The sequence below is a fragment of the Chenopodium album genome, chromosome 27 (genome assembly GCF_948465745.1).
Source record: "Chenopodium album chromosome 27, dcCheAlbu1.1, whole genome shotgun sequence".
Classification (NCBI taxonomy): Eukaryota; Viridiplantae; Streptophyta; class Magnoliopsida; order Caryophyllales; family Amaranthaceae; genus Chenopodium; species Chenopodium album.
The window spans coordinates 23,460,292-23,517,766 of NC_137860.1; the positions used below are offsets into that span (position 1 = coordinate 23,460,292).

The window sequence follows — 57,475 nt, forward strand, 5'->3', positions numbered from 1 at the left end:
CGTATAATTAGGTTCTGAAATAATATAATCATAAAATAAGATTAAGAATAAAATAGTCATACTGGGTAAAATATAAATTAAACTTTAATTAGGCTAATAAAATAAAATTAGAGTATAATAAATCAAGTTTTAAAATCTCGGGTATTACAGAAATAATTCAAAATAATGCAACATAATTCGAGCAAATCAGCAAAAAAAAATAAAAATAAGGATAAAAAAGAATTCGAGCATTTATGAAATTTTCATCTAATTAATCACCATAATACACTATCAATTAGCACAAAATACACTATCAATGAGCACGAAATACACTATCAATTGGATTACCACAAATTACAACGAAATTAAACTCGCATGAGAATAAAAATTCCATGAGACTGAAGGCTTAAACTCGCTTGAACTTGCTTGAACTAGTGAAGGGAAGATCCGTGAAGGAAGAAGGAGGCAAGAAGACAGAGCAGTAAGAGAGAGAGAGAGAGGCAGGAAGAGAGAGAGAGGAAACAGGGAGCGGCGGAGAGAGAGAGGATATTGAGAACCCTAATTTTGTGAAAAAGAGGTTGGGCTTTAAGGTCTGAGGAAGTGAGGAGTTTGAGGGGGAATTTTTTTTTATTCTTAATTCGGGTAATCGGGTACCCGTTTCTGAATGGCCCATGTCCCAACCCGAATAGAAGGCAGTTTTCCCGGGACGGGTACCCGACCCGAAAAAATAGGTTTTTTTCCTAAAATTCCCATCGGGTATTTGCCGGGACAGCGGGTCAGCGGGTCGGGACAGTCGGGTCGGGTTTTTTTTAACACCCCTAACTATAATGTTCAGAAGTTATGTCAACACATTGAGTTAGAATTTAATGGTCCTAGAGCTGATCCTAATGAAAAACGAATGGAATATCAAAGAAATTAAAGTTAAGTAAATTGTCCATTTATAATATAAAATATGTTGATAATTACATTATGGAATTTGAAACATATTATTATAAAATTGGTCAAAATGAAACAAACCTTGGAATTTTCTACGATAAATTACCAAGTCCCCTTAATGAAGAAATTAATAGAATTGCTTTTCTCAAAATGGATTGAAAAGAAATGTAGAGAGGTTGCAGGTGCTCAACAAATGAAAAGAGAACTTCTCACTTGTTGGGATTTCCCAAATAACCACCTATGGATGTAAAAGAAAAAACTATAATAAGAGAAGATATTATAAGAAAAATAAATTTGATCGATCAAGAGGAGAAACCTATAAGAAGAAGTATTATAAACATAAATATAGAAAACCAAGTAGGTTTTTCAAAAAGGCAACGTATTGTCCGGATAAAAAGAAAACATGCAAGTGTTGGTCTTGTGGAGAATTAGGTCATTATGCTAATGAATGTAAGAAAGCTAATCATAAATTAATGGAAAGCCTTAGGAAGTTGGGATTACATAAAAATACCAAAAGACGAGCCTTTAGAATTGGCTTTAAATAATAATAAAGGAATAATAGAATAGGAAAATGAGTATAATGAAGAACCTGAAGATAGTGATGAGTTTGAAGTTGGAAATTATGAAGAAATAAATAATATGATGGAAGGAGAAGTATTAGAAAACTCAGAATCATATGACGATGAGGATAAAAGTAAAATGACTATAGGTCAACTAAAACGAGCTAAGTATTCTATTGATGATAAAGACCTAGCTAGACCAAATGAGCAAAGAAAGTTGGAATTTTCCCCGAATTACTAAAGATAAAATATTTTAAACTTTTTTCTTTAAAACTAGAACTAAATATGTATGTGAAGCAATGGAAGGAAGTATAGTAATAATCGAGGATTGTGTGGAAAGAAAACATCAGATATTAATATCATAAACTGGAAAAGCATTAAAAACCATAAAGAAAAAGAAAATTGTAATTATATTTGCATTGGTGCAGTGCAAGTATACATAACTCCTTTACAAGATTTTGGTAAAAATGTTAAATATATAGGAAAAAATTGATAAAAATAATTCCAACTTTCGCCGATTTGCTCAAAATAATCCCAACTTTGGATTATTTTTAAATAATCCTAACTTTGGGGGTTATTCGCTTAAAATAGTCCCATGTGACCGACAACCTGTTAAAGAGGTTTTTTTTTTGGGTTTAAGATACACATGTCATCTCATGATTAGTCGAAAAAAAATTAAAAAAAAAATAATAAGCTTTAAAAAAATACCAAAAACATCCCCATCCACCACCAATATAACTTTCCGGCAGCCACCACTTCCCACCACCTAAGTACTTCGATCCCCCGCCCCTAACCACTGCCGGACCAGAAACCCCCCTCCCCCGCACCGACTCTAGCGCTGCCACTCCCCCAACCCCCTAAACCACCAAGACCCCAACCCAAAAGCCTCCTGTCTCAAACCCGAAACACCTAAAATAACCGCAACCCCACCGCACAAACCCCCTAATCGGCCCTCTCCGACCTTCAGATGCCTAATTGCTAGGGTTTCGAGGGTAGGGGATGGCCGTTTGGAGGATTTTGTGGTGGAATTGGGCGTTTTTAAGAATTCGAGTTGTGATAAGGGTGGTTTTGGGGTCGGATTTAGGCGATTTAAGGGGTACAGGAGAAAAGCGTCGGCACGTTGGGGGAAGGATCTGGGCGCCGGCGCGGGAGGTTTTTGGGTGGCGACGGAGGTGGGGGATTCCGGGAAGGTCAGGACTGGTGGTGGGGATGGTGGTTGGGTGTGGGGCTGGGTTTTGTTAAATTATTTAATTTGTTTTTAAAAAAATTCAACCATTCATGTGGTGACACGTGTCACCATAAACTTGTTATAACAGGTTGGTGACCGATTGGGTCCATTTTTAGCGAATGACCCCTAAAGTTCGGATTACTTAAAATAATCCAAAGTTGGGATTATTTTGAGCGAACTGGCGAAAGTTGGGATTATTTTAATCAATTTTTCCAAATATATAAGCATTGTTTGTGATGTTAGACATAAAGAGTTTTATGAGCAGATTATTAGTGGCATCACTAGCTTAAGTCAAGGAACTGTAAGTTATATATGTGAACCCAGATATTATGTGAGTTCAGAAGATTCATATGCTCTAAAGTTTCTAGCAATCAAGTTATTAACTCTTGGAGTAAACATGCATAAAGGGACTCGATCTATACAACTAAGATGGAAGGTATAAGTTGGTAAACACTATAGATTCATCTTTCAAGAAACAAATAGTAGACGCTCAGAAATATGAGCAAGGAGGAGGTCTTAAAAAGAAAATTAGCCCTATAAAGGTAAATCCTAATGAAATAGAAATTGAAAAACATGGGAAGAATTCTTCATGAATCCTGCAGTAAAAAGTAGGTCAAGTAACATGTTAATTGATGAATCAGGATTACTTTATATATATTGGGATAACTATGAATCCTAAAATGCAGAGAAGTATGAGTCTTAGAACACCAAGTCTAAGTAGACAAAATTCAACCATGATAAGGATGATAAAACAAGTCCATGAGAAACCCGAAGAAGATGAAGAAGAAATATGGGCTTTAATAAAAACGTTAAATGAAAAATATGAAGCTAAAAAAGCCTTAGAGCAACCAGCAAGACATAGTATAGATATTGGTTCATGTTCTAATTTAGAAGTGCATGAAGATCCGAATAATTCTATTACTGATAAAAGAAAGGTTATTGGATATAATACCAAAACTGTGAGTGAACCAATATGTGAAGATGAAGTCAATATGCAAATGGAAGCCTGTAATGAAATATCCAGTACTAATCCTAATAGCATTTATATTCCAATTGATATATGCATTAAAGATTATAATAAATATAAATTATGTGCATATATAGATAGTGGTTGTTCCACATGTTTTGGAAAAAGGTCATTATTCCCAGAATTCTTGTGGAAAGAGGCTAAAAATCCTATGCAAGTTAGAATTGCTAATAATAGTGTCATGATGCATACGAAAATAATTGAAGAATTACCAATAGAAATTGGAGAAGTCCAATGTGTTATTCCTATTTTATGGGCTACTGGTCAACCTAGTCATGATATGATAACAGAAAATAACTTTGAAAGGTTATACTCTCCATGCACTCAAACCATTGATCAAATAATCTTACTATTAATGGTCATTCTATTCCTATACAAAAAAATTACAAAGGACTATACTCACCAGACTATGGAATTTGCGCGCAACCAGCATGGTGATAGGGTTACACCTACACAACGAAAGGTTGCACTTAGAATTTCTGAGTGTGATTTATCATTAATAGATCAGATAAATAAGCACCAAGAAAAATTATGTGAAAAAATATATTCAACAAATTCATTAGAACATTGGGAAAAGGATAAGGCATTTGCTAAGATAACTCTAACAAATCCCAACAAGATTATAAGAGTACGACAAATGGTTTATACCTACCAAGATATATTGGAATTTGATGAACAAATAAAATAATTGCTAAATAAAAAGTTGATTAGCAATAGCAAAAGTCCTCATCATAGCCTAGCATTCATGGTAAGGAATCTTGTAGAAGAAAAAAAAAAAGATAAAGCTAGAATGGTCATTAATTATAAACAGTTAAATGACAATACTGTCTTTGATGGTTATTACATTCCTAATAAAACCGCGTTATTTAATAGAATACAAGGAGCCACATGGTTTTCTAAGATGGATTGTAAGAGTGGCTACTGGCAAATTAAGATCAAAGAAGAAAGCATTCCATTAACGACATTTAGTGCCCCTCAAGGGCATTATGAATGGTTAGTAATGCTTTTTGGGTTAAAAAATGCTCCACAGATATTTCAAAAAAGAATGGATAATATCTTTAGAGAACTTAATCATTGTTATTTGGTTTACACAGATGATATTTTAATATTTTCAAAAGATTTAGAACAACATATGAATGATCTAAAGGCGGTTACCAAAAAATGTGCTCAGCATGGTATAATCCTTGGAAAGGATAAATGTGTTTATGCTAAACAAGAAATTGTGTTTCTAGGATTAGAGATTAAAGCAGGACAAATAATATTGCAAAAACATATTCTGGAAAAGATTGAAAAATTCCCAGATAAAATTGAAGATAGAAAACAACTAGAAAGATTTCTAGGATGTTTAAATTATGCTTCTGATTTCATAGAAAATCTTGCTCTGTTAAGGAAACCATTACAACAAAAACTCAAGAAAGAAATAACTTGGAGCTGGATGGAAAGTCATTCCAAAATTGTTCAAGATTTATAAGCTATGTGTAAAAACCTTCCTGTACTAACACTACCTACTAGTGAAGATAATTTAATCCTTGAAACAGATGCTAGTAATGAGCACAGGAGTGCTGTGTTAAAAATCAAAGAAGGAGAAAGATTCTGTAGATATAACAGTGGAAGTTTTAATAAAGCTGAGTTAAATTATCCTACCATGCAAAAGAAAATCCTTGGAGTCATTAGAGGGATCGAGAAGATCTTAATCTTCTTAGCCCCTAAACAGTTTTTAATAAGAACAGATTGCAATGGCATACTTGGTTTTGTTAAAAAGAATTTGTCTAATATGCAAGCGCAAGGGAGACTCCTGCATTGGCAATTATGGCTTAACCAATTCTCTTTTACTATTGAACATATACAGGGATCGAAGAATTCTTTGGCGGATAGTCTGACTAGAGAATTAGCCAACAGCAAAGAAACACAAGACCTCAGATAAACCTCCTGCCCATTAATTAGAAAAGATGGAGGCAGAGAGAATAACTCTTATTGAAGAAACAGATAAAGCAATGGAGCGGGTTGCACCCTCCACTTGGGCCTTGATGGAGGCCATGATTGTTTCATCAAAATAGAGATCTCGAGATGGTTTGATTAAGAGTTGTCATCTAGCAGTTTGAAGGTTCATAATGTACGAAGTAATGGTCATCATCTTGCGACTCATTCCAGGTATTTAGAATATAATACTAAATAAAATAAAAGATAACGATTTTAGATTCAGATACGATTTAGTTGTATCAAGGTCATACAAGTTGTATGATGTCTATGATATATGGGAAAGTAGAATAATGTTCAACACCAATTCAAGAGTGGGTACTATATCAATTCATCCATTTTCTCTGGAATGGAGGGCACCATATGTGGCGGAGAATGTTATTAAAATCGCGATCCGGATCGTAGAATTGTACGACTCTATGATCCTAATCCACCTAAACGATGTAAATCGTTGGTAGAATCGTTATGTTGTAGAATCGCTCGTAGAATCTGTAGAATCAGTGGAATCGGTACCGATTCTACGATTCTATACCAATTTCACCAATTCCACTCTTGCAAAAAACTTGATTTTTCGAAACCCATAACTTTTGATTCCAAAGTCGGAATTAGGCTTATAATATATCATTGTAAAGCTCTTAAAGTCTACTTTCTAATTGAATTGGTTTCGTACCCATATCATTTACATATTTTATGTTATAAACTAAAGAGTGTAAGGGTGTCATAGTCGAACCTAACTTTAGTCAATGACTTATATATTATTCAATCTAAATTATAATAAAGCTTATAAAACATAAATTTAAATAACTTTTAAGATTCTATCTAACCATTTAACTTTTGTGGGCATAAACATGTATTCATGATTCTTATGCAGTCAACTTTGGACATATAAAAAACACTTTTATAACATGAGTTTGTTGTAGTTGTCGTTCTTTAACTATCTCGTTAAATGAATTAACTTGACACTTGGTTTTCTATTATTATTGGATTTTTTTAATTATGCACGGGTCTAGGGGAAACAACTTTACGAGTCAACAACATTTTTTTCATAATTTAACAACAATTTTCGTGTACTCTCATGGTTAAGAATGTGTACCAATAATCCGACTTAATAGTTTATAGTGTATTGTTTGAGTTATGCACGTGCGAAATTACTTCAAAAACTAATTTATGTTTGTATTGTCGATATTATGTTATTAACAATATTATTATTATCATTCTCATTGCTATAAGATTATGTATGTAGTCATTTGTTACATTTTGAAGCCCATTTGTTACATTTTGAAGCCCAATTTTACAATTTGGTAGAATCGTACGATTCTACGATTCGATTTTACCCATTTGATTCTACCCTACTCACCGATTCAAAGTAGAATCCCGATTCTAATAACTTTGGGCGGAGCACTGCAAAGCTTGGGATTATGGAATGGTTCATAGCATTGTACCATTTCCTGATCATAATACTACTTTCATTGAGAAGCTCACAAAATTCGGAGGTCAATATTTAGGAGAATTTATAATGGAACAAGATACAAAGGAAGAGTTGAACAAGTCCAAGTGCAAAGTGCAAACATTGAAATGGTTGAAGGAAAAGTTAGCTCTCCACATTTCCTGATCATGTTTGAAGACGTTCATCGCAAAGTCAAAGATCCAATCTGTATCCAGCAGAGACGAGTAAAAGATCCTACAGAGGCAAGTGCTTATGGATTTTTCTATATTGTTCAGTATCTTAACCAATTCATAGCGATAAAGGAAGAACCATCAGTTCATAATACATGTGGGAAATACCACAATAGTAGCACCAGTATGGTTAAGAAATTATTAAGAAGAAGGAGTATTACATGGCGAGTCTGTGTATGATTATCTTGAACAAGTTGAAGCCGGGAGATATTTATCCTTAGAAGGAAAAGAGCACTTATTGGAGATCTTTGTCACATGGGATGATTCTTATGCTGCTAAATGTGTGATGGATCTCGGCATAGAGGAAAATAACCAAATGTATGTCCATTATGAAGATAGTAAGGACAGTAAAAGTGGTCTACAAGATATGATGGAGTCCTGAGCCCACACCAGGAATAATGTATTTTATTGTTGTAGCACGTTTGATTTATCTTTAGAAAAGCAGTGAACGATATTCATTTGCTGAGTCATGGTTTTCTATAAACCATAGAAAGTGTAGGTGACCTTTGTGAGCCTTCCCCTTTATAATGGGCATAAAGCAAAGAAGTGAAGGCAGGCTTGAAGTGAGTTGGCTAGAGCATTTCTGAAAACGAGAAAATTCTCTAGAGAAAATCCTCACCATAAGAGATAGATTGGTTCTCCATCTCTCTTAAAGTAGAGAAAAACTTTATTTCTTGTCATGTCTGTTTAGACTTTTTGTTTTTAATTCTGTAAGAAATGAGTGTTGTAATCTTTTCAAATTAAATAAAAAAATTTTCCTTTCAAAAGAGAATGTTATCCTCTCAAAACTTATGTCACAAATGAGTTATTTCTATGTTTAAAAGTACCATCACAAATACAATAGAGATTGTTTGAGTAGAGACTACGATTTAAGGTAGGAAACAAATTAGATTTGTGTTGTGTGTGATTTAAGGAAGACGAAGTTGGGGTTAGCTACCTTGGTAAAGCTGGAAGCTCAGAACGCCAGAGGTTCCATTGTCAACTAAGTTCAGGTATTGGTCAAAACTCTCTAAGTAAAACATTTTATATTGCAAAGTATGGTGGGCTATTAAATATAAATGTTAATCTGTTAAAGATATAAGTAGTGATAACTAGTACCAATAAAAGTCATATAAGTAATTATCAAATCAAATTATTGTAATAATCAATGTATTATTAAAAACATGTGTTGTTATTAATTATCTATCAAGTACTGTTATTGATTTATTAAGTACTGTTATTTACCAAAAAATAAAAGCTTACGTCACTTGGTATTAGGCGAGGCGACCTATACGTGGTAGCGGTCCATCATTTCCCTACCTACATACATGCATGGTTCTCATTTTCACTTTTCGTCCTTGATATTCATTGCTACATTTATTGAGTAGAAGTCAGCAAAACGAAGGGAGTAAGTAATAAATGAGAAAAAAGATATAATTTAAAAGTAAGATTGAGGATTATGAGAGGAGAGATATATGTTCTTTCTTTATAATCAATCTATTTAATTAAGTGCATCACTAGCCTGTGCACAAAATTTTAAGCAATTAAAATAAAATGAAAAAGTATTTTAACGTGTAAGACTCTGTAGTTCACTTCACCTTATTTTTGCTAAACTATAATTATTTTTATTAAACTTTAATTATATTGCTGAACTTAAATTATTTTTATCGAATTTTAATTAATTTTATCAAGCTAAGATTATTTTTACTATGTTCAAATTATTTTGTTGAAGTGAAACTTTTTTGTACTGATTCTCTATATATTTTTTTTCTTGAATGCAGCTGATTTTAAATTATTTCTACTATATAATTGTTTTTTTTTTTTTAAAGGTGAAGTTGGGAATTAAATATCACAATAAAATATGAATGAAAGGTTATTTAATTTTAAATAAAATATGATAATATCAATTATATAAGTGAAGGGGGTGGTGGTATTCTCCTAAAAAGACTTAATTACCCCTTATGACTTAGAGGCTTTTTTTAATAACCCTTCCCCCACCCCCCAAAACCTCTCCCCCTAACTTCCCCCACCTTGGATAACCGCGCCCCCCCTCCTTTTCCCGTACCTCGTAAAACAATCCCCCTCCTTTCTCCAACTTCGAAACTGCCCCCTCCCTTACCACCCCAAACTTAAATATAGAATTTAAATGTTTTTTTTAATCAACTATAGGAAATCAACAAGATTTGTTCAATTTAGAAGTAATTTTTAGTATACATATATACTTGTTGATGTAATTTCTTCATGTATACAAGAAGGAAACTGTTCGAAATTTGTTTAGGGGTCGTTTAGTTGGAGCTTTTGGATTGATTGGAGTGGAGTTAAAGTCCATTCCATCCATTTCATTGTTTGATTAGATATTTTAGGTATGAAATCTCATACCAAGGGCCAAGGGTTTATAATTCCACCTCATCCCATTAGAATCACATACCCACCTTACCTATTAAGATTTACAATTCATTCTTTTAATGAAATGTAAAATCCATTCTATAGAATAAACCAAACAAGTTGAGATACGTATGAAGTTTGGATTTAATACCTCGGTAGTATGAGATTTCATACCAATCCATTTAAATTTAACGAACTAAATGATCCCTTAGTTACTAGCATATGTATCTTTTTATAAGCAAGAAATTGGTTATATTAATCACAAAAATTATCAAAATGAATAGGGGCGGCTTTTGGAAGCAGCCCAACAACAGAGGATGTCAAATTGTTTGGGCCCCAAATTCTGAAAAATGTCATGAAGAGTATAAAAATTATCCAGTGAGATTTATTTTGTTAGGTTTTAGTTTGTTGAGTTGTGAGTATAAATTGACTTCATAATTTTTTTTAATAGCACACGTCACAGGGTCCCAAAAAGTTTAAGACGACCTTAAAAATAATATTCTAATTGGGTCTACGTAAATACATCTAGAAATGTCGCTGTTATTACTTATTGATATTGAAAATGTATTGCAACATAGTATAATAAATCATGATGAATATCCCACACGAAGTAGAAAGTATGATAAACACGGGCCTGGGCCACACCCACAAACCAAGAGAAGTCCACTTCACAAGATCAAAGGAGGTTTCATCCCAAAATTATATGACAATAAGAGCAGTAGCCCTTAGCCTTATAAAGTGATTAACTCTCTCATCTTAAACCAATGTAGGACACTTACATGTGGTGATACATTTCAACACTCCCCCTCACATGTAAGGTCCCTTTTTTTACTCAAGGATCACTTGATCCAATTTAACTTAACCTAGAATACTTAATGCCATTAAAGGTCCCAAACCATGGGCTTGGCAATATACTCAAGCCATTAAAGGTCTCAAACCGTGGTCCTGGCTCTGATACCATGATAAACGCGGGCCTGGGCCACACCCACAAACCAAGAGAAGTCCACTTCACAAGATCAAAGGAGGTTTCATCCCAAAATCATATGACAATAAGAGCAGTAGCCCTTAGCCTTATAAAGTGAGTAACTCTCTCATCTTAAATCAATGTAGGACACTTACATGTGGTGATACACTTCAACAAAGTAATTGTTAATTGAATCTGATTTTGCTTGTGAGTAGTTTTAAGCTTCTAACCACATGATACTTAAGTGTTGCTTGCTATAGAAATTTTCTTCTCTGTTAGTACGATACTATTGAGTAATAGATAATGAAAACAGAAGAAAAATTAGTATGGTATCTGATAAATCACCTGGGCTACACCCGTCACAACTATCTACTATACAAGTCCAAGGAGGTTCCACCTCATATGAGGATACAACTTTCTTATTTCTTCAATGTGTTGTGGGATACGCATTTCAAAACAAACTCTCACTTATAAAGTCAACTAACGTGGGACAACACACCACTCACATGTGGGTTTACTCATGGGCTCAACACTCCCCCTCACATGTGACTTGTTCATAATATTGGCTCAAATCATAACACAACTTAAACCTGGCTCTGATACCATGATAAACGGGCATGGCCCACACCCATCACAACCGTCCACTTTATACGACTAAGGAGATTCCACCTCAAAACCATATGGCAATGAGGGGAGTAGCCCCTTAGCCTTATAAAGTGGATATAAATTTCTTATATCTTCAATGTGAGATACACATTCCAATACAAACTCTCACTTATAAACTCAACCAATGTGGGACAACACACCACTCACATGTGGGTTTACTCATGGGCTCAACAGTATCATTGGTATATAGGACTTGTTCTCTTCAACTTATCTCAGATACGTATTACTTATTCTTTAATAAATTATGATCAAATCAGAAAGATTCAGATCAGACTAGATCTGAACTTTTTATTATCATTTACTTATCGCTAAATATCATTAATTGCGTAATAAATTTTTTTATAAAATTATATATTTAAAAAGTTCATAATGAGACGAATCTAACAAGATCCATCCATTTTGATAATATTTTTCTTTACATATTAGTATTAAAATGCGGTCAAAGTTCAATCAAATTGTTAAATCAGATTAGACCAGAACAGATCAGAAAAATTCAGATCAGACCTTAAAAAATTCATACCAGATCTACTTGATTAAGGTGAAGAAAACAAGTAGTCCTAGCAACCTAATTAAATTTCGTTTTCATGACTTTACGTCAATGTATTATAAGCTCTAATTTGGTTCAACTTGTTTAGTCTAAAATTATTTCTCCGAATGCAAGCATGGCCTAAACTAAAATTACCATGGAATACACATTCGAAGCCACTATGACCAGTTCTTTTGATAGAACAATGCTTGAAATTCGTCAGAGCTTTGAGATATCCCATATGTTGAATGACATGATCATTCATTACATTCACCAAAAAAAAAAAATGATCATTCATTACATCTACTACATTTACTTACTGGATCATTCATTATGAGCATTCATTAGTTGGTTGATTTTTATTTTTTTCCAATTATATCCTTAATCATTGTAAATACTAGGGTGGCTAATGCGTGCACCATACCTAGCCATGTTTGAATAGCTCTTTTGACTATTCATAAGAGTTTATTTACTTCATATTTCATTACATTTGTACTCCTACTACTAGTTAGTTTTTTGTACTTGGATTTACACTCTCTTAGCGTACAATCAAATTATATTATATCAGTTTTTTTGGCTTACGGCTTACCTAATAATCTTGGGTCCGACACTGATTTATGCACAAGCTTTAGAATATAATATTCCAATTCCAACTCTAGAAAAAACTTGCATAACTATTACTTGTATTAGTCTTCATTCTTCAGGGTCAAATGTACTAGTATTTCACAACCTTATAACACTTGGTGGTCGTAAAAGTAATAACATCAATAGTCTTGATTTTAGACTTAGAAATTAATGTCTAGAAGTAAGAAATTAAAACTTAGTTGTGGAAGCTAATTTGGAGTGTAGGAGGACCTCCCAAATTAAACCATTTTTTATGGAGTGCGTTTAAGGGGTCATTGGCTGTAATGGGAGTGCTGTATAGGCATCACATAAGTGCATCATCTTGCTGTTCTGTATGTGGGGGTGAGGACGAATCAATTATGCATTCAATCTTTGATTGTACTTATGCAGTGACTTTAGGGACCTATTAAATGCTGCTCCTACAGACTCCTTTGACAGCAGGCTGCTATGGATGGCTACAAAAGTGAGCAAAGAACGCTTGAGTGTCTTTGCGTCTCTGGCTTGGGCAATATGGCATTGTAGAAATAGCCACATTTTTAGGAATGGGTCTGATGTTGATGCTGTGCGCATTGGGGTTGGTTTCGTAAAGCTCTCCTATGATTATTGTGCTTACAATGCTAAAGTGTGCAAGCCAAGTTGAGATCTGCTCCTGTACTAAGAGAGTCTTGGCAGCCCCCGTCAGGTGGAAGAGTTAAAATTAATGTTGATGCTCATGTGATGCAAGGGAGAGGGGTAAAATTTGGAGCTGTGGTCAAGGGGGCATTTGTTGGCTGCTGCTGTAAAGCATATGGATGTCCTCTAGAGTCCAGCTATGGCAGAGGCTGGTGCTGCTCGCTTTGGGGTGGAGTTGGGGCGTAGGCTTGGGTATGAAGAAGTTGTTCTTGAGTGTGATGTGCCGCAGGTAGCTTGTGCTGTTCAGTTCAAGCAGAAGGGGCATGCTCCTATATTTCTTTTCTATGAGGATATTGCTATAGTTAGTTCTTTGTTTAACTTTTTCCAATGTAAGCATGTGAAAAGAGGTGGTAATTCACTAGCTCATATAGTTGCAGAGTTGCTCGATGGGCTGTGAATGCAAACTCGGAAATTACTTGTACGGATTCCTTTCCCCAAAGCCTTATTACTTTGGCGGAAATTGATTTAATATAATCATGCTTACTTGTCTTCAAAAGAACGAAAAAAAAAATTAAAACTAAGAACCCAGCAGAGTTAAGAAGTTATGTGCTAAGAACATTACGGCCAGAACAGCAGAACATTACAGACTTCGCTAGTTGGCCAGCTATTACAACTTAAGTCGGTCACTTCGCAATTTATGAATGAGAGAGGGAAAGAGAGGGGAGGAGGTAGCGTTGGCAACTGCATACTGAACGATTAAATCACACACTATGAGTATTTTCTAGGAAGTTTACAAGACCAAAAACACAAGAAATATGCCACAGCTACAAGCATTACTACGATATGAGTAATAAGTTGGTGCAAAACTTATATTGACAGTGAGCATTAGAGAAGGCTGCAAATGATATGTACATCTTCGAAGAAACATAGCTAATAACTGGAGCAGGGCTGATAAACCCCACAACCATTAAACATTCGAAAGCTTTTACTAAGCTCAGCATTATGATCAACGAAGCCATTTGCTCCTGTGGTTTATCCTTTCCTTTAAATAATGGGTATTTTCTATCAGAGTTTTAGCTTTTCAGGATATACAAAGAAATAATGGTGAAAAAGGAAAGAAAACACAGTATTTGTGTAACTAGGAGGAATGAGCACTGAGAAATTGCCCCAAAAAATGAAATAAGATTATGTTGACATAAATTGCCTACTTTCATCCTCCATTTTATTCTATTGTATAAAATAAGCACGGATCACCTCAATAACTGGTGCCTGGCACATTGGACACTTCCCGTCACCTTGAACCAGCAGATCCGCACATTTAGTACAAGTGCACATGTGCCCACATCTGCACAATCAACGAAATCAAATGATAATAATGAATAGACTCAAAAGAGAAGATTATTCACTCAGATATAGATAACAACGTTGATTATCAAATGATTTTTTTACCTGTACAATAAAGAGTCAATGTTGGTATTAGAACATATACAACAGACGCCTTTCCTCACACAATCCCATTTGAAACTATCTTTAGGCAGTACATTTTCGAGCAATTCTGTTCAAAGCAAGGGAAACAGATGAGAACCCAAAAATAAGAGTTTGCTAGTATAAATCATAAGCCGAATACTTATATGAAAAAAATATAGAGAATATTCCGCAAAATAACTTGCCAGATGGATTGGCTGATCGATTCAGAGCAGCAGAGACCTCCTGTCTCACAGACCGTTGCAGTTCAAGTTGCATATCCATGCAGGCCTCCAACATTCTTTGCATGTTATTCAATCTTTGCTGCAGTCTAGCCATGTCAATCCTCAAATCATTAATGATCTCCCACTCCTGTACAGATGGGAAACTGGGATTATCAACCACAGATGATTCAAAGTCCAAAAGGCTATAATATAGAGACAAACATACATGCATAAAGTCAAAAAGAGGCTACAGAACGAAGAGAAATAAACCAATAAACAAATTATTAGTTCATAGAATCATCTTGCAGCTGAAAAGACGCATGTCAAGCGCATGCAACAAACAAAAGCTTTGTGGGGGATTGGCCGAAGGGGGGCAACAAGGAGACCGTTTCATATTTACTCAACAAGCTAAAACTGCTAGATAATCAATTTACTCATGTAATACAGGAAAAGCGTACGGAAATGGCAGCCTAAAGTCATTTATAATAAAATGGCTATCAATGAGAAGGACCAGAAAATAGTATGAACACTTACTACGCATTATAAAACACAAATCATGGGGAGATGGATATCCTCCAAAAACAAGGCAAATGATATACCAAAGAGTTGCATAAATTGAAGCAATATTCAAACAATTCACAAGATAGACAGCAAACGTAAACGCCATATATGTAGTAAACACAACAAGAACAGAACTCACAGTTCCAGGGCGCTGTTGTGATTCACGCCTTGACCAATTGCCACGGTGCCCCCAATTTGCCTGAGGGAGGGGTGGTGGTCTAGGAAGTATTCGTTGGGCTTCCTCAGCATGAATAGGTCCTGACTCCTCACTGTGGTCTGTGCTTAGGTGATCTTGATTCTGCATGGTGAAAGGTGGAGACATTTCATGCAGCTCCCAGTCATCAGGAGCATTAGTTTGTCTTTCCACATAAGACTGTATCAACTGGTCTAGGCTCTCACGGAAATCACTATGAAGAAGACTTGAAACTCTTCTTCTGCAATAAATAACATATACAATCATTACAGACGTACAAACAATAAGCAAACAGCAGAATGACAGAACTACTGAATTTTTCTTTTTAAATTATTCTACCACCGTTTAAAATTAGAAGGAAACAACAAATACCTATTCACAAGTTCTCTTAGCTCCATATGATGCACATTATCATCATCAGAGAAATAATATGTATCGAGCCTACCAGAAGTCACCCCAGAAGAAGGCATTCCAAGCCAATCTCTTGGAGTCTCCAGAGAGCCACTTTCATGCCAGTAGTCTTCTTGTGCATCGTTTTGCTCTCCAACTTCGCTCTCTAAAGCACCATGAGAGAGCTCTGCACCATCTACAGGCCAATGTTGTCTGTCTGTTTCACCTTGATCATCATCTCTCCATTGGTTTGATGATACACTGCCTTGCCATCCGCTTTCGTCATACATTGTAACATGTTCCGGCCAGTCTTCCACCTGGATACTGGAATCTTGGCCATTTAACTCTTCAGATACATGGACTTCATCATCTAATTCACTAAGTAAGTTAATATCTTCTCTGTGAGTGTTAAAGTGATGAGACATTTCATGGGCTTCTTCTAAATCAGTAAGCTCCTCACTTCCACTTCTTGAAGGTTCTTGAGAATTCATCAGCAAGTAGCCCTCGTCTGAAGAACCTACAGCAAGCCCACTAGTAACTGTCTCTGATCTATTCTCCACATCTGAGGCAAGCTCCAGCGTCATTTCAGCTTGAACTTCCAGTTGATGTAAATTAGTGCGTCCACTGCCTTCTCTCAATTGATTTACATCAGCAGATGGACTGACATCAACATTTCCTTCAACATCACTTTGTTCATAAGTCCCAGCAAGGATCTCATTTGCAGACTCATTCTGTTGAGCATCATCTAGGATCTCATTTGCAAGCTCATTCTGTACTTGAGCACCATCAAGGACCTCAATCTGAGGATCATTTGGTACATGAGTACTGTCAATGCCCTCACTTGTGCTGTTAGCCTGAGTTTGATCGTCTCTAAAACTATGAGGACTGTTCTCCAAAGAACTACCAGACAGATCACTTGCTTGAACTTGAAAGCTGTCCAATCTGGATAGAAAACCTCCCCTGTAGATTACATGAGATTAGGACAATAATACAAGACATAATACAGAGAAAGACATTTGGAAATAGCTACCTAATATCTAGGACAAAGCATAAAAAAACAAAGTAAAAAAAGGTAAAATTAACAGCTATTACACATCACATACAGATGTTTGACTGATATGTCCCCTAATTATAATTTACTCTGCACCCAATAATTCAGTTGGCAATTTTTCTCTCCACTTAAAAGTTGTACACCAAAATTCAAACAATTGGAAACCACAGCCAGTGTTCAATAACAATGTCTTCCATAGATACTTAAGGTCATAAAAAGCATGGACCTAAACTCCTAAACAAACTAAGCAAATCTCAAAAGAACATATGATGAACTCAATATGTTTCCCACCAACCTCTTTACTTTTATAATCACTTGTTGAATTGAAGTAATGCCTGCATAGAGACTAATTCATGTTTTTTTAGGATTGAGACAGCTAATCTTCGTTTAAAACGATCATTAAATGCACCAGACTTGCATCAGCAATAACAGATCTGATGAATTTAATGAAATTTACAAGAGATGTAACATACTGTGTAACTATGCAGGCATTATACTAGGAGTTATACAATTGCTTCACCTTGGTCTAAACAATCTCTTCCTAGTCCAGCTACAAGCACAAGATAATACAATGAGGAATTTAAAAACCATCATTAGAGATTAAACAGAACTGTCAGCTGTGTGTAAGAAAAATGAAAACATACACATACAAACACTAGAGAACACTAAGATAATTATAGAAACAGCATAAAGCATTGAAAAAAACTTTCAGGTGCTATGATGAGTCACAAAAACACCAATATATATGACAAGTTCTCAAGAATGCCAATTATGCAAAAAGCGTAAATGCATGAAGAACATACCTCAAACCTGACACAGTTTGCCGTTGCCTAAGTAATCCCAGTTCACTTTCAGCGGTGGAACTGGGCCTCCTTGACTCAGCTGACCGCGTATTCTGGAAACACCGAATCCTAAGTAAAGACTGCAAAAAAAAAAAAAAAAAAAAAAAAAAAAAAAAAAAAAAAAAAAAACGTACTTATTAACCATCACAGAAAACCTCATTCTTAGTTCTCTCAAGTCCTGTGACAGATTGTATGAATTGTTGTACAATATAGCAGAACTTATGGGCCTAGGGAACATATACTTATGTTATAGAAACGATTAGAATGATCAGGAATTGGAATTGGGATAGAGTTCATCTTCTATGAAGTTTGTAATGAGAAAGCATTGTTGCATTAACAGAAAATAAGCAAATGACAATCAGACAAATAACTTGTTAGCCTTACTGAAATTTGAGATGGGTTTGTAGCTGCAGCCGCAGGGGAGAGGGGGCGTGGAGGTGCCAAAAAATATTTAATTTCTATAGAGATATAAAATGCAAATCTTACCTGAATGCGGTTGCGGTGAGCAAAACGGCTAACAGGACAAGTCACCTCCAAGCCCTGGAGCTCTTGTCGTCTTTCCTGTTCCTTCTTGGCCAATAAATCAAGCAGAGCCTGCCTGCCACATAATCTACGGATTGGCCTCCGAATATTTTCAACTTGACCTTCATTATGATCTACAACTTGACCATCTCGGACTTGTTCAATCTGAGAACCAGCTTCAGAAACTTGGTCTTCTCTCGGTTGACTGGTCATCTGAATCCATTCCCTCACAACTCGAACCCTTTCACGCTCACCCTCACCAAGCCATTGCGACCTTGATCCTCGGTTCCTGTGGGGAACATTGGGTGCCTGGGCGGCTCCACCATTATTCTTCCACTCCTGAAAAATTCTCCTAACCCGCGCCCTTTCAACTTGGCCAAAATCTTGAGATTGCTCCGATGTCATACTCTGCCGATCATCCTGCTCATTTAAATGTCCTGTGAGGCTCTCAGAGTTGATCACAGACCCATTTTCGCTCTCACTCGATTCCTCCAAACCACCCCTACCTTCCCCTTCTTGACAATTAGACAAGGCATCATTTCTCCCCTGTTGCAACCTTGCCCTTCCTCTTTCACGAACACGATTCACCACGCACTCATCCTCTAATTCCAGCCACATCTGCCGGATTGAGGATGCTCGGGTGCTTATACTCCCTTGAACTCCAATTCTTCCTGATGATGATGATGATTGAGACTCCCTTAGAATTGAAGACTCAATCACAGGAACATTGTGCAAACCCGCTATTGCCATTTCTAAATTAAACTACCAACTCTAGGAACCCCTAAAAATTTTAGGCCTCAATTCAACAATAATTAACCATATCAACTTCCTCTCTAATTAATCAAACAACCCTCTAAATGATATGATACCACGAACAGCGCACGCATTCAATAAAAACCTTAGCCACGCTATCGTTTTCGAATTTCAAAATGATCAGATCATTGGATCTGCAGAAAAAATTAAACACCCTCAATTCCAATAGTCAACATAACCATAATAAAATTTGACCAAATTTAGAATATTCACAAATTAAATAACTTATACATAAATTCTATACAAATTCATAATTTGACAGAAATTGCATAAAAATGACAATATTTCCCCCAAAAAAAATAATCAAGAATTCCAAAATTTTATCTACAAACTTCCTCTCAACAACCCCATTTCCAAGCAAAAATTAACAACAATAACGAAAAAACCCAGAAATTAAAATTCAGATTATTGGCATTAAAAACACCAAAAACCCAAATTAACCAAAATGAAGAGAAATTAGAATATACGCAAACTACATAATAAATATAGACATATCATAAAAATTGAATTAGAATTAAAATAATGAAAAAGGAAATGTTGGTGAAAACGATAGGATAGATCGTGAATGCACAACAAGAACTGGTAAAATTAAAAAAAAAAAAATTAATTAAATTATTAAATTAAAAATTAACCATGGAAGAGTCGTGTTCGTTGAAACTTCGAAGCAAAGAGAAAAACATGTAAAATTGAGGAGAGAGAAAGTAACGTTGGAAATGTACCTGTGAAGAAGAAGAAAGCTTGAATTTGAATTGAATCCGAAAAAGTGAGAAAATGAGAGAGAGAGAAAAGGGGGAAAATTAAAATTGAAAAACCCTAATTTATATTCTAATTAAGCTGTCGAGAAAGTAACATAAAAAATACAGACAAAGGAGAGAGAAAGAAGGAGTCTTTTAGTGAGAGAAGGTGAGGAGGAGGAGGACAGAGATGGAGATGCGTTGATGGAGGGATTTATTTATTATGGTTTCCATTTTTATGACAAAATAAATTTTGAAAAAATAATAATAATTTTGATTTTTCAATTTGGGGAAAATTTGGAATTTGATTTTTTATTTTTGTGTTTTTGAAGAATGGAATGGAATGACTTAAATTTTGGGTTTTCAAAGTATAGATTGGATTGCGCCGGTTATATTTATATTGACTGTTGAGTCAAATAATATCATGTAATTAATATTATTGACTATCGAGTCATATTATCTCGTGTAATTTATATAATGGCTGTCGAATCATTATTATCTTGTGTGAACATAAAGGTTAGTTTATGACGATTCTATCCGGTGATTTTATTTACTCCTTTATTGATTGAATTTTCTTTGAGCTATATTTAGAAACTCTAATATAGCTCTCTACTTAAGTGAAATTGATTAAAAATAGTAAAGAGAAAGTTATTTTTATGTACATCCTATTGTGAAGTATAAATAGTGTCTAAGCAATGCCTAAGATTTTAGCATTCTTCTAATTATTCTCTGAGTTTTGATTTTGCTGTAATTTATTGAATGTTACTCTTTCCGTCCAATTAAGATTATCTCTTACTTCTAACTAATAAAATTAATGTTCTATTAAATTCTTATCATACCATTTATGGTAAATCACTCACCCACGCTTAACTATGTTCAACTAAAAAAGGATGGAAAATTTTTTTTGCTTGTGCTTCAAAAAATACACTCCTAAAAATGCGAATTAAAAGATATGAGACAATCTTCTCAAATTTACCGAAAAAGGGTAAATTGGATTGGATTGACATTTTTCCAATAAGTAAATACACTCATTATCCAATTTTTTCATTCTAATATTAGCAAAGAAAGACACGTCGGTCATTACAAAAGGGATTAAAATTAGCCTTAACTCCAACGATTTTTAGGGGAAAATCATATCCTTGAGAAGAAAAGACGCGTGTGCTAAAAATAGAGGTTTTAGTTAATTCCGTTTTATTTGCCTTAAATAACTCTTTTTAGATTAATCATTTAAATCTTGAGTACAACGGTAAGTGAAAGTCTACTATAAAGGTATGAAAGCTTCTATTTGACGACGTCGTTGCATGTTCTTATAATACTTGGATTAGATTGTAAAGTATCATTATAGCGTAGTGATGGTAGTGGTAGGTGTTAGGTGAAAGTTATATGGATCATCTTTTTCTTTGGTTTTATAAAATAGGAACTTTTAAGTTACAAAATTATGGAATTTTGTAGAATTAGTTGCTGAATTATGGTAAGTTTAATATTTAATCACTGTAATGAAAGATTTGAGTAGATAATCCTCAAAGTAATCATAATCATCTAATAATGATAAATAATTACATAAAGCAAAATTGATAGAAAATTTGATTATAATTGCATTGAGATTATGGGCTTAGGTATAGATAATTAGATATAGGGCCTGTTCATATTTACTTAATTTCAATTCAGTTCAGTTCAATTAAGCTCCAATCAGTTCAGTTCAGCTCCAATCAGTTCAGTTCAGTTCAGTTCAGCTCCTAATTTCCTTCTCTCATAAAATATTTATATTAGCTCAGTTCAGCTCCAATCAGTTCAGTCAGTTCAGCTCAGCTCAGTTCAATAAATGTGAACGGGCCCATAGTCAATATAGAATAGTACTCGTATTATAATATTATAACCATCAAGTTTTTGGGTTCGGATGATGCCCCGGATTATTGTATGAATATCATGATCAAATCAAGGTCATTGTTTTGAAATTAAACTTCGATTGAATGAGGAGAACGTAACAAGACATTGAACAACTAACATGTTTGAGAACGCTTTTAAAGTATATTATAATATAATACTGCATATATTATGGTTATTGCAAAGTTTTAAAAAGGATTCATGCAATTTTTTTATTAGATTAATGCATATATCTTAATATATGACACTCGCTATATTATGAGACAGAGAGAATAATTGGGACTAGGGAGCAACCTCTTCCTATTAAAGACAGATTTTGGCTTATTAAAATACTACGTGTATTGTCTTGATAAAAATAGTAGGAAAATTAGAAATAATAACCCAACTTTCATCAATTTTGCTAGAATAATCCCAATTTTGGATTATTCTGGAATAATCCGAACTTTGGGGGTCATTCTTTTTCTTCAATCCCTAACCAGTCAACCAAAATCAATGACCGATTATATCAGGTCACTTGACACGTGTCATGTTCAGATTAGTCCAATGAATTTTTTTTTTTTTAAAAAAAAAAACCCAGTAGCCTCCCCTCCCCCCACCACAGAAAGTCCGCCGCCTCACCATCGCCGGACAGCCGCCATTCTTTCCTCAATGGACCGCGTTCTTCCCTTGTCGTTTTCCCCCTTTCCCGAAATCCCCTTCATCCCCAGACAACCACCAAAGCAAGCCCTTTCCCACTCCCGAAAATCACCAAAAACCCCTTCCCCACCATTGAACGAGTGGGGCTGGTGGTTTAGAGGGATTTTTTGAGAATGGGGCTGCTAGTTTTTGAGGTTTTCGGGAGTGGGATTAGTGGTTTTTGGTGTTTGGCTGGTGGCGCAGGAGTTTCGAGGAGGGGGATGGTGGTTTTGCTCGGAATGGCGACTCTAGTGGTGGGAGAGAGACAGTCGGCTGACGAGGGAGGTGGCTGGGCTGGCGGGCTGCCGGATTTTTAGGGTGATTGGGGTTTTGGCTGGGTGGTTTCTTCTTTTTTAATTTTGTTTTTTTGTGTTTTTTTTTTATATTTTTTAACTATTTAATTTTTGACACATGTCACATTAACAAAAAAAAGAAAAAAAAAACCATTCAACTGGAAACTGGTGTTTGGGATTGAAGAAAAAGAAGACCCCTCAAAGTTCGGACTATTCCAGTATGATTCAAAGTTGGGATTATTCTACCAAAATTGATGAAAGTTGAGATTATTTTTTCTAATTTTTCCAAAATAATACGTAATAGTTTGTAAGATAATTAAAGCTTCTTACTTGTAACATTTGTAACTACTAATCTATTTATAATCCTGAATAACTCCTAAGTAATACAGTTGATCTCAAGGCCAAGTTGTTAGAATTGGTATACTACCACAACTTTGGATGGAGGGTAGGATTGAATTGGTTAAATCAAATTGGAGGATTGTAATATCCTTAAATTTTAAAAAGGAGTAATAAAAACCATATTGACAAGCACTCATATATTAATTTGACAGCTAGCTTTACTCACTACTAATTGACAAGTATCTGCTACTTAACCGTTAAAAGCTACCTGATACGAATTATTTTTCCGAATAGGGCTTACATGCATCACGAATGCACATCTTTACATGCAATAAGATGCCACATAGTTTTTCTTAGATAAGATTGATGTTACAAAACTAAAGTCAATTAAGAAAACTTAATTCATTCACGTTTTCAAAAAAAAAAAAAAAAAGAGATAACTTCATTCACAGTACAACAAGAGTAGTAAGACAAAATTAAAGAGATTGAAAGAAACTATTGCATATATGGAGTTGGGCTCTCATTTTTTGATCTTAAGGAAATAGTTAGTAGCCTTTGAGATCATTTTGATTAGGTTAAAAGTAGGATAATCTCAATCCAACAACAATAATCTAATGAAGGAGTAAAATTGTTCTATGTTATATCATCTTGCATTGAATGATTTTATACAATCCTAATCGATCATGGCCGGACAATCCTATGTAATCCTATTGGCACAAAGATTCTGCTTACCTTGGTCAATTCGAATCCCTAGCTTTACAAACCGTATCATGTCGTTTTTTTTAGTTACATGTTTGTATAAATTAGGCCTGTTCTCTTCACCTTAAAAAAATAAAATTATGTAAAAATAATTTCAGTTCAGTAAAAATAAGTTAAGTTCAATAAAATTCAGTTTTCTTAAAGAAGAATGATAAAAGAAAATCAGTAAAAATAATTTCAGTTTAGTAAAAATAATATCAGTTCAGTAAAATTAATTTAAGTTTAGTAAAAATAATTTAAGTTCAGCAAAACTAATTTTAGTTCAGTTAAAATAATTTCAGTTTAGCAAAATTAAGGTGAAGAGAACTGGGCCTAAGAAATTTATAATTGTTTAGTGAAACAAATTTATTAAAAACCTCACGTGATTAAATTTTATTCTTATAAATTGCTAAAATAGTCTAAATGTGGCGGTATAATAAAAACAATTCAGAAGGAAAAATGCACATAGGGTATTTTAGTTGAGTATAAATATTACTTTTTGTATTTTTTGTAAATTAAAAATACTTAAATAGTCTAGTTAAGTCAATTGGTCAGATTAATCAGTGGTCATTGGTTAAGGTTAACAACAAAAATGAGCAGTGTAGATTGAGAACATTTTAGTGGCTAAAGTAGTGAATTGTGGTAAAGATATTCTAAGTTAAATGCACATCCATTTCTCATTGGTTATGATTTTGTCGTGGATTTTGTAGTCTCGTTGGATTTGGATTTGACTAGCTAGATTTAACTATTCCCTAATTATTTTTGAATGAGTAATCTTATTCTATATTTGAAAGAAATATTCACTAACAACAATTATTATAAAAACTTTTGAGTTTGTAAAGCGGCAATTTAAATTGAATATGTGCCCTTATAAGACATAATTAGCAATGCAAGTTTAAGTTCTTATTGGGATTATACAAATATATTATTCTTAAGTTTCCTACTTTACGTTATCTATACTTTATTTTAAATTTAATGTATTGTGTGTCACGTGACACCTTCCTATACTAAAGTTTGCCGCATAATTTCCTTAGCTACGAGCTCTTCTAATGACTAGAAAGAACGCACATCATAAGGTTTGAACTTGAGTTTATCATAAATGAATTAAAAGTCTTAATATCTCAACTATTGATTTATCATACTTTTTTACTCGTACTCATAAATATATGCATATTGTTATATATGAATTGCGCCAAGAAGCATTAAATTTACTACTCTTTATGAATCAATAATTTTATTTTCTGATACTCATTGAGATAATGAATGCTAGAATGTTTAAATATTGTTATACTCCCTCCGTCCCCGAAAGAACGACCCATTTGGGTTGATTACGCGGGTATTAAGAAAGTTAAATAAAAAGAAGTAAAAGTATGTTGAAAAAATAAATTTACATGGGGTTTGTAAAAAAATAGAGAGAGAAAGTAATAAAATTACATGGAAAATCAAAATTTTATATGGGAAAGCTAATTTTGCACAAATATTGTTGCAAATTGGTGGGTGTTTTTAATGCAAATGGGTCATTCTATTTGGAACTAAAATTACGCCAAATGGGTCGTTCTTTCAGGGACGGAGGGAGTAAAATAACAATGTTTTCTGTTTTTGATGATTTATTACATCTTTGTTTTTGAAGCTAATATATCGATCATTATATAACATACTCGGAGTACTTCGTATTTATAGATAACTAGTCAATAATTATTGAATGTACTTGGAAAAAATATACAAGACGACAAGTATATACGACTCTCCATTGACCAAAGATCCCAAAAATGATTCAGGATAAACTCACACAATTCATACGTCAAGCTAAGTTAATGTACTAAGAGGTTTTATGGATAGATTATAAATCAATAAACAGAAAAATTATTCCGTTACATGCAAAATGTTGGAATAAACAATAGGGCATCGCTTGTACCACACATATTAATTATTTATAGTTGTATGTCTTTTGGGAGATAATAGTTATATAAACATAAGTCCTCAAATTTGAGGAAAGTTCATCACTTACATGTTACATACATGTACAACCTTTTGTAACCTCTTATATAGTTTTTAAAATTTTTTAAGATATCAACCTTATTAAAAATCATTTATTTATGACAATAACTTCAGGCATATATATTTTTTTTTCTTTGATTATATATATATATATATATATATATATATATATATATATATATATATATATATATATATATATATATATATATAAATGATTAATTTATTAGATCAATGTTCATGGGTTGTTTTCACTAATTAATTAAAGATCGGATCCAACCAGATTGAATCAGACAAATCAAATATCGAAATAAACTCTAAAATTAGAAACTATACCGATTATGTTAAAACCAAATTCCGAATTAGACTGATAAAACTAGTCTAAAATCCATAGATTACTTATATGCATTGTCTCATATCTATTTTTTCTTATTAGCCCTTGGGTTATAACTTATAAGTTGAGAGGATTATAGTTAAATGCATTTATTCATAGAGTCATAGTAGTTGGCTGGCACGACATATATGTCGGCTTTGGAATAAGAAATAGTGTTTGTGATATCTTAATTTATATTAGTGGGGTGATTTCTATAAACAAATACTATCTAAACATACGTGTAAGCACATAGTATAACTTTATTTTCTCAACCATATGACAATTTCATATTTTCATACATCTCTAACAACTTAACAAGTGATGAAGAATGAATTTTTATAACTACTATTTATAAAGCTTAGCGAATAAATTAAATGAACCGGCCATTACATCATATATCATTTCTTTTACAACATACAAATAACATGAACACGTGACCTCAATACATGGATATCGATTATAGAGTGATGATAATATATCGTAATTTTTAAAACAAAAACTTTTGCGTGCCCCCGATTTACAATAATTTTATTGTACATCGAACATTTTTGCAAAAAGTGACCCTTTTTATTTATAAAAGTTACCCTTTTTCTTTATAAAAGTGACCCTTTTTATTACAAAAGTAACCCATATTTTCACAAAAGTGACCCCTTTTTTTTACAACTGTGACCCTTTTTTTAACATAAGTAACCCTTTTTTATACAAAAGTGACCCTTTTTTTTTCCACAAACGTGACCCTTTTTATCACAAAAGTAACTAAGATACATATGCAAATTTCAAAACAAAGTATCAAAATCTCACTAGTTTTTTTGTTTTTTTCAAAAGTAAACCATACAAGTATTATTTTACTTTGATTCCAAAATTTCTGCTACTGCTTCCAATTACCATACAAGCATCGTCACCATCATTACCTTCGGAAGCAAGGAACGAAGAGCTTGATGCCGCGATCGAAGGAATGAATGGCCAAACACTCAACAACGGTCAGATCACTGTTGACGAGGCTCAAGCTCGCGACAGTAGTGGCGGCTCCCGTAGTGGGTGAAAAATAAGTGAGGAGAGAGAGAGGCTCAAGCTTGTGGCGGTGGTGGCGGCGACGGTGGCTTCCGTAGTGAGTGAAATAAGTGAGGAGAGAGAGAGAAACTGATAAAAAAAAGTGATGAAGAGGCTCACGTGCTATTGATTTACAATAACACTATTGTACATCCGATTTTTTTAAACATTTGTGTAAATTATATCTACAATACACTAGTGAGTTGTGATCAATCCTAATTAAGGATTTATAACATATGGGTAATGGGTAATGGGTTGACTTTCAAAAATTCAAATTTCTTTTTGTGATATTGTTTAATAAATATAGTGTTTTTTTATTTATTTTTTTTATTTTTTTTTAACAGTAATAAATTGAGTTTAAGTTTAATGGATCAAACCTTTTTGTTTGTAACATTTAAATTTAGTAACAATGCAAATTAAATCTAAAATTATAATGTTATATACATATTAGTATAATACAAATTGAAAAGCCTGTTTTGCTTATGCTTATGCTAATGCTATATAATAATATAAAGCTTCAATTCCATTATTTAGAACATTTTATTTCTATTTTTTATTCATGAGTATCATTTATGTCATTATATTTTGTCATTCAAGAACTTTGAGTTTAGATTGAAGATGCAACATTGATTCATCAAGTTTATTATCATAATTTTCCAATCTAAATGTTACATAAGGATTGTAAAAGATTACATGTCGACTTGAATTATTATTAAAGCAGGATTATAAAAATTAGCTTTTTATTTGAAAATGAAAAGGTGATTGTAATTAATAAAAACTTTAATTTTCTTACAAAATAATTGTCAAATGAACAGTGACTGCTAGGACATCATGATTTAAGATTGATATAACAAAAACTATTTAGAGAAACATCATGATCTGAGTAGCAAAACAAGATGAATGAAGAGATGAGTTGATCGATTGCAACACCTAAGAACAAAGGTGAGGTCCAGCTGATGAGCCAAGCATGGATCTAGTTCGTCCATCCCGTGATTGAGAATCAGTTGAGTAAGAAATCAAAATTGAAGAAAGGTGGCCTAGATTGCCCTTTTTTTTTTTTTTTTTTTTTTTTTTTTTTTTTTTTTAAAATTGGACTGAAAATAAAAAAAATAAAATAAAATTGCATGTTAAGCTAGATTCTTAAAATCCTTATAGAAACAAAACAAAATATATCTTTTATACGATAAAGATACACATAAAAATTAGGTCTGTTTTCTCTCAACGACATAGCTTAAACTAAAAGTAAACATAGTAGTAGCATAGTAGCATATAATGTGATGAGGGGCCTCAACTCACAAAACCATTATATCCAGCCAATCTAGACGCATAGAGAGCCGTTACATACTTTCGGAAAGACCAATAATGTGCATGATGATATGCATGCATTATGCTACTAAACTTAATATTACAATACATAATTTCTTTCATTATCCAATTATTTAAATTTTTTACTACTATTTCTTTCTAAAAGGGCAGACAACTACCGACAAACATGGCCAAGCATACATTTCTTTTTCACTTAAACTCCTTAAAAGTTTCTGTTTCTTAGATCTTTACCAATTTTTCATGTATGGCTTCCTTTTTTAAGACATTGGTTTTCAAATTCTTAACAAAATATTTTTTTGGTTATTACTTAGATAAATGTCATGATTAGCTTTATATTATTACTTTATTATAAGCTAGATTTAATATCAATTAGGGGATTATCATTACATTCTTTTGTGGCATGTACTTAAAGTTAGAATGTGCATCATTTTTGACCTCTATATAAAATATATTTGTAGTAGTTTAGTTTTTTTAAAAATATAGCTAGTCTTTGAATTGATAGCTGACTTGATGACATTCCAGTTTTTCAGTAAACCTTACATTCTATAATCTCCTATAATTTGCTTAAAATATGAATTAAGTAGGAAGGTATCTTTGACCGTTGGAAGTATCTTGAATTCTTGATGACATTAAATATTGCAATACAAATCAAGAATTACTCACTAAATTAGGAATTCCTTCCATCAGGAATGTATGCTTCCTCCTGTTTATATTTTTTCTTACCTTTTCAAAAAGAAAAAGTTACTACTCTATTATATTTTAATTAAATATATGTTCTATAATGTCTTATAATTTGAGCAAAAACAAGTTATGTAAAAATAAGTTTTAATGGGTAGAATTCGTTATTTTTTTATTTTTTTATTTTTATAACAGCTGAATCAATAAAATTAAAATCAGAGTTTACAAGTACAAAATTTAAAACTCGTTAGTTTTAAAGAACAAATATAACAGTGAATCAAAAATAATAATTTAAGTTCAACAAAAAAGAATTCAAGCCCTGTTTTCCTCACCTTGTTTTTACCGAATTGAAATTACTTTTACTGAACTGAAAATATTTATGCGGAATTTAAATTATTTTTATTAACATTAATTTAGTTAATTGAAATATTTTTTTACTGATTAAAACTCATATATATTGATTCTCTATTATATTTTTTTTAGTTACTTATTTTTGCTAATTAATATTTTTAATTAAACTGAAATTATTTTTTGCTTCTGAATTATTATATTTGCTAAAATAAAATTATTTTAAATGAAACAATATTGTTTAAACTGAATAATTTTTTTATAATGTGAAGTGAACAAGGCCTATATATATTTCAATAAAAATAATTTGATCTCAATAATAATAATTTAAATTCAATAAAAATAATTTAAGTTTAGTGAATATCAGATGGTGAGAAACAAAACTTAATGTTAAAATTGATTAACAGATAATATTCATTATCTATATTTTTTTTCCAATTAAAGATTTTGAGATAAATACTAACACAGTAACACATCAATAATGCTTTTAATAGGAAAACTCCATAAAACATATGTCCAAAATAGTGATCCACAATGCTCGATAATAATTGATTATATTGTAATTATTTACAAGCACAACATTGTCAATTAAAACACTAGTTATCTCATCTCAAGTCTCCCTATATATGCTGTCCATATATATGCTCAAATCTATAATGCTCCATAGTAGAAATGACAAATAACCTTTGTCAACAGTATTTTAGTCTTTGTCAAAAAAAAAAAAAAAAAAAAAAAAAAAAAAAAAAAAAAACAGTATTTTAGTCAATACACATAGCCAAACATATCGGCCATTAAAAAAAATGATCAATTGCCAATTAATTGTTTGTTAATCCTATATCATCCAATCATCCATAATATAATAACTCGAGACCTAAATACATAATCAATGTTAATAGCTAGCTAGTACGTATATTTTGTGTGTGTTAGTGTTCTCTTTGAGTTGTTGTGTGAGTCCAATTCGTATCAATCATCAATACTATATATATACTAAAAGACACACCAGCAATGATACGTGTCATTTCCTGGTGTGTTCCTTATCTTATTTTTATTTTTATTTTATTTTATTATTATTTTTTGATTAGCTTTGCAAAAAAAAAAAAAAAATATTGACAATTAATAAGTTAAGCAAAAAAATTAAAAATAATATTCTTAACATACAAGTAATTTGTGACATGTGGATGTGGACAATTTTTTTAAGGAATGAAAGACATATTATAAATTATATACATTTGTTACAAAAAAAAAATATATTAATTTCTTGATTTTTTAACCATGTAATAGAAGCTACGGGCTTAAATAAGACAATGTGAATATTAAATCAACAAATAATATTTTTATCATTTTTTAATTTTTGTCATGTTTTTAAAATCAATTATTGTAAAGTATCGTGCATGGCACGGGAACTAACCTAGTACTTATTAAGTTGGTCTTTATATTTCATAAACTACCATATGGGAAAACTAGCAATGTTGACTATACCTATAATTAAATTACAAGCTGGAAAAAATTATAAAGAATATGCATTAGAATCATTGCTATCTCTTCTCTCCTTTGAATCTACTAGGGCTTCACTTATAAAGGTTAAGATTTTTCCATCAATTCTTTGGTTTGGAACATTTACAACAAAGGATCAAATTGTAAATGCTTTAGTTAAATGGATGTGATGATATTGATGGACACTTTCGAATCAGTGGAGTTGGAGTTGTGCTCGAGTATACTTAAAATTTAATGTTTTAATTAAGTGTAGGTTAATCTTCTAAAATTGTGTCTTATAGATCTTGTATGACTTATTATTATTGATATGTTCCATCACCAAAAACAAAAGAGATAGAGTATATATGCATTATCCATTTTTTTTCTCCAATCAAGATGTTGAGATAAAATAGAAATACCAATGCAATAACACATCAGTAATACTTGTAATAGGAAAATTCCATGAACGTAAGTCCAAAATTCCGATCCATAATGTTAGATGACTATTGATTTTATTGTAATTGTTTACAGGTGCGACATTGTCAGTAAAAACACTATTTATTCTTAAGGTCTCTCTACAAAATGGTGAGTGTATGTTGTCCACATACATGTGATCTCAATCCATTGGGTAAGATGACCGACCTTTGCCCACAAAATTCACTAGTAGAAAAATTCAAAAAAACACCGGTTCAAGGCCACCGGTTTTCAAAAACCGGTGGCTTAAAAAATGCGCGGTTCAAACCAAACACACATTGCCACCGGTTCACTCAAAACCCGTGGCAATAATCTAAAGGCCACCGGTTTTGAACCGGTGGCAATAACTGAGTATTTTAAAAAAAAAAAAAAAAATTCGCTTTTGCCACCCCCCACTGGCCAACGGTTCAAAACCGGTGGCAAAGGGGGGTTTTGAACCGGTGGCCAAGCCTATTTTTCGCCTAGTGATTTTAGGTCATTACACATACGATTATTCAAGTCTATTTTTATAAAATTTATAAAACTAGTTGACAATTAGTCATTTACAATGTCAAACATGTATCATACACAATAAAACAACCCGAGACATCATTCAAGCCAATAACCGATGCATAAACCATAATATGTTAGTGTCTATAATTTTAAATTGTCATTATGTGTGTATTAGTGTCCTCTATTTTGAGTTGTTATATTGTAATTGTCTGAATCGTATTATCAATACCTAGGTTGCTCTTTATTTTTCATGCAACCATATGGGAAATCAAGCAATGTTGACTATACCCATAAATTACAAGCTGGAAGATGTCAAGAACACCAAAAGATAAAGTTTTAGCATCAAAAAAGATGGGAATAACATTTCCCCAGGGTGTAAGCCAAGTGTATAAAACACCCAAAAAATTAGCAAAAATATTTGGAGTCTAATCAGCCAATACAAAAGACCTAGCATAGGTCCATTAACCAGAAAACACTTCCTTTCCGTGTGAAATGTTTGGTGACCCATCTTTCAAATCCTATTTATTTGGTTGTTTTCTTTTTGTTCTTTAATGTAGTCATCCTTGATTGTTCATTTTCTCCTTTGCTAAAAAACATCACATTCATAGCCTGCCTTTTTCTTGGCAAAAATGACGAGGTGCATCTAGCCAAAATCACCATTTGCTTTTTACATAAGATAAGATGTGGCATTTGCTAGATCCAATGATTTTCGTGGGCCGGGCTGGGGTTTTACGAAAAATGGGCCGGGCCAAACTTTAAAGACTAGGATTAATTGGTATCTTAACTCGTTTTAATCAATAAGGTCCCGTTCTTTAGAGCTGCTCTACTGTAATCGGCTTTGCTCTGCTTAAAAATAATACCAAGTACTTAATATTGAATTATTATTATAACAATAATAATTAATATTTAATAATATTAATAAATAATTAATATTTAAAAATAATAAATAATTAATACGGAGTATTTAATAATAACAATAATAATTAATATTGAATTATAATAATAATAATTAAGATTTAATAATAATAATAATAAATAAATAATTTATTAATAATTATAATATTAAAAATTAATATTTAATAATAATAAATAATTAATATTTAATATTTAATAATAATAATAATAATAAATATTTAATAATAATAATAATAAATATTGAATAATAATAATAAATATTGAATAATAATAATAAATGTTTAATAATAATAATAATAAATAATTTATATTTAATAATTATAATAATAATAATTAATAATAATTGATTTTTTATAATTAAATTAATATTTAAAGATAATGATAATTATTAATAATTAATAATAATAATTATAATAATAATTAAAAAATATTTAATAATAACAATAATTATAATAATAATTAATATTTAATAATAATATTTGATGAATATAATAATAATAATAGTAATATTAATAGTAGTAATAATAATAATAATAATAATAATAAAAATAATAATAATAATAGTAATTATAATAATAACAACAATAGTAATAATAATAATAATGATGGTGATGATGCTGCTGCTGATGAAATTCGCTTTGCTCTGCTCGGCTCGGCTCTACTCCACTCTGCTGAAATCTGCTCTGCTCTGCCTAGAACCTCAAAAGAACATGGCCTAACACTATTTCCACCCTGCCAAATCACTTCTTATCCCGCATGCCAAGCGTTTTTTTTTTTTTTTTTTTTTTTTTTTTTGGACAAAGGCCGAGCGTTTTCAATGACAAGCAATTGTCAAGTTACCACATAATATTTTAAGCTAATTTTCTTTTGGGCTAATTTGTACCCCAATAGCTAGCTAAATAATTTTAATCAGAATCGATCAAGTCCAATTAGGTGTAGATATAAGCTAAGTTAATCTCAGGTGGATTTTAGAAATTTAGAACCATTAGATTCTATAAGCTCAGTTGAAGAGAGCACACCCTTAGAGTGGTTATCGATATGCTACTACTCATCTTTGATGATTGCCCATTTCGAGAATTCGAGGTTGTTCAATTAGTAAACTGAATGCATAATAGTGAAATTATGGTAATTTTGTGCAAATTTTATTTAACTCTATAATAACAAAAAAAAGAAGAGAGAGGTAGAGAATGTGAGACCACGATTGACTAAATGACAATGAAGAAAGAGATTAAAAGGTGATGGAGTCACATTAGTAACTTCTTTTTAAAAATTTATTGGAGTAATAGACATTTATATTACAATAAAAAAAACCATTTATAATGCCATTACGCTATCAATAGTACAATATCAGAACTTAATGGTTCCGATGTCAGCTTCAAAAGTGTAACATTGTAACCATAATTGTACACAATTCACAATTTATTAATGTTACAAATGTTAGCTTTCATTATATTTAGAGTCGTGTTATGCATGTACACTTAGACTTTGTATAATAGTTATCTTTACAATTCCTCGTTCATTTCCCTTTTAAAGAACATCAATTTCATACATACTTTGCCTTTTCCTTTGCAAAATTGACAAGGCACAATGAGCCAAAAGTACTATTTGCATGCTTAAAGAAGTGGCTTTTGGTCACTTATAGTTAGATGCTTCACATGAGCGCAACGGCAACAGTACAATACAACATACCTAGCTTTATTACCATCTTTGTTTGGGACCCAATACATGTGGATTTGTTCTTTTTGGTATTTTACTTCTAAGGTAGTTGAGGAATGTATTGAAGATTATGGAAGTTTCCTTTGGATTTCCTTTGTTGGATTTTGTAGGAGAATTTAACACGTTGTAAAGGTATTGCCGGCTAAGCAGAATTATTGGATGTATATAATGTGATTTGATCATTCAATTTGATCAACAATTAGCATTCATGGGCTATCTCTCTCGAGTCAAGTACTCATTTTGTTAGCTTGTTTTTGGATTTTAGGGTTCTCTTGAAGAGGATCCGAGGAAGCTTTAGCCAGCTGGTTAGCGAAAGAGGGCAACTAGATTGATAAGGTTTAGGCGAAACTCCAAATTAATAACAATGATCACCACATTATGTATGTGTATCACATAACACTGTTAATAAAATACTACCTCTTGTTCAATTTAGTCACAACAAAGTACAAGTTTTTGGAAACCAAGGCAAAAGATTGAAAACATGATTATGAATAATTGAGGGTATATGCTTAATTATTAATCCAACCCAAAAAAAAAAAAAAAAAAAAAAAAAAAAAACAAAAATGGGGGTTGTTATTTAATGCCCACAAATTACTCAAAACGCCCGCAAAATTACAAAATAATTACGATATTACCCTTGACTCTATTTCTTACCCTCTTCAACTCTATTTCTTATCTTCCATCCCTTTCATAACTCTAACTCTCAAAATCGAGCTAAAGTAAACTCTACCACCACCGAACACCGCCACGGTTACCACCATCAACACCACCGCCAGTACCACCAACACCCAACACCACTACCACCACCACCACCACCACCAGCACCACCACTATCGCCACCCGGTTACATGTCGGAGGCTGAAAGCAGGGTGTCCACCCCGCCGGACCCACTTGGTGAGGTAAATTTTTAATTTTTGTCGCCGAAAATGTACAAAACCGCCCGAAAAAACCGGTTTGACCATGGTCAAAACGCCCAGGAAAAGCGGTTTGACCATGGTCAAACCGCCTAGGACAACCGGTTTTACGGTGGTCAAAATGGGTTTTCTAGGCGGTTTGACCATGGTCAATCCGCTTTTTATGGGCGTTTTGACCATGGTCAAACCGTTTTCACTGGGCGGTTTACCGTGGTCAAACCGGATATCTTGAGCGACTTGACCATGGTTAAACCGCCTATTTTGGGCGATTCGGTCAAGCGTTAAAAAAAAAAACGAACCTGCTCCTCCGCCACGCCGTCTTCCTCCCTCGACCGTCCGACGTTCTTCGTCCTCGGCATCTTGGCGGTTCTCCGGTGGTGTTTTTGGGTGCTTGTGGTGGTGGTGGTAAGGGGGTTGGGTGTTGGTGAAAGTGGTGGTGGTTTTTTGTTTTTTTGGTTTGAAGGGAGTTGAAGAGAATGGTTTAGGGTAGAGTGGTTCAAGGGTAGAGTGGTAATTTCGTTGTAATTTTGCGGGCGTTTTGAGTAATTTGCGGGCGTCAAATAGCAGTTCACTAATTGAATCAAATAGCCCACCACCACCAACACCATCAAGCATCACCCAAACCACACACTACCACCCAGTACCAAACCTAGCACCGTCAACGCACCACCAGTACCCCACGCACCCAGCAAACCGCCGATGCACCACCACCACCCCACGCACTCAACAACCCGCCAACACACCACTAGCAACCCACGAACCCAGCCATCCCACGAACCACCACCACCCCACGCACCCAGCAACCCACCAACCTAGCACCGCTGATATGCAACCACGAACCCAGCACCGCCGATCCACCAACCCACCAAACCAATGAAACCTACCCACGGAACCAAACCCAGGAACCCGACCCACGAATTAAACCCCACGAATCCCGCCGACTACAAAACTCGACCCATGAATCAAACCAACGACGTCGCCGATTTGCAACCCTCGACGCTCTTAACACCACCAAGCCACCATGAAAATGGGGTTGGAGGGCGAAAGGGAAAATTAAAGGGGATGAGGGTTGAATTAATTAAGCTTTGGGTTTAATTAATTAAGCTTGAGGTTTAATATAATAAAATCAGATTTGTAATTTAATAAGGTTCTTTTAAAATAAAAAGTAAGGGTATATTGGTCAATTATCACCTAAAAACATACTAAAAAAGGAAAGAAACAAGTTTTTTTGCGAGTAAATTGAACCACCCAAAAAAAGAATTTGTTGCGAGTAATTGAAGCAGAGGTAGTAAAAGATTAAGCATTTTTAGAATGATGTTGTTAATCAATACTACAAGATGTTTTAATTTAATTCACTTGTATTGTTCCACATTAGAGAAAAAAGAGAAATGACCAACTTATAAGTTACTACTATAATTGCTAATAGTAATTGATATTAGTATATATGGAACTTCCTCTGAACTTGTGAGTAAACCAAACTCTAATCCTCCACTTAGTTAAAATATTACTTACTTATCTATTTTAGAGTGTAGCTAGACTATGTTAAGAAGTCAAATTAAAAGTCAAAAGTCTTTATTATTAAGCTATACGTCAAAAGTCTTTATTATTAAGCTATAAGTCAAAAGTCAAAATTCCATCAAATGCTACCCAAAAACTAATACTAGAAGACTTAGTAAAACCTTCTGGACTTAAATTATCTTACTTGGGTTAAAATCACCGTGTACGGATCCTCTCCATCCTCATAGCCTCCTGCTAAATGCTAATTAACACCAATTAGCCGAAATAAGTATGAAAACACGAACACAGACACCACCTATATCAACTAATCCAACTTCATAGCTAATAAGTGAAACCAAATCAAATGACTTATCACCTAAATATATATCGATTGTCAAATAATACTAACTCGATTCCAATGTAAGGCCATATATAGTATTAATAGGAATAGAATGATTAAATATTTTTGATTTGATGAATTGATCGATCACATGATAAAGAGTCCTTATTCCTAAAAGTCCAAAATTTCAGCGCATAGTACGATCAAGACTTATGTATACAAGCTGAAAGTATTAATAAGCGTCAGTGTGAACATGCACTATGAAGACCAGATATTGAGGCAATATCAAATGAAGAGTTAAAGATTTTGGTTTAAAAATAAAGTTCCATTCCACAAATGTCATCCTCTTGAGTAAGATTAATAAGACAAAAAATTGATGGTTAAAGAGGAACATAAAACCTAGATTTTGGGCAAAGCGTAGGCAAGTAGCCAAATACACAAGCTAAGAATCTTTATTAAGTATAGGAGTATTTTAATTGATCAAATAACCAATAAATTGATCTTGGCCTCTCGAATTATGTGTCGCACTCTAATTTTTATATATTATTTATTCCAAATAATTGTATCATATGATTCATATCACATCCTAACATATCACTGAATACTATTATGATTTGTCATTTTTGCTAAACCTCCCAAAATTATGTATATGGATAATAAACGTACGTAGTTTATTAAATTAGACGGCAACAAAGAATAGTTCAATGGAGGTGCAACACTATTAATTATCTTTGGTTTCTCTTTCATATAACATATATTTCAATTTAGGGGGGGCCAAACGAGAGACTCAAAATCTTAAATGAAAGCTATATCTTGGAAAATCGTCATGAAACGTTATTAGAATCTTGAAATTTTGCTTGCTCAAACTAGTGTACATCAACAGAGCTAACATTTTTAATTTTGACATGTTTACACATCCTATTCTAACAAGTGTACATGCAAACAAATGATCAATTAAGATATTAAGCATTATTGACATGTTACCACATCCTATTCTCTACATATCTATCGCTACTTTTTGTAAATTAATTTTACGTTTAGTTATGTTCTTACTCAATCTTCCTACCCTCAATTACTTTTAGGTACAAGAATTTGTCCCTCTATACTTCACCAAATGATCCTTTTTATATTACTAGGGCAGCTAACGCGCGCGATCACCATATCTAAAATGTTTTTTTAGTTTGGCTTTTAAATCACAAATTTAGTAAAATTAACAATCTATCTATAACTAATACTAAAGTAGCAACCGCTTATATCATCCTTTCCTAAAACTAGACACATGTCAGGTTGTCATTAAAAATTTTCCCTCCAAAACTATAAATGATGTCATCATGATATTTTATTTGATTTAATTAAAATTCTAATTAGCTATTTTATTATTAGTGTCAAATTTCGAAAATAGTTTATCCATCTAATAATTGTTTAATTTTCCTTCCTCACGTAGCCCTTTTATTACTCAATTTTTATACGAACTCTAAATTTTATTTTTAATATTTGATGCATTATTTATTTCGGAATTTTTTTTAAAAAATTTTGGCATGAAAAATAAACAAATGTTTACAAAAAAAATTATTTGTTTCAATCGTACATCGCACGAGACTAATCTAGTAAGAGAAAATATATAAACAACTATATTTAGATGGTATAAATAATGTTCAAGATAACTAACATTAATGAAAGCATAAAAGTAAATAAATATTTAAGAAGGTATAGTTGTCTAAACACAATTCATTAAAAGTAGCCTGTACATGTTAATGAGGGTATGTATATAAATACACATTTTGAAGGGTATAATTGGCATTACACTATTCATAAGAGTATTTTTCTACTTTTTATAAGGTAGGGATAAGGTAGGGATTCTCTCCATTTTTTTTTAATGTGTAACGTTTTGATCATTTTTCTTTCATAAAAAAAATTCCAAACATAACAAACAATAAAGAACAAGGGGAGTACTTCGTATTTAATAATAATAGTATAGCACTATAATACAAAGCCTACATAATTTTCTTTTTTCTATTTATAAATCAGGAAAAAAAAATCTATATTCCTCTAACTCGTTTCCATAGTTACAATTAAATAAAGATTGGTTCTAGTAGAGGAAATCTATAATATTATTAAAACTCAATGGGATAACATGCTAGTATGCTACCAGCATGTGTCATTATCTTTCGTATGATTTGGCGCCATATGAGCTCTATGTGTCACTTGGTCTTATGTGTAATTTACTAGATTCAATTCCACGAAGTACAATAATATTTATATATGTTATTATTTTGTAATGTAAAGTAAAATAAATAAAAACTAACCCCCCATTAATCTAAAATTTATCATTATATTTTTATTTATTTATAAATATTGTTGAACATCAAACCTCTAAATTTTTTCTAATCAATCTTACAAATTTATAGTGATCCGGGGCATCGCTCGGACCATTAACTAGTTAAACTCGGGCCAATAACTAGTTAAATAATTAAATAATATACTCCTCATCCATCATTCTCAGCTCTGAGAAGAAATTTGGTGAATTTATGTTCCATTATCAATAGAAATGTTCAGTGTGGATGTAGCAGCCCAAAACATAGACCAGACTGTTCAACCACGGCCCAGCCCAATTTCTCAAACTGCTTTAATGAGACTACTGATTGCAAACAATGTCCAGATCCTATTTCCCATTATTCCCCATCTAATACTAGTAGTCTAGCACTACCAATATTACTTTTATATACTACTGTAGATTTTGTTCTAGGAATCTAGGGGGTTGGTTTTTCTTTTTTAATTACCTTTGAATAACATTATCTATAATAATGCATTAACGAGAATATTTCAAGAATTTTACTTTGGTCTATAAATTGAGACAAATATACAAGACTCATATGATAGAGGTGACCAAAAGGCAAGTCGGGGCCGAGCAGAGGCTAAAAAGCTAGCCCACTTGACCATGCCGGGCCTGGCCAAGGTTTAGGCCGAAAAAGCTTGCCCAAAACTAACAATATTGTAGCGGGCTTGATGGAAAATTTCGGCCGGTAAAATTAGAGCTAAAATGCTTAAAATAATAAAATTACATGTCCAAGCCAAACTGACTTCGCTCTGTAAATTTCTGCTCAAAGACCACCCACAATAGGGCAGTTCTATACTCACATTACTTTATTGTTTTTTAAGTTCTATAGGTTTTCAGGGCAAACCGGCAATAATGTGTGCATGGGATGCCACTCTAGCCCACGGCACAAGGGAAAAAATTTTAAGCTATTTAAATAAAATCCACATATATAAATCAAGTATAACTTTCTTTTCCTACCAATAGGACACTGGGGCTATACTCTTTCCTCCATCAACAAAACAAGTAAACTCTTTTTGCCTTAGCATTATTTTCAAGTGACGCTAACTGTCCGAATGCCTAAGTACCCCTTAGCTCCGCTTGGCTTGAGTAAGTCCGAGAGCTCCGCTTGCAAGTCTAAGAGCTAGGCCTGCAAACCAGAGAAGGTTAGCAGCCCCGGAGTTGTGATCCGGGAAAGCCCCTTCGATGCTAAAATCAGCGAATGTCCTTTTTAGAGAGAGAAAGTAGTGAGAGAAAGAGTAATTAGAAGAGAAATTAGAGAGAGAGAGAGAGAGAGAGAGAGAGAGAGTCCCTTTTATTAATGATTGGAGAGCTATTTATATTTGTACTTTCAGGTGGCATGAGTTATACTTAATTGGACAGATTAAGGGTAAATCTGTACTTTGCAACCATTAATGATGGGCTGGACCACTGAGGGTATTTTCGTAATTTCCGGTCACTGGGCTTAGGACAATGGACTTGGCCCAAACAAAACCTAAAACAAAACTAGTCCTAGCTACTTGTGAACCTGGCCTTTTATCATGATTATATTCATGTCTAAGTTATGTTTTTTTTTTCAAACACTTACGTTAAGGGTACTAATAGAGCGAGTCGATCACGATTAGAGGATTGCTCGATTTGTGATCGTTAAGTTTCGAATTGGGCTGACTCAATCACGATCTGCTCGTTTAAAAGTTTTGGTTTCTAGAATTTCAAACATTTGTTGATTATCTTTTCTTCTCTTTATATTAAATTTTCCTACTAAATTATATTAATTTAAATTTATTAAGTGTTCAGGTAATATATTTTTGTTTTTAAAGATAGAAGAATGGAGAAAAATTGAATATCTTGTAAACTTATCGAATTTTGAGCTGATGCAAAATTCGAACGAGCATGAGCCAACTCGAGTCGAGTTTTGACCAAGCATTGACCGAGTTGAATTTGAGTTGTTTGCGAGTTGATCTGCTCAATTGGCACCCCTAACTTACATGCTGCATCACGAGTTATTTGCACGAATCAAAATACTAGTTATGGTAAAAATCTTTGTACCCATGATCTTATTTTTGATAAGCATATCATTTCAAACACCTACTCGACTTGGTACATAAATATTTCACAAAATTATCATTGCAATGTAAATGGTTGACAATTAGCATAAAGAACAAATTTGTTTAGAAATTAATGTATGTTTTATTCAAAAGTTCAGGTTCTATGTACTCCGTATATAGCATTCATATGAATTACGAAGGCCCTGTTCTTTTGAGCTTCTGGGAAGAGCAGAGCAGATTTCAGCAGAGCAGAGCAGATTTCAGCAAAGCAGAGCAGAGCAGAGCAGAGCAGATTGAAGCAGAGCAGAGCAGAGCCGAGCAGATTTCATTATTATTATTATCATTATTATTATTATTATTATTATTACTAATATTATTGTTATTACTATTATTATTATTATTATTATTATTATTATTATTATTATTATTATTATTATTATTATTATTACAATTCTAATTACTACTACTACTACTACTACTACTAATACTATAATAATAATAGTAATGATTTATTATTGTTATTAAATTTTAAATATTATTATTATTACTACTACTACTACTACTACTACTACTACTACTACTACTACTATTACTATTATTATAATCATTAAATTTTATTATTAAATATTAATTATTATTAATAATATTAATATTATTAAATATTAATTATATTATTATTATTAATAATATTACTATTAAATATTAATTATATTATTATTAATATTATTATTATTAAATATTAATAATAATTATTATTAAATATTAATTTTAATAATATTATTATTAAATATTATTTATTATTATTATTAAGTATTAATTATATATTATTATTATTATTAAATATTAATTATATATTATTATTATTAAATATTAATTATATATTATTATTAAATATTTATTATTATTATTAAATATTATTTATTTATTATTATTATTATTAAATATTAATTATTATTATCATTAAGTATTAATTATTTATTATTATTAAATATACATTATTATTATAATAATTCAATATTAAGTATTAATTTTAAGCAGAGCAGAGCAGAGCAGGGCAGAGCAGAGCAAATTTCAGTAGAGCAGAGCAAAGCAGAGCAGATTTCAGCAGAGCAAAGCAGAGCAGAGCAGAGCAGCTCTAAAGAACGGGGCCGAAGTATTACAAATTTACATATTGGAAATTTAATTTCTAATAATTATAATCATTAAATAGGTCACCATGTTTTATAAATTTACACTTTCTTCTCTTAAATTTCATTGAAGAACTAGAAGAAGAAGAAGAAGAAGAAGAAGAAGAAGAAGCAGCAGCAACGTTTACCATAACATTGCTACACTTTACCTCTACGTGACCATACATATTCAATATCCCTCTCATATTAACACTTAGCTTAAGCAACCCTTCCTTACTCTCCGATCTCAACTCTTCTACCATCGATTCTTCCAACGGAACGTTTAAGGCCACCAATCGAAACCTCAATCGAGCCTCGTTCTTGCTTGTATAAGAAGCATTTACAAAATGATACAAGTCTTCCGCGATAATTTGGTTTTCTTTTAGTAGGCACACCTTGACGTCTTGATAATTTTGTGTGTACGAGGGATCATATGATCTTATGACTAAATTGAAAGAAGAATTTAGGTGGCCGTCGTTGGCCAGGTGAAAGGCGTCGACAAAGGCTTCTTCGACGGAGATGGAAAATCTGGCCGGGAAAACCACAAACAAGAATATGAGAGCAATAGCTATAGGAATGGCAAAGAATAAGAGGAAAAAGCATGAAATGCATGTACACGTTTTGTACATTTTTAACTTGGAATGTTTAATTTAAGAAGCTACAAAGAGGTTAATATTATAGATGAATGCAAAATTAAATTAACTATATTACATAATACTTATACAAATATAATTTACTTGTCTACAAACGTGCCACTTATGATTATCCAATTCTTTTAAAATAATGTGACCAATATTTAAGTAATTAAAAACATTAATGCCTCACAAAATATGTCACAATTAAGCATTATAATTTGGTTGTGTGCAATAATCATAATAAACTATGATGTTGATAGTTTGTACGGTTGTACTTGTACCCAATATACATCCTTTGCTATCTTGTACAATTTCATATTGTATTGTACGAGTAGGATTAGCCGAGCAATTATCTCTCAGCTGTGCACATTGCACGAACTTTCACTTATCTCTTACAATTGGTTTTAAGAAAATTATAATTGTCACAAATTAAGGCTTTAAAACACCCTACTTCATACATGCAATTGAACAAGACCCAAAATAATGTGGACTATGTTAGATAGATCTAGGGGCCGTTTGGTTGGATCACTTGGAATGGGTTGAAATGGAATGGATTTCCATTCCATCTAGTTTTTTATTTGGTTGAGTTTTTAATAATGAAATCTGATACTCAAGGGGTTCTAACTCCTCCCCCATGTCCATGGAATCCCATGATCAAGTATAGAATTCATTCCAACAATAAAACCAAACAACTTTAGACTAGTATGAGTTTTAACATCTATACCTCGTTCTCTATTATGTTGTTCAATACCAATCCATTCCAATTTGATGAACTAAACACTTCTATAATAAAATCCCAAGATGCATGGTTTTTAAATTATTTTTTATCTAGCTAGATCACTTTATTTTCTCTTAAATCACATTAGTTATTTTACGTCTTGGTGTTTTCATAAAAACTGATTCATGCATTAAAAAACAAAACAAGATTTTAGTGCAAAGATTAGTTTTGTAATAAGCAAAGAATATTGACTTATGTGTGTGCATGATATGGCACAACTCCACGCCACTTGCTAAGGCATGCATATAGAGACACATTGAGAGAGTGCTAGGGAATGATTGCTTTGAAGCTAGTTTTAATTCTCCATTTTTTTAATCACAACATTGAGGATTTGACGTTTATCCATGCACATTTCTTATCTTAAATTGTATTATTATAAAAGTGCATTTCGAGACAAATCTAACAAGTTAGGTCTCAAACAGCTGTATTTTTTGTTTTGTTTAGTTTTTTTTTTTTTTTTTAATTTTTAATTTTTTTTTTACGTATGATTCATAAAAGTTGATCAATGAAGTGCTTGTGACTAGTATAAAATTTTGGCACACCATAAGTTGATTTTGCACACCTTATGTGAGCAAAATTTTTTATGCTCTTCTCACATGAGAGTGTGCCAATATCAACTAAGGATATGCCAAAATTAATTCAATTTCCATATAATTTAATTTTGACATTAAATAGGGAGAGAAAAGAGTTTGATGTCTTTCTATCTTCACGATATTTTTAAGTACAAATTTTATGAATTTTTAATAGTCAATCCCATCATTTAAATCAATAGCCTTCATTAGTGCATCAATTAACATCATTAATGACTCCATAATTACAATATGATACCTGTCTTCATTTGAACTTGAGAATTATGCAATGTACCTTTTACAAAATGCTCCGTAATTGTTAGTGAGAAAATACAAGTTTGCATCATTTGATAAACAAAAATGTGTTTATTAAATGGCAAAATTGTATATAAATCAATAACTTTATATAAAAAAAGAACCCTCGGTTGTTGATTTATTTACGAACATGCCATGATAACTATGTAAAATTGTAATTGATAAACAAATTTTGTTTATAAATGAGAAATTGGGGCTTCATCATTGTTAGTTATTTACTCCCTCCGTCCCTTTTTGATAGTCCCTTATGGGCATTTTTCACAGGAATTAATAAACACAAACGAAAATAGTAAAAGTACATTGAAAAAATAAATTGACATTAGGTATGCAAAAAATTAGAGAGAAAAAGTAATAAAAGTACATGGGAAAACAAAATTTACATGAAAAATATAAATTTGCACAAGTATTGTTGCAAATTGGAGGGAATTTTGGTAAAAAATAATTATTAAGGGTTGTTGGAAAAGGCAAATGGGGTGAACATTTTGGGACTAAAATTTGCCCATAAGGAACTATCAAAAAGGAACAGAGGGAGTAAATCATTTCTAAAATTCCTCACATGTTTATGTACGACCAATGCATTAACTCCATTACTTGTTCTACGAGTTTCCTCATTATCATTCATTTTCCAGTTCATGTTATTGAATATCAAGGTCATTATCCTAAATCAATTCCAACCATATTCGATGGCACATATTGAAGTCTTTTTGTGTGAAAATTTACTTCAAACTTCACATCATACAAATAATGCATCCAAATCTTCAATATACAAAGACAATTGTTGTGAGTGTTAGATAATGCGTATGGTAATTTGCTTTGTACGACTTCAATTGTCTTGAAAAATTAGATAACCTTTCCATTTTGCATCAACATGCAGCCTAATACATTTTTCGACTCATCACTAATTCACTATAGAGACATTCATCGTATGTGTAGCCTACTTAGGTAATTGTCATAGGAGTAGGCCTACCTAGCTTAACACGTGTAATTGTGCTTGGCAATCGAATGAGATAAGGGACATGGAGCCACTAACAAGGTAAGTCTTTTACGGAATTTGTAAACCGGTCATGGATCATTAACGAAAGGGGCAAGGTAACCACGATTTTTAATCTATATGAAGATTACACCCCTTCACAATTCATAAGGTTGTTAACTCCATGCAGTCATGAAACATGCATCATGGAGCATTCGGGGATGATAAATAGTGCGATATTGAATCTGGATTTCAGGAATAATATTTTACTCGTATTGGCCTCTACTTTGTTCTTATTACAACATGTATCGATTGCAATTGAAAGACATACAAACAAGCATTCAATAGCTACAAACTAGATTATGCTAAGTTGGTTGAATATTAATGTACATGTGATACCTAATATTGTGATCATTGATTAAACAACAAGTTTAATGGGTTCCTATCTGATTGTCCATCATTATCCTTTTAGGTGTGATATTCAAATACAAGTTTTGATTAACAAATAGTATTAGTGAACAAACAATAAAAACATGTATAGCAAATAAATAGCATGTGAGATTAAATTATTGGAAGCAACGTAGCATGATTCTAAAAATGAAATTATCCCTAACATGACACTAGCTATAGCAAAATAGATAAACCAAGTAACTAAAACAAGAAGGATTATTAGTTAATTACTTACGTCAAATGAACTCTTGGAATTGCTACATTGCGAATAAATTGTTAGTAACTTTATAATAATAATAATCAAAAGAAAAGAAATTAAAATAACCAAATAAATGGTTAGATGCCTGCGCGCCTATCTTCTAAAGGTAGAACCTTTGAATCTGGTTTTGAATAAATTGAATAGGATTATAAATAAAAAAAACAATAAAAATTATATACGTCGAATCTTTATGTCTAAGAATTTAGGTATTGGGATTGATAACTAGTTACTGTGTTTAAATTTTTATCTCAACTATCAGAAAATAGGTCGGTATTTATAGACTAAGAAGTGGAAATGATAGAAAAAAGGCTGGAAGTGTTTTGCGACACACGTAGATACATCGTGACTAGTGCTGTCAAGTTTCAAACCGAAACCGTTTAACTGCCGGTAATCAACCGATCCAAATGAAAACCGAACCGATTAGAAACCGATTTTTTGAAACCGAAAGCCGACCCGAGCCGTATTTTAGTAAACCCGAAACCGAACTGGTCCGAATAATGTCAAACCGTATAAGAACCGAACCCGTTAACAAACCGAACCAGTTCTAAACTGAACTGAAATCAAACTGAACCAAAAAAGAACCGAACCGTTTCTAAATCAAAACCGTTTCCAACCCGAAAATGTTTGAACCGAGGTAATAACCCGAACCGTTAACAAACTGCAACCCGTTTGCACCGAACCGTACCGAACCATTTATAAATTGAACCATTGACAAACCGAACCGTCTATAAACCTTTTATGAACCAAACCGCTTATAAATTGAACCGTATACAAACCGCTTACTACATGGAAGATTAAAATCACGTTAATGAAATCAAGTAACTGACATACTAAGACATACTAGGATTGTAGAAGGTTAGAAGCATTATAGTTGACATTGACAAATTAAGTATCAAATTACCAAATTGCAAATATCGATGTCACAGCAACTCATCAAATCATTATTATGACCCTACCAGTAAATGATTAATTAAGAAGCAGACATGATAGTAAAACAATAATACATTCACTAAACTTTTATAATCTACTTTGTAATAAACAGTAAGATCCGTATGGCTAAATTTGAAACATATCATGATATGTATTTATAAAATCAATGAGAATTTGTATATAATATGATTCCTAAATATGAATTGATGAAGTCTTGACTTGATATAAAATTTGTTGACCATCAAAAGGTTAGCAAGTACTATCAAATTTCAAACCAAAACCGTTTTAATTGTCCGAAATCAAATTACTCGATAAAAACCGATTTTTTGTAACAAAAAATTGACCCGAATCGTACTTTAGTAAGTCCGAAATAGAGTTGATTCAAATAACGTTAAACCGTATAAGAACCGAACTCGTTAACAAACGAACCAATTATAATCCGAACTAAAATAAGACAGATCGAACTTAAAAAGAACCGAATCGTTTCTAACTCGAAACCATTTTCAACCCAAAACTGTTTAAACCGGGATAAAACTCGTTTACACCGAACCGTTAACAAATTAAACCGAAACCCGTGTGCACCGAACCGTTTACTACCCGAAATGAATTAAAATCGCTCAAGAATAAACTGAAACCGAATTGAACCGATAAGTATTTAAACCGAACTAAAACCGACCCACGAGACAATTAACCGATTTCAAACCGACCCAATTTCAAAAAACCGATTTTAATCCGAATTGTCAAACCGTTTGACAGTATTAATCGCGACACTTTGCAAAGTGGCGTGCCACATTAGAAAGTTATGTGACACGCTGCAGTTGGCATGTCACGGAAAATTAGGCGCAGCGCAGAGCTTTTCTTATTTTCTATGCTTTTTGTTTTTGTCATAAATTTTGATTTCAACCTTGAAATAAGGAAAATATAACACTACCGGAAAGCTATAAAAGGCTACATATCAATAAGAATTAGATCAATATCATTTCCGATTTAAAGATATGATCCAAATAGAGCAAGGGTATCAGTTTTGGATCGAGTTCAGTATTTTGTTCATATCTCCTTCGTTGTAAATTAGAATTGGCTTATTTATATCTTATTGGAAAATTATTTAAAGGATCTTAAAATAAAGAATTTTCATAAAAAAAATTCAGGTACATAGATCATATTAGCTCAATTTTTGGCTGTGGCTATGAAAAGAAATTTTTGGGTCGTCAAGGTTTGTGAATTAGAGCTAGGAAAAGTGTTTTGGCTATTGAATTGGCTAAAAAGGAAATGGAATATGATTGTGGCCGGATTAGGGTAAAAGGACTATTTTAGTTGTTCTTTAATTCGTGCAGCCAAATTTGGTAGTGAAGGTTGGTTATCATCGAGTTTTATTCAAGAAGACATATTTAGGTGTTTATAGAATCCCCCACGCACTTTGACTGAGTTTGTAAAGACTGAGTCTTGTAAGATGAAATTCAAATTATTCTAGTTAGGACGAACACTAGTTTAAAACTTTTTGTGATTCCGAACTAACTTATATAATCATATGGTACTTGTAAAACCTGTCTGAGTGTAGGAATGGAAACAAATTAGATTCGGGACGGATGGAGCTTCATCCGCATCCACCCGCGTCATTTGATCCACCCACCACCCACAAAATCGATTACCCTTATCCTATCCATCCGTCATTCGCAGGTTAAATGGGTGGATTGGATGCTTAGTAGGTGATGTTTAAATTTCTGATTTTATGTATAAACCAAAATTATATATGTTAATATAGAATTTACGGGTGATGATTTTAACTACAAGTACATCAAAATTATCGATACTTATATACATGTATATTTGGTGGATAACAGATTAGGTTATAGACGGATGACGGAGCGGGTGATGGATGAAATGAAGCCCCACCAGAATGCAACCCGATTTGTCACTCGCTTCATCTGTTACCTGTCCTTCATCCATTTAACATGGATTTTTGTCCATTTATTTATATCGGGTGAATCGGATTTTCAGATATCCATTTATAAATGTCATTCCTATATCTGCGTCTACAAGCGCACTGTTGATGCTGAGGTTGCCACTGTTCTTGCAAAGTTATTTCTTACACGACGAGTGGACGCTAAAATGAAGGCTTAAGCTAAATTGTCCTTGTGGAGACAAGGTTCTAAGTAAGATCAACTTCATGATTAGATGCAATTATTTTAATAAATCGAGAAAACTAATAGACTGGGAATCGAGAATTAAGAACTATGAATTTTTATCTAAGAAACTTTGAATTTGCCTGGGAATTAAGAACTGTAAAAATGGTAATTAGATGGCAACCTTAGTGCATGGATTAGATTCTCTGTGGAAGAACAACTGGAAACTAGAAACTGGTGAATAGTTGACAACTGTAAAGGGTTGGATTCTGTAAGGAAGACTAATTGGAAATTGGTATACAACAAGGCAAATCTAAATGAGGGTCAACTTCTCTTAGAATGAAAAGGCTTTAGATCTGTTTTAATTTCAATATTGATTCCAATCAAGGGTATGATTTATGCAAAGAATCGGGTTAGTTGAATCAATAGAATGAAGAGTTGACTAGACTTGACTGGACGCTAGACTAAAGAGACGACTAGCTTGACGTAGGTCAGGATACATTTGACTAGACTGGGTTTTCATAGATGGATGGATTGGAATTGACACAGTGTTTAAGACATGTTGATTTGAAAATTTTATTTTGAAAGACGCGAGGTTGAAGTGTTTATACATTCAATTCTTTTAAGGTTAATTGAGGTGTCTTCATAGCTTCAAGGTATGACATTTTCACCTTTGAAGAATGTAAGGTAAGGTTAACCTGATTAGAATTGGTCTTGAACTTTGAGGTTCGCAAGGGTTGACAAGAATGGATTGGATGAAGGAAAAAATATAGAGTTAAAATTAGTGATTAAGAGGTAATATAGTGAGGGACTAATAATGTAGAAGCCTGGCTTTAGAACACAGGTTCAGACTCAAGTCTATGTCGGGATCTAAACTGTGCGTGTTTCAAAATTTTGAAAACTCTTATCACCGTTGAATATTGAGAGACCTCGTGACTTGTTTAATCAATGCAGTTGAACCTCAAGGTGAGGCTACCAACGTACCCTCGGAATTAGATCATTTGCAGTTTTGGCATTTTTTTTTTTGACATTGTTTGGACATTGCATGCCTCTAAGAGGTCTTTTGGTGGCTGTAACATGGTTAGTTGAAGGTTGGCAAGGAAGGATAGATATAAAGCTCTAGACACGAATTAAGCCCCCCGAGGTGTGCTAATGTGCTCTTGTAATTGATTTTGGAACAATGTTAATTTTCCTTTATTATTTTATGTTTGACTTAAAGGTTCAAATCTTAATTTTCTGATATTTTATTTTGATTTCTTGTGATTTTTGAAATTTGAAATTGGAATCTTTTTTTTTTTTTAGATATTTCTTTCTCACTTAGATATTGCACTCTGATTTTGTATTTGAATATTACATAGGTTTTGAATTTTTTTTTTTGAATTTACGCAATTTGATGCGTTTCATAGAATGCAAAAAGATGTTTTTAGATAATTTTTGTGTTGAAGTTTACGTCTGCTAGTTATTTAGGGTATTTGGTGAACATTAGTAAACTTTAGAGTATGCAACGGTTTTTAAAAGTATAGGGACATTTGACGAGTAAGTTCAAAACTCAGGGATATTTGATGAAAAACTTGTATCCTAATGTATTCAATGTGACCTTGATATATAATAGGGTTAGGTATATACAAGTTATTTTTTATTTATTTATTTTTTTTAGAAAACTCTTTTATATAAGTGTTGTGAAGTGTAACAAGTTAGAGCAAGTGCAGCCCCAAGTCTTGTGACATCATCATCTTGAGTATTAGGACTTATGTTTAAGACTTCCCCCATTTTTCTTCTTAAATCTCAAGCAAGTCTCAAGTTGAGTAATTTCAAGACTCAACTTATGACTTGAGATTGGGATCCACCTCAATTTTATTTTTATTATTATTTTTAACACTTTTCTACATATAATATGTCATATATTTGAGTTTTAGGGCTAAAGTGATAAATTTGGGCAAGTCTTAGTGAGTTTTAACAAGAATTTGATGACATCATTTTCAATGGAGACCACAAAAAATGATGTCACATTTAAGTCTTAAGACTCGGGGCTAAACTTGCTCTTATAATCATCCTAAAGTAGGTTATAAGCTCCCCTAAATTGAGTACACATAATAATTAACACTAGATCAAGTACTACGTACTCCATATTTTATATGGAGATTTCCGTTTGGTCGCCACAAATTCTTTTCACACTAGTGTATAATTGTATTTGTACATAGACAATGGTACTCCTTACTAGTGAAAGACAAACCTAGTCCAAAAATTTGTCAAACATCACCTTACTTCTCTATTCTTTCACATGAAAAAAAAAAAAAAAAAAAAAAAAAAAAACGTACATACAAGTGATACAAGAAAGATTAGATGATAATATCTCTGTTTTACAAAGTCCATGTTCTATTATTTCCATAATCCAACTCATGTCATTTATGATAAGCACATGACTAAGTCCAAAATTCTTTTGAAAGAATATACAAACTACCCTTGTAACAAGGTTACAAATAGTATAATAAAATCCCAATCAAATAAATAATTATTCAACCAAATAATTCCTATCAAAATAAATATAAAAAATTCCTAACAAATAGCCTTTTGTTTTTACCCTTTTTCCTATTTTTTTGGGATAAAAAATCAATAGCGATCTACATCACACTTTGTACTTTGAGAACTCTTCCCAGATGACAAACCAATTAACACAGGAATGCAAATAATCCTCAATGTATAATTCTTATGCTTCCACCTTTTAACCTCGTATCGAACCGCAGCCCGAACCCGAACCTCTAGCTCAAATCGCCCGGCTTGAGTCTCATTTCTAATGTCCCTAGCCAAGCCTGGGTCCGAAATCATAACATTTCGGGCCTTGGGCTGGGCCGTGAACAAAATATCATCCCCATGAGGTTGGGAATACGGGCCTAGTGTATCATATGCTAGGGTGTACCCGTTGTGGTACACTGATACCACAACAACATTGTAGTCAATCTTGTACTTAGAGTCACGGTTGTGGGATCGTACCACAACCGTGAATGTAGCGTTGAGGCGATTGTCGGCGGTGAAATTGTAGTCGTTGACGGCGGCTTGATCGACGGAAAATGTTGGAGATTTCATTTTGTCCGCTAACCAGGCGATCAACACGGCTATACCTCCTAGAATAATAAATGTGATTACGAAGCAAATAATCGTTGCTTTCGCGGCCATATTTATATTTGTTGTAATTATTTTCGCAACGAAGATTTTAATGGTATAATAGAGAGAAAGAGGAGAATAGAGAGAAGGAGAGGGGAATGAAAAAGCGTGGAAATTTGGGATTCTTGAAAAAATGTCAACTAAATTGCAAACAAAAGAAGATAGAATTAATCATACGAAAGTTCGTTACCTATACAACTTTTATTTAAAAATTATTAGCTTAGGAAAACTAAACATTCGTAATATTTTATTTGACCCGTAAAAATATAGATAAATTATTGTACTTATAATAATTTTATTTACTTTTGTTTTTGTTGATATAATTACGGTAAGATCTATAGGAGGCTCAAACTCACATGGGTGATGAGCATAAATCCCATTTTTTTAGAAACTATTTAAACCGACTTTATACATTGATGAATCTTTAAATGATACCTAGTACCACTATTTGTTAATTTTTGTATTTAAAAGAACAAAAACAGTTACACTTTCTGAGATTTTGTTTGGTTGCAGTTTATACAATATTAGTCCTTTTCTCAAGCAACACTTGGATATTCACTGAATTTTTATTACTCCGTATAATAGAAGAGGCACGTTAAATAGGGTATCTCTATTTTTGTAGTTTGTTGACAAATCATGAGAGTAGGAAATGAACAATTTATTTTATAAATTGACGAATGAAGATTCAAGGCGATACAGAAGATTTTCAAAAATAAGGCTCCGTTCTCTTCACCTTATTTTTGCTGAATTGAAATTAATTTTACTGAATTGAAATTATTTTTGCTAAACTTAAATGATTTTTATTGAACTTAAATTATTTATACTGAACTGAAATTAATTTTGCTGAACTAAAATTATTTTTACTGATTCTCTATTAGGCCCTGTTCCCTCCACCTTAAAAAAAAATAATATTAAGTAAAAATAATTTCAGTTTAGTAAAAATAAGTTCAATTCAGTAAAATTAAGTTCAGTTCAGTAAAAATAATTTCAGTTCGGTAAAATTAAGTTCAGTTCAGTAAAAATAATTTTTCTTAAAGAAGAATTATAATAGAAAATTAGTAAAAATAATTTCAGTTCAGCAAAATAATTTTAGTTTAGTAAAATTAATTTAAGTTCAGTGAAAATAATTTAAGTTCAGCAAATACAATTTTGTTTCAGTAAAAATAATTTCAGTTCAGCAAAAATAAGGTGATGTTTACCGATCTGAACTTATTTTTACTGAACTGAAATTATTTTTACTGAATATTATTTTTGTAAGGTGAACAGAACAGGGCCTAAATATATATATAAAACTTTTTTAGTTTGATGATGTTCTTTTTGCAACAATAAATTTCAATAGAATTGGTTTCGAAATTTAAAAGGTAAAACATCATTAATTTACTATGAGTCTACATTGTTTGTTATTTTTTTTAATCTTTTTAATAAGTAAAAATATTTTACTTATTTGAAGTTGCTGTTATTGTTCTATTTTTATAGGTAGCTTAGGCGGTAGAATTTTCGAAAAATAAATTAACTATTTTTTTTTAAGATTAAAAAAGTTTTGGCGGGAAGTATTGAATATAAATTAAATTTTTCTTGTACTGCATTTTATGAATAAAATCATTCTTTTCTTTTTTTAGATTAAATGAATAAAATCATTCTTGATGAGAGTTAATTAAGTAATCTTGATATTATAAGGTCATTGACTCATTGATTATCATTTAATTGCAAAATATATTATGAAAATAATTTCAGGAGGCAACCCAACCTACTTAGCCCAAAGTAAAACTGAAGACCATTTGTATGTAGCTTTTTTTTTTTTTTTTTTTTTTGAAAGAACCATTTGTATGTAGCTAAGCCCAATATAAAACATACCAATTTTCTAAACCTACTCCTGTTAGAGAATCAACTAAAAGCCCATTATTATAAAACTTAATACCCTACTAAAGCCCTGTTCTCTTCACCTTAAAAAAATAATATTAAGTAAAAATAATTTCAGTTAGTAAAATTAAATTCAGTTCAGTAAAATTAAGTTCAGTTCAGTAAAAATAATTTCAGTTCAGTAAAAATAAGTTTAGCTCAGTAAAATTCAGTTTTCTTAAAGAAGAATTATAATAGAAAATCAGTAAAAATAATTTCAGTTCAGCAAAAATAATTTAAGTTCAGCAAATATAATTTTGTTTCAGTAAAAATAATTTCAGTTCAGTAAAAATAAGGTGAAGAGAACAGGGCCTAATATTCCTACTCCTCCATTTTACGTACACACAAAAAAAAAAAAAAAATTGCACCCCATTACCAGCAAACCACCATTGCACGGGCTCGTTGCCGGTCATAAGCCCTCGCGCAGTCACACTTCCTTCTTCTACTATTGCTTCATTTGCTTACAATTATTTCCAAGTTCAATCTATATAATTTTAATTATGTTCCTTTTTGTTATTAACTCTTGAACAGTTGAACTTGATCAATTTTATGATGAAATCATGCTAATTAATGAAAATAATTATTTATATATTTGATTTTAATTACATTAGGGTTCAAAGTGAGTGAAGTTATGTTCTTTATGGTTTGAAACATATTGACTAAGGGGCCGTTTGGTTGGGGGTACTCAACGAATGGAATGGGAATCAACTGCCCTGATGACCTTTATTGTTGTTTGTTAGATCTTTTTTCCCATTCCCTTTACCCTCTTTATTCCCCCAAATCCTTTTTAGTTGACTCCTCACCTCCTAGGTATTTCCATTCCCATTCCTTAGCCACCACTACACCACAATACCACCACCCTCCTACCTACCCAAATCACTGGGAAGCTAAGCCGTACCACAACAAGCCACATCACCCCTTGCCGCACCTCCCCTCTCCTCGTCGACAACCCTCACTCTCGAAACCCACCATCGAAAAACCTAAAAAACCCTTAATTTCTCATTATAAAACGGTCGACCGGCCCTCCCTACCATCGAAACCCTAGGCACTAGGGTTTCAAGGGTGGGAGAGGGCCGACTGGTGGGCTTAATTTAACGCGGAGTGAAAAGGGTTTTACGGATTCTAGGGTTGTCTGGGCTAAGTGGGTTTTTCGAGGGAGGGATGCTTCTCTAGGTCGGTGAGGGGCGGGGGAGGGCTGGCGAAGGGCGGAAAATGGTGGGGGAGGGGCGGTGAGTGGTTTGGTGGATGGATGGTGGCTGGAAAGGTGGAAAGTTAATGAATTGGGTGGTTGTGTGGTGGTGGGACTGGTGGGTATGTGGGATTGTTTCCCATTGTTTTTAAAATTCCATTCTGATTACCCCGTGCGAACCAAACGACCCCTAAATATATTATATATACTATGATCGTGGGTTATTAAGGCATGAATCTGTGTTTAATAATAAATTATAGTGTATCCGTGCTAACGTACGATATATACGTATCATGTATATTTATAATAAAAATCAATATATAGGAAATGTGAAAGTTACTAAAAAAATAATAAATAAATAAAATGCATGAGATTTGAGAATGGGGCTTTTGAAGGGCTATGGTTAAATGGTGCGCTATAAAATAAAAAAAAATTCAAATTATAGAGTACTGATTTTAGGTTTGAATCTTTTAAGGTTTTATTTCAGATTATATAGAGTACTGATTTTAGGTTTGAATATTTTGATTCATGTTTTTAGGTTTTACTTTCACTAGCGAATTAAAGTAATGATGTTATGATTTGTGGGTAATAGATTATAAAGTATTAGTTTTGATTGTCACAAAGGTATAATACAATTATTTTGATAATTCGTTTTTTATTTTATTTTCATTTACCAAATATTAATTCAATACAAATTCTCGTTAGAGTTATAGGGGTTACTTGTTCAGTGTTGCAGGTTTACTTCGTCATTGTTGTAAAAGTTACTTGGTCAGTGTTGTCGGGATTACTCGGCCAATGTTACAGGGTTTACTCATATTATATGAGTTTTACAAGTGGCTAGATGGTGTGGCTAGTCACAATTATCTAGTAAACCATACAAGTCTAAGCCGAACGACAATATGTAGGTTAGTCTTTAACATTTCAAAATATTTAATTCATATCTTTAATCAGACACTTACATGTATTCATTGGGAATGCTATGCTTCAACACTCTCCCTCACATGTAAGGTCTTTTTAAAATTCAAGTCACATGTGATTTTTCATGGGGCCAGAGTTTATTTCACACTTCCCTCACTTGGACCCATGAAATTTGGCCCATAGTACAATACACCCTTAAAGGTCCCAAGAATGGGCTTGACTATAATACCATGTAAAATATGGACCTAATTGCACATATTATCAAGAAAGTCCACTTTAAAAGTCCAAAGAGA

The 57,475-nt window shown here is 32.6% G+C and overlaps 2 protein-coding genes across 2 annotated transcripts; both read right to left on the bottom strand.

Annotated features, from left to right (window-relative positions):
* Positions 1–13,984: 13,984 nt before the first annotated feature.
* LOC145621343 (uncharacterized) lies at positions 13,985–20,146 on the bottom strand. The gene is made up of 8 exons (XM_081676077.1): positions 19,920–20,146; positions 18,352–19,334; positions 17,827–17,945; positions 15,955–16,932; positions 15,529–15,823; positions 14,811–14,976; positions 14,590–14,695; positions 13,985–14,485 (listed from the first exon to the last, which is right to left on the bottom strand). The coding sequence occupies exons 2-8, from the start codon at positions 19,135–19,137 to the stop codon at positions 14,368–14,370; spliced, it is 2,568 nt and encodes an 855-aa protein (XP_081532203.1). The 5' UTR covers positions 19,138–19,334; positions 19,920–20,146; the 3' UTR covers positions 13,985–14,367.
* A 32,292-nt stretch (positions 20,147–52,438) lies between these two features.
* On the bottom strand, positions 52,439–53,188 carry LOC145619802 (uncharacterized protein At1g08160-like). The gene has a single exon (XM_081674495.1). It carries the CDS (start codon positions 53,186–53,188, stop codon positions 52,625–52,627), a length of 564 nt encoding a protein of 187 aa, XP_081530621.1. The 3' UTR covers positions 52,439–52,624.
* Positions 53,189–57,475: the final 4,287 nt, after the last annotated feature.

Excerpts from the sequence above, each read along its gene's own strand:
- LOC145621343 (XM_081676077.1), bottom strand. The coding sequence starts at position 19,137 with ATGGCAATAGCGGGTTTGCACAATGTTCCTGTGATTGAGTCTTCAATT. Across the intron at positions 17,946-18,351 it reads CTCACCGCAACCGCATTCAG|TCTTTACTTAGGATTCGGTG; the intron begins GTAAGATTTGCA and ends TTTTTTTTGCAG. Across the intron at positions 15,824-15,954 it reads CTAAGAGAACTTGTGAATAG|AAGAAGAGTTTCAAGTCTTC; the intron begins GTATTTGTTGTT and ends TATTTATTGCAG.
- LOC145619802 (XM_081674495.1), bottom strand. The coding sequence starts at position 53,188 with ATGGCCGCGAAAGCAACGATTATTTGCTTCGTAATCACATTTATTATT.